This window comes from Dermacentor silvarum, chromosome 11 (assembly GCF_013339745.2).
Source record: "Dermacentor silvarum isolate Dsil-2018 chromosome 11, BIME_Dsil_1.4, whole genome shotgun sequence".
NCBI classification, from domain to species: domain Eukaryota; kingdom Metazoa; phylum Arthropoda; class Arachnida; order Ixodida; family Ixodidae; genus Dermacentor; species Dermacentor silvarum.
In genome coordinates this window covers 16621726-16693814 of record NC_051164.1, presented here as the reverse complement: position 1 = coordinate 16693814, position 72089 = coordinate 16621726, and the positions used below count along the sequence as shown (strand labels likewise).

The window sequence follows — 72089 nt, the reverse complement described above, 5'->3', positions numbered from 1 at the left end:
ATCATGAATCATTGTCATTATATTTTACGCAGTTTACAGCGACCCGTTCTTAGGCCTCTTTACAGCCACATTACTTTTACATTTGTAAATCAATTTAATCACTTGATTCATAATACATAAAGAATTCATTACCATTCGTCATGGCGCTCTTTGGCCATAGCTGGCCCTTGCGCCATTAAACTCCACACATCAATCATCGTCATCCCCACGATGTTCTTGCCTCCCCACCGTAACTGTGTTTAGAACCACTGCCTCGTGGCCGTGCACGAAATGCTAGCGCAACATTTGCTTCCTGGCTAGGGTGCTCGCGTCTCTATAGCTGGGGTCGCGGCGCGGTACAATAGACGTAGTCCACCCCAACCCCTGGCACTCACCCACCCAACAGGGTGGGATGGGGCCATCAGTGACGGGGTACTGCCACCCCTCACCCCTATTTTGTTTTTCGGCTTTACATTGACCGTCAGTGTGCCATTGTTCTCGGCGTTTGCTTTTCGCTGTGGTCGCCTTACCGCACCGTATTTTTTCTCGTTTCTGTATTTCGACCGCTTCTAATTTTTTTTCTGTGTGTGCCTTTCATCCTCCCAGGACTTGCGATGCGCCAGTGCGTGAATTTTATCGTGTTCCCGGGTGCGAGGCTCTTTGTCATTGTGCCCCTTGCGCCCCTTGTCATTGTGCCTCCTGGCGCCCGTGCCGTGTGCAAACAGGCTTCCCTTTCCCCTTATATACTATACATGTACACTTTGTGTGTATGTGTGTGTGTGTGTGTGTGTGTGTGTGTGTGTGTGTGTGTGTGTGTGTGTGTGTGTGTGTGTGTGTGTGTGTGTGTGTGTGTGTGTGTGTGTGTGTGTGTGTGTGTGTGTGTGTGTGTGTGTGTGTGTGTGTGTGTGTGTGCGTGTGTGTGGGTGTGTGTGTGTGTGTTTTTGCGTATGTGTGCGTGTGCGTGCGTGCGTGTTTGCGTGCGTGTGTGTGTCATATTTCCGATGCCCTTTCAGCGCACATTGGACGTTGTTAGCTGCTACAAAAATTCTTGACTTCTGGGCAGCCCGACACGCACGAAGAACTTTGCTAATGAGCAAATGGGACGAGCCATTACCGACAGATAGACGAGTTCGCCCGTGACTCTTGCGCACTGAGCAAGCGGTCTAGGAATGAGTTTAAAGCGGCATTTTTAAATGTTCGTTTCTTTCGGGTGCAAGCTGAAAAGTCTGAAGTATGCGACACAGTGCTCACGGGGCCATACAAGGTGAAGCATTCTCTTTACTACCGCCATGCATAGTGCGTTAAGAGTATGAACTTGATGCAAGATAGGAAAAGACGTGTTACTTTTAACGCTGTTTCCTAAACTCATAGTAATGAGTGCGGTTTGGTAGAAACATGTAATATCGCAAGGATTCATCATAGTATTCCGTAGTATTTAGACGCAACCAAGGACAAGAAAAAAAACGATCAGGACAGGAAAGACGCTATTTCCTGTCCTGATCGTTTTTTTTTTTCGTCCTTGGTTGCGTCTAAGGAATAAGATGAACCAACTAGCCCAGCAACAAGTCCTGATACGTTAGATTTATCATAGATATTACACCTTTCGGCGATGTCGCAGCGCTAGAGAGCAGTTGCCAAAGTATGTTATGTCGCAAATTATGGGGCAGCATAACGTAAAACTATTACAATGTGCGTTTATGCGAAGTCCGCCGTCAGCCCTCCGCGATGCCCCAAATTTTATCTGGCCGCGCCCACTGTTTCTGTCGGTGCATGACCGAAAAGCAAAGCGGATGCGGCCCGAGAAATCTCGGCAACATAAAGTGCAAAAGGGTGCGACACTCGGCTAGTTCGTACCGCGTGTTGTAGTGGATATGAGTGCAAATAACAAGGACGTATTGTGTGTAACTCGCACTTTTTTTTCACCACGAGACTAACGGAGCGCTGATCGCGGATTTAGAATGAATTCAGCTTGCAGTAGTTCCATACTATGGTGGCCCAGGGTAGCATTCTGCAGTTTATCTCGTCCACCGAATGGGACACATGCAATCTCATGCATTGGCAGCCTTCGAAACATTTCAGAAGAGCCTCGCATTGTGGCATAATTTCCAGCTCTAATTTCATGCTGTGCTTGCAAGTCGTGCTATTTGTCAATGCCATTTCAGGATTCGTACAGTTCACTCCATTCCTAATATGGTAGGTGTTGATTTCTCTCTCGGCTGAGGTATACAGAATGCCTCAGGGTGCATCGCACGGACGTACTCTGTAATTCCGAAGAATATGGACATGGAAACAGCCGTAGCACACTGGCTAGTGGAAGAATGCACGCGTAATGCGGAGGTTGTGGGTCCGACTACCATTGGCAGTAAGCTCGTTTTCTCCTTTTTTCGGCCACTTTCATTTTCCTTCAACTTATCATTTTTACACTTTACTTGAAATTACAAATAATTTTCCTTATGCTTTCCTTGTCTTCATTATCTGTTGGCTTCATGTGATTTTGACTAACAAAATGGAGCCCCTCGGTTGTCCTTCTGCTCGTTCATACGCTTTACAATGTTGGACATATATGTGTACGCCTAATTAAATTGCATACGCATAATTCGTTTTTGTTCTTATGGATGCAAGAGTCCCTTTAGATATGTTTAAATATATTAAGAAGAAAAAAGAATGAACGATGTGGATCTAGGGCTGAAATCTGACCATAATGATTTAGTGTAGGTTGAATACAGTGACAGTTCTTACCCGCTATGGCATTGTGCTGCTCAGCACGAAGTCAAAGTGGCGATATTGTGGCCAATCCGTGGCGAAGCGATAAAGTGGCGATATTGGCGAGTTGTTCATGAACTGTGAAATGGTTTTCGCGTTTGAATATGCACACAAAGAAAGTGGGTGCAGCGCCTCGTGTGCTTTGTATCCCCATTCTTTGTCCGCGTCTTCTAGCGCAAAAAAAAAAGGGGGGGGGGGGGGAATTCGGAATGCAATCCCGGCTGCAGCGGTCGCATTTCGATGGAGCGAAATGCACGAACGCCCGTGGACCCTAGTTGCCAAAATTAATTCGGAGTCCCGCACAATACGCGGCGTCCCTCATGATCAGACCGAGGTTCCGGCACGTGAAACTTCAGAAATAAAATAATTCTTTATTGACGCTTATGCCTCGCAGTAAAATGCCTTGTCAACTGTTCTTTGTGTGATAATCATCCGCGCATTGAACCCCTTCACAATTTATTTTTTATCACGTTTGTCAAGCGCAGTGAAGCGTACGACTGAGAAACCAAGCAAATAGTCTGGTTAGGACGCTAATGTTCAGAAAACGCTCCAGCGCACACACACAAAAAAAAAAAGGAAATGAGCACACATGATGCCCCTCAACGGAGGTGGTGGAAGTACGATTTTGTTTTCACACCGCGCTTGCACAAAGTAAAGCAGCCAACAAGAATCGGTGGAGCCCCTCGGTTCCCTGTCCACCGCATGAGTTGGCAGGGATCGGTTTCGACCACGTCGTTGTCTCGCTGGTCACGTCTTGCGCCGAAACACGCGCCTGCAAGAACAAGCCAGTTAACGCGCGCCGCGCCAACTCCCTGTCGATAGGCTTCTGTAGCGGAAGACCTGTATGATCGGCGCCGCTGCAGTTGCATGCAGTGCTAGGGAAACCAGCAGCTATTGCAGCTACGACGATACCTCATCGAGGAACTTCCCGAATTTCCGTAATCATCCGGTAATGCTTTCGATGCTGAAGCGCGCTACTTGGCCAGGAACACGTGGCCACCTTTGACGCTTTTGATCGTGCGCTGTGTACAAGAGAGGGAGTGGTAATGCGTGGGGCTGCTCGCATGGTGTGATTATTACAGAGCCAAGTTGAATGCTGCATTAGCGCTCTGGCGCTTTCGCCATTCTGGAAGCAAATGATTGCAGCCGGGTTCGTTTGCAGCAATAGCTGTACCGCGGAGCCTTTCACTAAATGACTTCTCGGAGTTGAGCACGTTAAAGGCACACTAAAGGCAAATACTAAGTCGACGTGGACTACCATTCCAGAAACCTCGCAACGCTTGTTTGGTGCAAACAAAATACTAAGTTTACGAGAAAATTGCTTCTGAAGGGTCCGAATTCAAATCTCCCGCCACGCCAACCGGGAAGTGGTGACATTGCATACGTCATCACCGCCCTTTGATGCCGTCGGTGAGTAAAAACGGCGCCCGACAGACGGCGGTACGATGCACCGCTGCAGCTGCTTTCGGTGAAGTGGCATGGACCGTTCTGGCATCCCGCAACATCATGTGGACGTGGCATACTCTGCTAATTGCAGTTTGTGCTAGTTTCGCGAGCCAGCAAAACGAGCGCAGCACTATGCGATAACTAAACCACTGAAACGCCAAAGCGCGGGCGGCGCAGAGTCGAGCGAAAACGAAACCTTTTGACCGCTCGCGTCGTTGTTAACGGTGTAATGTCAGTGAGTTCTTTTTTACAACGAAGCTGTTTAAGCCAGCCGTAAAAAGTACGCGTTTCATGAAACTATCATCATCAGCAGTGGCTCGAGCGTCGTCATTTTTTTTTTTATTTATTGATATGATAAGAGGAGATGTTGACGCACAAGTAAGGTGCCGGCTACTCCTTAGCTCTTTAATGGTCTAACCTACAACATACAGGGTTTTAAATAGCCTTCTCATATAAGCAACGTTTGCACAGCAACACAAAAAAAACGTGGTACATACAATGTAGAAGTTCAATCACTTCACTGCACTGCAGAAGAAAGTCTCAAGAATATAAGCATCGTCGTCTTGGTCCGCAGCTGGCTCGTTGGCGCCCCTCTGTTAGTGCTCGTACTCGTGCGCGGCACGCGCTCGTGCCACTGCTCCCCCGTTCGTCGTCGTCGTCGTCGTCTTCTTCCACAGCTGGCTGCGTGGGCGCTAATCATTCCAGCGTGCGATTTCACTTCTCTTCTGTCGTCGTAATGGGAAGGTAAAGCTAGGCCGCGCAAAGCTCGAGACACAACGAAGCTAGCTGATCGATTGCGTCTCCTGGTAGTAACTAGGTTGAACATGGCTATGTCGAGGTTTAACTTGGTTGTATCTAGACTGAACTTGGTAGCAGCTAGTTTCGGCCTTGGCTATGCCTGAGTTGAGCTTGGCTATGCCAGGTATCTCGTAGGTTATGACGCAATCGATCGGCCAACTTCGCTGTGTCTCGAGCTTTGCGCAGCCTATAGTGCAAGCTTTGCCTTTTTTTTTTAAATAAAATAGAACTGGTCAAGTATCATTTGCTTTCGTCTTATGATACAATACAATGATGTTTTTATAACGAGTGGTTGAATATTAGTGACAGAATTTAAATGAGGATTGCCTTCGTCAACGGGCGAGTACATCAATGTCTCGGGGGAGTCTCTAACCGTGTCCTGCATTTACCTCAAGTTCTCGATTACTGAGGCTCTGTTCGCGATAATATTGATACCTTAGCGATACTCGAGCACTAATCCATCACTTTAGCTTGACTTAGTATTTGCCTTTAGTGTCCCTTTAATTGGACCCTCTGGTTGGATCAAGCCGCTGACCTGCCACGGACGCTTAGCGGCTATGGCACTGCAAAGCACGAGGTCGTGAGTTCGATTCGCGGTCGTGGCGGTAGCGGGTCGCGAAAGACGAAAACGCTTGTGTACCGTGCAACAGGTGTACGCTGAACATCCCCAGGTGATCCAAATGAGTCCATAGTACCCTATTACTGCACGCCTCATAATCATAGCTTGGTTCTGTCGTATGAACCCTCATAATTTAGTTTTAATGTTTTAATCAAAGCGCTCTAGTAGTATTGCGAAGCTCGTGTTAGGCAGCAATCAACTTCTTCGCGGGAGCAAGTGATAAACAAAGTGCTATAACGAATTTCTAATCGCTCAAGAATATTTTCCCTATAGATTCCATTCTTCTGAAACTGGTCGGCTGATGCTGTGAACGGCCTCTCTACGTCTCTTTATGTGATTATATAATATATATATATATATATATATATATATATATATATATATATAGTCGATTAGAAGTGTGCGCTGAACCCGGCTAATGATCTTGAACGAAATATTCACATGGTTAACAACCACAAAAATACTAATATTTAACTAATGTTTCGGACTGCGGCTCGGCCTTCATCGGAGTGAACGAGGCTTGTTCACACCGATGAATTTCGTTCAGGGTGGTATTGTGCATTGTTAAGGGGCTTATCTCGATGGAGGCGAAATGCAAAAACACTCTTGTGCTTGCGTTGTACTGCACGGTAAAGAACCCCCGGTGCTCAAATTTAATCCGGAGCCCTCCACTACGGCTTGCCTCATAATCAGAACTGGTTTTGGCACGTAAAACCCCAGAAAGAAGATGTAAGGTGCTTATCCGCACCACCATATTAGTGTTTCTTGTGAAAATTGACCGCGACCTGAGCAGCGAGTTTCAAGAATGAAGAACTCTAGGATGCTCTACGTATATGTCTTTGTCATTGTGCAACTAGAACAGACTTCAGAGTCATGCGTGCCTGAATTAAGTGAAACCATGCAAGATTAAAAAAATCATGGCATAATGGTTAAAGCACCGGAGATGCTGTTCTTGACGGCAGAGGTTTGATTCCGGCATCCGTCACAGTTGTCTTTTCATGAAAGCGAGGCGAGACAAGAACCCACCTAGCTACCTATCTACCTACCTACCAACCAACCAACCAACCTACCTACCTACCCACCTACCTGCCACAAAGTGCCAAAAATGAGGCAAAAGATGCTACGCCTTAAAAAAGCCCATGCGCGAAGGGAACCGCTGGAGTGTTGCAGTCGTTTCAGGCACTCGAACGTATTAAAATCAGTGGTGCCTTCACCTCTTGCTGCTGCGACATGACTGCATAGGCTGCCATTCCAAGATCATCTGCTGCGAAACCGATCCGCACTCAACTCGATCTATAATGTGATCTCGGGTGACCGCCCGTGTGTGACACAGCGAGGACAGCAGCGATGAACGCGTTCGATGATTTTCTTGTTGCACCAGTCATCTCAGGCAAATCATTCGGTCATTTCAGTGCGGCCAGCAGAAGTATTCGTAAAAGCTACACCGAGCCATTGTAGGCAAAGAATAGTTACCTCGTTCCTGGATAGTCAAGATGGATGACCAAGTCTGAGAGAAGAGTTCTGGCACTATAAAGGCATATATTGAAACAATGTGTGTGTCCGGGCTAGTAGGTAATATGTAAATAGCTTGGCTAATGTTAGCTCGGACACGCGGTTTGTATTCTTTATTTATTTATTATGTGTGCCCTTTTTATTAAAACCTTAGGTGGATCGTCAGCGTTTGCGTTCGTTAGTTCATTCTTTGCATCCTCCGTCCGGTGTTGCGCTGTTTTTATAATAAACTGTACAGACTGGCGTGTTTTATATTTGGCATGTTCGACATGGACCGTGTGGCATCATGCCCGTGAATGTCGAGTTTCTTGCCTAATATGCCCTTGACAGCTGGATAAACCGAACAGCTAGCTTCGCCAGCTTGTTCGCTGCCTACAGTATCACCGTGGTCTCTAACCCTCTGAAAGTGACGTGGTGTCCTTGTTAGCTTAACTTAAGCCCAAACCTCATATGGGTGATTTTAGGCGCGTCAGTGACGATCTACGGCTTCGAGCGATGAAACAGATCGCTCGTTCTCGTCGCTGGATCGCTCGGTTCTGCAAATCTAGAATTCGTCGTTCTTCGCCCGGAAGTGCTATGAGAGACTAGCCAATAGCGCGAAGCCGTAACAGGATGTACATCAGGGAGATACTACCGGTTGTCGCGCGGATGGAGCAAACGACCGAATTTGGGATACGTACAAGGATAAAAAAAACCTACTATAAGGAGTAAGGCCACCAGGAAACTTCATTGCTGCTCTGTAAAGCGAAACAAATTAACCTAAATTATTAGAACTTGCGTCACGCCAGTTTCAATGCGTCACGCTCAAAGTCATAGCTCGTGTGGGGGTTCGACTTGAAGGCGATAACCAGACACAGAAGCCATCGACAGCCAAATAAACAAATAAATAAATATATTCGCCATCACGTCGCTTGTCGCCGTCGCGCGCTAGATCGCTTACATGGGGTTTATACTTCATAAGTGTGGCTGACGTCACAGACCGGTTATGGGTTCTGTATGCTGACCTAAAATACAGTTCCGAAACACATCAACCGCACTACGCTGAGTAGCAAGTTCTACGGCTGTGGACGCTATCCGGCGAGGCATCATTAAAGTTACGGTGATTGATTGTGCAGGGCTGATTACAGGTCCTGCAGATCCATGTATCCATCGGCTAGCGTAAATGTGAAAATTATGTACCTCTCGTACGACAGGAGTGCAAGTGCATCGCCAACTTGAGAACTAGCGATGAAAATTGCGCTTTCGCCTGACTTCCGTGTACAAAAAGTTGAACTTGTCGTTGAATGATACAAGCACCAGGGAATGAGCGGGAGCCTTTTCGCAAGCGTATAATCCTAATGACTCAGTCATAATAGGCCAATAATATCCAACAAAAGGAGGTATTGGATCCGTTTTCTGAACACTTGGCATTCCCACTTTCTTTATTACATATTGGCTGCAATATGTCTGCTCTAGTTCGGTGGCGTTGTTGGAGCTCATTTCAGTACGTCTAATGAAGGTTTGCTAACTCTTTACATGAACGTTTCTCCAGTTCCGTCTTGTATTCTCCTCTTGGAATAACATTCGCCTATTATTTCGAACGACTTGAGATAAATGAAGAAACCTGTGCCTCTGGCAACTTACAGATCTTAGATGTATGGGATAACATAGCTTAGGCGGAATAAATTGCAACGAGAAATTGCCGCAAGAAACTAACGTAAGAAAGTGTAAGAACAAAACGTTGGGTGTTAAAATAGACAAAACGCTTGGATAAGTTCTCTGATTTGCGTGGGGTCATTTCTTTTTTCGTGTAAACGTTTTTAGCAGGTCACAGTAGCCTTTCTTGTGCGATTATGAATCTTGCGCAAGGTAGTTGTGAGACATATCGCCCGTTTTATTTGGTTGGGTTGACCGGTTTCAAACTCAATTTCAATTATACTAGCGCTCTCTATGATATTCCGAAATCTTCGGAAGTTTGTCTGTTCTTGCTTTGCTTAGACTCTTCGTGAAGGAATGCCATAAACGAACACAAAAATGTCTGAAGCACGGGTAAATCTGCTAGAGCGCAATATTTATCCACGGACAATCTTAATTCAGCAGACTTACTCAAAATCGCGCAATCTGTAGAGTAAAACTGATAACCGGTGACAACTCGTCAGATTGCAGTAATTTAAAAACCACAAGAACAAAAGAAAACATTTTAAAAATGAGCAAGCTGCCAGTAGAGACACTTGCAAAAAATACAATCATTAAACAATTTTTAACGGCACCATTCTTGCTTTGATCGGCACCTCACACTATTTCCATTACAATTCAGTTCACTTCAATACTTATAAGTTATATCCTATAAACAAGGCTGTTCATACAAGCAAAAGCTGTCGATATCGGCGAGGCTTTTAAAACATCAAGGGTGCTTATAATATCAGAACATCCGCGTTTCATATCTGTATTTATTGCGCCTTCTAAATTGTTAATTTGGGTACTGCACGGACCCAGGTAGAACATTTCTTCGTTTGATATACATTTAAAAACAAAATAGGCATTGTACAAATAGTAAGGGTACCTTCTAATGGTGTTATTCTTTATTTTATGCCCCCTTATTATTCCATAGCCGCGTAGCCTCCCATGGCTGTTTCTCAACAAAACGGTGTATTATGCATTGAAGCACAAATGTAACTGGAACGCCAATGCATTTCTCCGCAAATTTTGGGAATTAATACCTCGAAAATGATGTCATTCTGTGAATTCGTTCCAAGTGGATACGGACTTGCGAACTCCACGGCTAAAACTTGAAAATTACAATATGGGCATAAGGAAATTAGTTATAACGTAATTAGTGAATTTTCGTTAATTAGTTGATGCATTTCAATTTTTCGTACAAGTAATGTCCGCCTCTTGGAGTAGACCAGCTAATGAACTATAATTATGCTATCTGCCACGGCCAACCTTTAAGAATTTTTGAAAGGATTCGCTGAAGCACCCGGTATGTGGTTTATATCATAAATATTATCACAGTCTGTATTGTTGGATGAAGATAACATATACTGTGGCCTTGAAGACGACGAGGAAGATTTTGGCTAACGCTCTTCAAACGTGTTTGCTCCGATGCTTAATTTTTATTCCCACAGGTCTTGTTTGGCTCCTTCCCCTAAATGTTATTAGTGCGATGAAACAGAAACTAGAGGACATTTCTTTATAGAACATCGTAGGTTCGACATGCAAAGAAAACGACTTCTCCAAGGTCTCCTTCGCCAACTTGGATTGGTCATTACGGTTCCGGTGATACTATCTCCTGGGGCATCGGCACCAAGGCACTGCAATAGGTACTGATGGTATGTGATGCCATAGCTAATTTTTAAGTGAGACAAAGAGACTTCCATGTTAATTTTATGCCTGTTTTTCTTTCTGACCATGAAGACAAAAATATTAATTTCAAAATTTTTATAATACAGCCTTAAAATTTATATTAACGATTAGTATTCATTTTAAATCTCATTCTTAACTTACAAAAATCAATTCAAATTTTCCATCCTTTGTACACACTAATCTTGCTCAGCCCCCGTAGCGGGCTGAGCAATTCCCATATGCACCCTACCAAAAAAAAAAAAAAAAACCAAACCATTAAAAGACATCGGCAAATACACATGTGATTCTTCCTTCTCCGAGCACGAGTCCACGATCATCACGCATTGCTCGCTCACCAGCCGCCACTTCTCCATGTTGAACTCCTCCTCCTTCTTGTCGGCCTCTTGTTCGGTGAAAGCTACCATTCGGTAGGCGTTTCCCGTGGGGCCTGCCGCAACCCATTATATTCTCCGCCATTTTGTGCCCCGCGCGGCGACTTCGAGTGGTTCGCGGAGGCTCGTCTCGTGCGGGCGGCCGGCCTCGGTGCCTTCGACGGCGCTTCCTCCCTTGAACATTGCCTACGTGGACGCACCGCTAATTATATGTGTTTAGCTTTGTCTGTGTTGCATCCAAAATAACTTGTTCTTGGGCAAGTTGGTGCGTAGGCTTTATGAACATATTGATCCTGGAGCAAAGTAGAATAACACGAAGTGGGGGAGTAGGAAAAAAAAGATGAGACCGAGAAGTGGCAACTATACGAACTGTTCATTACCAGACAGATACAAATAACGAATAGGACTTCGACGCACGCGCAGAGAATGCGTGACGTAGAAGCAGAGCATTGCAATATGAGTTCTTCAAAAAAGCACATTTTCCAAGAAAACAACGTAATCCATATGCCCCTAACAGAAGCTGACCATTTCTTTCTGATAGAAAACACTTCCAATAATTCCCTCGTAGCTCGATCTCTGCTGTTACCTACTGTTAGCTTGCACAAAACTGTGCAAGCTAAGCTCGTACCTGTAACTAATAAACATCCAATAAAAATATAAGCGTGTATCTGTCGGCAGATAGTCGGTAGTATGGCGATTCTCTGTCTCCTCTTTTTCTGTTCCCCTATTCATCTGCTCTTTACTTAGCGCTAGGAAAAATATGTTGAGTAAGCCTGTGTTTCATGTCCTCTTGGCTTTCCAAGACAAGGAACTTGGAGCTTTTCTATACGGGTAATAAGTTGCAAATGAGGATAGTTCACGGCTGGAAAGGCGAATAATAATAATTTTCATAAACTGAAGTTTCTTACACTTGAACTCCATCGGACACATTTCCGCATGTGTGAGGAACCTTGCTTTACAGCTGATGAAAACTGTGCAGTGACGACAGCCGAAGAAAGTGAAACGCTTCTTCCTTGCGAAGAACCTGCCCGAGTGGTTTTCCTTTGGCCGGATATACTGCAACGCCACGCAACGTTGAGCAAGGCCTGCCCAAATATGGAATGAGGCATTGTGCTACCGCGCTCGTTAAGCGGTGTTTACTAGATGGAGATGTACTTTAACTAACGGTGAAGGAATGGAGGACTACTTGAAGAACAAGTACGACGAATAGCTTTGAATGATTGGAAGCAGCTTCGAAACCTAGTACCTAAAGTGCATGCAAATTAACGATTTCCGAGTGCCGATTGCGCGGTCTCCAAAGCACAGTATATAAGATTTTCAGAAAAGGAAACTTCGCCACTGCAATTCGCATAAAAATATGAGCCTTTACAACAGGCACAACTATCGCGTTAATAAAGCACTGTATAATTTGAAAGCTCCTTGAAACGCGCCCCAGCGCAGCGGATTTTTCGACCTTTCCCCGTGAAGATGCCAGCTGGTCTTCGTCAACCTTCTGGGATTGTTATTAATTTTGCGACTCTACCTTTGTATGCTGGAGTACTTTTCCCTAAAAGGAAAAAGGCCCATGATTCCTCATAAGTAGCACGAAGACGTTGAAAGAAATGTTGTCCTGCTTTGCAGAATTTAATAATTAGAATGACGCGATCCCGGCTGATTTTTCTTCCTTTCCTTTCTTTTTTTTGTGTGTGTATTGTCTGTAACCTGAGAAAGTTGCTCATCATTTTTGTACGTGAAGGTTAATTCGGAAGACGAAGAGCTCTCTATTGCGTAAGAAACATGGTAAGCACTAAGCACTGTAATTCTTTACAACTGCATTAGGTTAATTTTCTCCTGAAATCTTTCGTGCCGTGTATAACGAGCATAAATTTTAACTGCATATTTATGGGCCGATATATGTTTATGTAGCCACATTTCGGATATGGATAAAGTCGGCACTCCTTTCTATATCGTCTTTCTTATACACTGAATTTAATTCAAGACAAAAAGAAAAGACGTCAGGTGAGTGAAGACCACGTTGTTCCTATACGTATATAACAATGCAGCAATGGTTCCAGTTCAGAAACAGAAAAAAAATGTATATAGCGCAGTTAATGTGAAATTCTCGTGAATACTGGACACACAACCACAAACAATCTTCTTCGATTATCCAAAGAAGTAAAAGCATATTAACAGAGTTCGGGAAGTTTTACAGAGTCCTTGTAAGTTTTACCTTTCCTTGAAAATAACAAAAATCTCCGAAAGGCACCGAAAGGCACCGAAATCGATAGTCCGAAAATCGATATCGACCACGAAATGCGAACCAACAGCGGGGCCCTGCGGGAAGGAAATTCACCGAGCTTTACTTTTTAAGAGAATGAGAGAGAGATAGAGAACGAAGGAGCGAGAGAGGGAGAAAAGAAACCTACAACGAGCAAGCTCAAGTAGTACGAGAAGCAAAAAAAAAGAAAGAATAGAGGAGAAGTGAGAGTAAAGAAAAAAAAAGTGTTCCTGATAACTCCTCCTGGGCCCAGGGGAATCTCAATTGTGCAGAGGTCAACCTTCGATATGAGCCCCGTCGTCGTTTATAACAAGTGCGCCGCGATTAATCGATGTTCGCCGGTGCTCACACCTACACACCATCCCCGGAGGCTGCAGCCCTGCTGTCCCCAAAAACGCCCTTCCCCTTTCGTGTCTTGTCGGCCGAGTGAGAGAGTCCCTGAAGAGGCAGAGGAGCTGAACCGACGAAGCACCTGCCTGTTGGCCGTGTTTCCGGGGAGCTGGGAATAAGCGCCCAGGGAGAAGTCGCCCGCTTTTATAGCGTAGGCACAGGGTATACTGCGGGATCAAGCCGACATGGGGAAGCGAATCCAAGCACAAAGGCTTTACAGAGGCCCTTTATGTTTGTACGTAATAAATTTCAGAATTAACGTACGCGTAAGCCTACGGGTGACTCTATCGATATGTGTAGTACAGCATATTGGAGCGAAGCTTTCTCTTTATTTCTTTATCATTTTGAGACGCGCAGTAGACATTTTACAGGGCGTTTCGTTTTAGCTGCACGAAATTTTTTTTTAATTGCTAGTGGCTGATAGCACATTTATAATCCTTGGTCTAAACTACTTGATGAGGCGGTCCATGATTTCCACGATAAATCAAAACGCCTAATTGAATAATTAACATAGTTAGGCTAATTAACTTTTTAAATAATTATTTTACGGCACATCTTCGAATATACGAATCATAGCCGCTGAGTTCGCAAGGCGTATCCACTTGGAACGAAATCTCAGGACTGAACCAGTTTCAAGATACTAATTTTCAAAGTGTCCGACGAAATGGATGGGCGTCCCAGGTAACTTTGTGCTTCAATGCATAAAACAGCGTTTTTCTCAAAAAGTTTAAGTTTATTGTGATAAAATACATGTACAGAAGTGGGTATGATATCGTCCAAAAGCAATGAATGAGCCGCATTAAAAAAAACAGAAAAAGAAGAAGAAGAAAAGCTGGAAATAATAAAAGCGGGCTCAAGAATGCGCTCGCAATGCAGCCCGAAAAGCGCAAGCGCGATGCTGGTCTGGATTTCCCGAAGCTGCAACCACTGTATGCAATGCAGGAATATTTGCAAGACAAACACGCAAAAGGAAACAACAAATAATGACGTAACTAGGCGGTGTGCTCACAACGAATCCTTATAAGATTCTCCGGGCAGCTGACCGACACGCGCTCCTCAGTACTCACAACGGTGGACGAGTATAACATGGCAGCGCGCAACCGTGTTCACTGAAAACCCCGTTCAAGCTTCGGACTGAAGCGTTCCGTCATGGGCTGTGGTTCAGCTTTCCCTTTTCGCGTTTATTTTCTTCGTCGCCACAAACTCTCCGCACAACACCGGTGCCCTTTCGGCAATCGTTCACCGGAGAGAAGCGGGTTATGGGCCATTACCAATGCAGATGAGATCCGCTACGCGCCCATGCTTCAACGCCTGGCCTGCTTCCATTTTATGCCCGCTTTCACACAGCTGGGGTCGGAGACGCTTCGTTGGGTTCACGCGAAGAAGAGATCCCCCTCAGCGTGTCTTCGCTCAGATGAGAAGTAGAACGTACAAGCGCGCACGAGACGCCCTGCAGTCGTAAATGGTAATGACAGCACAGTTTCAGTGAGGCTAAAATAATAGGAAAAAAAGCGCACATTTTGGCCAAAAATGCCGGTCATGATGTCAGCGTTCGCCTCCTACGATGAATGGTTCGCACCAGTGTCGTGATGACATGATAACAAAACTTGCTATGGATTTTTGCTAGCCACAACTTTACCCTCCATATTTATTTCTAAAAGGCACACTCGGCTTTTATATGGTGAACTTCAGTCCGTGCGCAGCGCCTCTCTGAAGACGATCAGAGACACTCTTCATCATCAGCCTATTTTTATTGCGATAGCAATTATATGGACACTTCAAGCGGATTTCTGCCGTCGTTGTGAGGTTCCGTATAAAGTCTACGGGTGATCAAATCATCGCCGCATGCCGTATGCTGTATGTGCGAGTGAAAGCGCGTGAGGGACGCGCGCTTTCACGGAGAGCGAACGCACGGCGTAGAGCAAACGCGACGTCTTCCGTCGTGCGAAAGGCCGGGGGGGGGAGGGAGGGAGGGAGGGAGGGAGGGAGGGGAGGCGACGTTTAGCTGCGGCACCAAACGCGTATCTTGCGACAGGGCGCAAGGGGAACTGGCGACTCATCTCCCACCCGAAAGGAGGAAAGTGGCAAGGCAGCGCGGAAGGTAGGGTGTGTGGCTTCTGCTCTGCCAGCAACTGCGTACTTGTACCTTGCGTGGCTGGGGGGCGGTCGCGCGCACCGTATCTTGAAAGCGATCTCTACACGGATGTTACCTTTGTATGCGCTGTGCTTCCGCCGCTCAGTTTCCGTTGAAGCGATAAACCGCACGAACCTTCGCTCGCTGCTGCTGACGCGCTTGCTCACGCCAGCGTTTTGACAGTGGTTGTCTGCGGTCATCGAATGGGAACTATTCCTTTTTGCTTGTGCGCACTCGCACCATGCTTGTTAATTCAGTTAGTAAGCAAATGTGTAAAAGTTTATGCAGCCGATGAACCTACTATCTTCACTCCCTATAGCTCTCTACTAATTTGCTATCGCAAATGATGCTTCGCCTTGCGGGCGGAACTGCGACTTTTTTATGTCCACTGAAGCACATAGGCCTCTCCCAGTGACTTCCAATTTCCCCTGTCTTGCGCTAGCTGATTTGAATTTGCGTCTGCAAATTTCTTAATTTCATCACGTCAACTCTTTGCGCGGTCCTTAACTTGTTCTGGAGCTTTTTTCTTAACCTCGAAATTTCTGTCCCAAATGTTAGCGCCTATAGAATACAATGGCTGTACACTTTTCTTTTCAGCGACAGTGGTAAACTCCCAGTCAGGATTTGTCAATACCTGCCTTATGCAATCCAACCGATTTCTATTCTTCTGTAATTTCCTTCTTATGAACAGGGTCCCCTGTGAGTGCTTGACATAGATAAACGTACTCTTACACATGCTCTAGAGGGCAACTGGTGACCATGAATTCTTGTTGTTCAGCAATACCACAGCGAGCGAAAAGCATGGCTTTCGATAGTGTGGGGCGCCACGCTATTCCAACAGTGACATGCAAGTCTCAGAGGAAGTACAACACGTGATGCGCACTTCGAAAATTTCTTCGGCATTATTACCTTGAACAACAGATCACGTTTTTTTTCTTCTTTTTTCAACCTGATCCTTGGATACAAGTTTCGTGCAGGCTTTCCTATACTGCAAGCCAGCCATGCCACCGATACAGAGTCACAGATGCATTTAGGATTCCGTCGATAATTCCGATGTTAACTGTTTTCCGCTTGTAGAATAAGCAGCACGGGGTTAAGCGAAGAAGGGGTTTCCTGGAAAGGAAACCATTTTGGTGGGTTTTAAAGCGATAACAGTCATAGGCTCACTCCGCTAGTCGCTTTGTGGTCTGCGGGTGTACATCACATAAATCCAAAAGTGCTTCGTGAAATTCTGAAGAAATATCCGGTTATCTGAAATAAGGAGCGCTAGATCTACAAAACCATAACATTTTCCGGTGCAATTTCGGTGGCATATTCTAAACCAGTTAAGTAGGTGAGCAACACGTTAAATGTCATTGCAGCAGTATGCTGGGCGTCAGAAGGGTTATTGCGGGAATACATTAGTTGATCTCTCTTTCATAGGAATTGGTCATAACCCAAAAGGGAAACGTACATTCTAAGAAAGCGTGGCAGCTTTTTTGCACATTCACAATATACGAGTCCATAATTGTGCACAGTCTTTTATCAATTATGGTTTCGCTCGAAGGCCAATGCCATGACCGCGATAGTATGGTCATAGGAATATCCGACGTAACGATGAGGGCGTATGTCTCGAAACCACGGCGTTATAGCACCGGTGGCATCGCCCGCGCGCACCCATACACGTGTTAAAGCGTGAGCAGACGCGCGAAAACGGATGCAAGGATGGATGGTATGAGCGTCGACCTCTTTGAAATGTGGCGCTGGGTTGCGCCACCAAGGTCTTTTCCCCATTTCGCCTAATGTCTTAACTATTTCTTTATACACCCCAAAATTTCCAACGTCAAACTTTTGAAAGCATTAATGGGGAATTTGTTTTTCTACGCCTGCATTGCTTGTGGTCTCCCTACTCGCACAACGGATGATGTTAATAATGATGATTATTTATTGGCATCCCCTTTGAAACGGGGTGGTGACAGATAGTCACCTATAGCCTGCTTGATTTAATCGGGTATGCTATGTTGCTACATACATGTTACAAGTTAAGGGTTGGGTCTGTGTTGGTGCGCGAACGCCTATACCGACAAGGACGTGTGGACAGCCCGTCGTGTACTTTTGTGGCTCCTGTGAGACACTGCATCTAGTTTTAGAATGTCCCGCATTCGTTGCGCAGCGCACATTACTAATTAAGGAGTATAGACTCTGCAATGTGCGACCCTTGACCATTTTTTTCCAAGGGGGAGCGCTACTGACCAGGCCCATCGAGCCCTTAAACTGAAGGACACTCTCCTCCCGTTTATAGACATTATTTGTATTTTGTTTTTGTTTTTTTTTTGTTTTGTTTTGTTTTTTCCTGTGTCTCCGTCATTTCTTGATTTTATACATGTTTTCCATTAAAGCAGTCCTGCATGCATCTCCTGAATCTCTCTTTTTTTTCCCTCTAAACTTCTCTATCTACCTTGTACCGCTGTGTTGTAACGGATCCGGTCGTATCAATTTCTTGCCTGCTTTTTTTTATACGAATACTCTTCATGGATCTTGCTTATCCCGGCTTCTGACCGGTTGATCGTTCGGTCCACTTTAAATCCAAGCGCTTCTGGAAGCTGTACGTTACCTACAGGTCTCAGTGGGTGAATCTCTTCGCATTCCATTATAATGTGCTGAGTTGTCTTCGAATTTTGCTTCAGCATAGACATGCCACATCTTGTTGCGAATATTTGCTCCTGTATGCTTTTTGTCCTCGCGCAACCTGCTCCAATCTCAAACAGCAGGGCGCTGCCCTTTCTGCTATCGCACAGATTATCCCTTCTAATTTCTTTCTTCTCATTCTTGTAAATCTCCTTTGTCCTTTTTGTTTGCATTCTTTGCATCCAATTCACTTTCTCTATTTCTCTAACTTGCTCTCTCATGACTCCTGGTTGTCTATTTACACTTTAAATTACCCTTCACTTAGTTGCTAACTTTCTTTACTTCTTCCTTCATTCCGTGTCCACGCTTTTCAGGTACAGATAGTTGTGCACTTTAGCCGCCCATTTATTTTCATCCATGTTCCTGAGCCTTTCTTCAAAACTCATTTTGCTGTGTCCTACTCTGACTTCCAAAGCGACCCAGCATGTCAGCCGGCACTGCCTCATTTCTGGTTTTACCGTGGACTCCCAAAGCCAACCTGCCAACTGATCTATCGTTAACTTCCAACCCCAACAAGATATACGATTTTAAGCTCAGATTGGCATTTGAGAACTTTAACGCTGGCACCATTACTCCTTTCCAGATTCCACGCACCACCTCATACTTGTTGTGGCCCCACAGTGCTCTATGTTTCATTATTGCTGCGTTCCGCTTCCTTTATTTTCAGGTTATCTTGGTGGGTGCTTGAGTAGGTACTTATTACTTCGTTTATGTTTACGCCGATGTATTTATGCTGTTGAATTGACACCACGTTTTACTCGTCTCTTCAATAAAGATTATAATTCCCGATTTCTCCGCGCTACACTTCAGGCCTAGATTTGTCGATGTGTTGCCACACAAATTCTAAAGTTTGCAAACCTCTTGCATTGTCCACTAGTAGCAATATGTCATCAAGATACATCAGTCCGGGGACTTTCTGTTGCACCATTTGTCAATTGTGCATGTAGGATATATCAAACCCTAATTCGCTGTTTTCCAGTATTCTTTAACCTTTAACCTTTAGGCCTTTAATACAAAGCGTGAACTACAATGGAGACAGAGGACATTCTTGCTTCAGTCCTTGGTCAATTCCCACCATTTCATTGCTTTTTCGACCTTCCCATACCACTTGCACTTGGTTGTCTCTATATATCTCCCTCAGCAGCTCCAGGAAATTGCCATATATGCCTTCGTGCTTGAGAATATCCCATAACAATTCCCTGTCTACGTTGTCGTAGGTTCGTTTAATATCTACAAAGACTATCCATAAAAGTCTGTTCTGAGCTACTGAAATCTCTCTCCCTGAGTTAGTACAAACATATAATCCTCTAAGCGTATGCTTGGCCTGAACCCATTGTCTAGTTCCCGCAGTACATCCTTTTCTCCACCAACTTCGACAGTTCTAATTTTATGGCTTTCATTGCCATTCTATATATCACCGACGTTACTGTAACTGGCCTGTAAGGAGCTAGTATTATGCTTATCACCTTTGTCTTTGCAAATGAGTTTCATCTTGCTTTCGCGCCATCGAACCTGAATTTTTCTTTGTTCTAATGACTTGCTCTATGGCATTAGTCAGCAGCACGTTGCTCTTTGGACCCATGTTGTTGATTAGATGCATTGGGATTTCATCGAGTCCAGCGGCCGCGTTATTAGGGACATTTTCCGCGACGCGACCTAGCTCGGCACCACCGAGGGGTGACGACAATCGTGGATGACCATCGAAAAAGGGCTGCGACCGTGTTTGTCAAAATTTTATTTCAACAAAACACTATACGTACCCTGAGTCACAATGACCGCACAATTCCGCTAAGACGATAACATATACAATGCACTGTATACACGGCACGTTTTCGAAGAAATGTCCGAGTCCACACTCACTAACATATACCCACAGAGATCCACGGAAACGCACAGTTACACATAAACTAATTTCCAAATTATATAAACTTTGTGAATCAGACTGCTAATGTTAGGCTAGAGTGCGTATACACCACAACCTACACGCTCACACCTGGATGAACGTGTAACCAACGGACCGTACCCTACACCAATTGCTAGCCGTACTATAAGTCACCGCAGTAAATCTCTACGTGGTATTCTATACTAGGGGTGGAAACATTGGGCGTCGTTGTGTCATCGGATGCCTCCTCTTTGTGGCAGCTATAGTTACTTACGTAGTACTTGAAGAAGACTGAAGTGAAACACTAATGGCAAATTCGACTGGTTGCTTTAGAACACTCTAGAGCACTCCGGCTGTGAAATGAACCAAGTATCTTCGTTCTGATTAGCCCTGAGCCATAAAATTGAGCCCCCGCAGCTCAAAAGTAAACTAATTTGTCCAACTGGCAATAAACTTAGTGTGCGCGTTTATTACGCACGTCTTATTCATCTGTGTATTATCATCATCATCATCATCATCCTACGTTGCTCGATCCTCATCTTAAGTTCTGTGTAATCATCATCATGGGATGTTTGCCTTTGCTGGTTCGCTGCCGAGTACTCGGGCCGAATAAACCTCGTGCCAACAGAGACGTCATAAGTGGTGGAGGTATAGCTCTTCGATCCTCAGTCCTCTGGCCGCTCAGTCTATTCTGTCTATTCCGTGTCCCACCGCACCATTCGAGGTTGTTTGCATCGACGTTTACAGGCACCTTCATATTACTGGAGCTGGCAATCGCTGGATAGTGAGCGCCATCGACCACCTGATGCGTTACGCTGAGACGAAATCAGCGATCACTGTCTCAGCTTCGGAAGTTGCCGACTTCGTCCTTCAAGCTATAATCTTGCGCCATGGTGCTCTTTTGGTACTGCTAAGCGACCATGCAATGGCCTTTCTCTCGCAACTTTTAAACTAAGTGCTGCGCGCCTCTGGTGCCACCCACAAAACAGCTTCGAGTTACCATCCGCAGACTAATGGCTTGACCGAGCGATTTCATAGCACGCTTGCCGTCATGATCACCGTATATATTCAGCCCGATCACAACAATTGGGACAAGCTTCTACCATTCGACACTTTCGCCTACAACACGGCCGTTCAGCGTAGCACCGGCTACTCGCCATTTTACCTAGTTTACGGACGGTCGCCTACTTCCCTTCCAGACGTTTCTTTATTCGATGCTCCTGTCACCCCATCTACATCGTCTAGCGAAGAATTCGTTTCACGACTCGCCCAGTGTCGCCAGCGTGCTCGCGTAAACACAGCAGCCAGACAACAAGAGCGGAAGATCATTTACGACACCTTCCGTCGCGTTGTGTCTTTCCGACCTGGTGAGGAAATACTTCTATTGACGCCCCTTCGCACGCCTGGTTTGTGCGACAAGTTCCAGCCGCGATTCATCGGGCCCTACATAGTCCTGGAGCAGACATCGCCCGTCAATTATCGCGTGACTCCTGTTGTCGCCGCAGCAAACAGCCGTTGTCGCAGCACCGAGGTCGTTCATGTCTCCCGCATGAAACCCTTCACGCGGCGTTCTTCCTCGCCTTGACCTGCGGCCAAGATGGCCGCTACCACATGGGGGGTGGGGGATTAGTGTGGGCGTTTATTACGCACGTCTTCTTCATCTGCATATCATCATCATCATCCTACGTTGCTCGATCCTCATCTTTAGTTCTGTGTGATCATTATCATCGGGTGTATGCCTTTGCTGGTTCGCTGCCGAGTTCTCGGGCCGAATAAACGTCGTGCCAACAGAGACGTCATAATATAATTTCTGTGGAATTAGTCTTATATATCTTTATAGAAGATACATAGTGGACTTTCTTTGCTATGTGTTGACATTGCGTAGAGCTAAAGTACTGTCATCGCATAACGCTCTGACGCAAGACTGTAAAGAAAAGGGTGGAGCTGAACTTGCGTTGTATAGGTGCTAAGACTGCCTCCGAGGCAAACCGGCGTGTCTCAGACTTGCTGCGCGAAGCGTAAGTGAACACAAATTCACCTGACATTATACTGAAGTATGCAGTGAATATCACAGAAATGAAACAGAGTTTAGGATTAGGCGAAGCCAAGATGCAGATGCAAGCACTGGAGAGTTGCCTTTTTAGTAATAAAATCAATATTATTTAGTTACATAACGTGTTAATTCTTTGTCAAAGTAGAGAGGCACATTTGTAAGAGGATGGGCTGTAAGACATGCGCAGGATGGAATGAAACAGGCAAATAATGTAATCAGGCAGCAAATAGAATTTAACAAACACTGTCAAGTAAAAATACATTATCAACCAACTACTGAGAAATGGATGTCTAATTACAAGAACTTTGCACAATGGTTACGCACCCGTTCACGAAAAATATTTTTGAAATGAGTGCGACGATTCTGCAATGAATGGTCAAAAGTGCATTTTGAAAATGAACAAATTCAACCTAAATGAATTAATGATGAAAATGGGAATGTTGACAAGCGGTGCACACCAACGCTGTGCTGATTCTGATCTTCGTCTAATATAGCGCTGTTAGTGCATTCGCATAAGTTTTTACGTTTGTGATTTTTTATCTGAAAGATCAGAACTGCTACGCGGTCACGTCAGAAGAGCACTAATACTGTAGGAAGCACCATGAAACGCATAAAACATTCTTGAGGTCCAAAGATGGGCAGAATATCATGTGGCGATGAGTCCGCACGTATTAATAATCCTAAAGTGCTTTTGTTTTCTTGTTTTTTTTTGTATTGTAATTCTTATGTAGGCCATTCACTGGGGTAGCTCCATGTTTCACAATTTATATCTCGTTGCAGAACAGAGAACTGCGTTAGACTATATTGCATCGACAACTGAAATAACGATTTCTGTGCTTTGCAAAACAACCTTTGCTCGGGCCAGCATCGTTGATTTTCTTTTTCCTCTCAATCTATAGCTGCAACTGGCTGCTAAAACAAGCAATACGGTAGAACTCATCTCACGATTACTGTCGGTGTCATTGCGATTAGCATTCAAACAATAAAGCGACTCACCTTGTTTCTGAAGTTACGTTTATTTAACATCTCCTGTGGTGATTCCGAGACTGCCGCTGATTCGGCTATATGCGACATACTACGGTGTTGTCCCACTTTGATATGGCACTCGCTTGCCAAGGTCGCCCACGAGCAAGGAGGCATGGCGACAACTGTATGACGCCGGGGAAATGACGACGATGGAATCATGAAGAAGGAATGACGTCAATGGAAAGAGAAATACGGTATGACGATGTCGCCGTGACGACAAATGATACGGCAGTGGTGTACGACGACAGCGCGTCAACGACGACATGAGCATAATGGCATGACAACCATTGTATAACGACAATGGCTTGACGAAGACGGTATAAAGTCAAACCGACGAGGAAGCTGCAGTGACGACGATGGCACGGCCACCATGACATGATCACGATGACATGACAACCGGATGCAAGATAGCGACTGTTTGACGACGACGAACTGGCGGTGCATTACAACGCTGGCATAATCACGACTCATTCACGACAGCATGATTATGGTAGAATGATGAAGATGGGATGACGTCCATGGAACTGACAAAGGCAGTAAGCCTACGACGGCGTGGAGTTACTGAAGTGTTGACGGTGGCCTGATGACGACGACATGGCGAGAGTCGGATGACGAAGCTAGAATGACGACGATGGACAGGCTCAAACTGGCTGACGTAGACAAATATTGCTAATCGCGTAAAACATCAACACGAAACTACGTGCCTACCTTTTTCATCTTATGTTGGAAAGCGCGCAGATATGCAATGACTGTGAGGTTATGTTCCCTCTTTATCAAATTAAACTCTTCGCCCATGTACTTCATATTTCTGAGACGCTGTTTCACCGCAAGGGCCAGTACATCAGTAGGAAATCCTTCCAAATGCATTATAGCAACATGGATCGAAAAAAAAAACATCTGATATTCTCTGCTCGCAAGAATTCATAACTACTAACCGCTAAATAATAATGGTTTTAACTGAATTCACTACCATCATGTGTGAAAGCAGTCAACCGATATTATGCACCAAAGATTCATATCTTGGAAGCAGTATTTCATTTCCGGCCCCTAAGCCCCCAATTTTTTTTCTTCTACAATTTGTTTTCCTTTTTTTTTGTGCTTGCTTCGCCTATGGCCTGTCTCTAAGCTCCATGTTTCATATAGACAATTTTTGGTAAATTATTTTCTTGTTTCAGTGTCCCTCGTGCGTTGAGTTTCCACTTCAGAACATGAATTTTATAATAATGACTTTGGTTGCCTCCGGAATGACGTCTTGAACTAAAACATTTTTTTGCTCTTTCGCAGGGTGAACTTTCTGACCAGTGGACTTCGTGCACGTGGGTACCACGTGGTGAACGTTGCCTTGCACTGCGCATGCTCCGCGCTTGTTGCTTTGCTAGCGCGCAGCGTGCTCCAGATGGCGCCTTTGCGGGCAGCTTTCGCCGCGACGCTGTTTGCAGCCCACCCAGTACACACCGAAGCCGTAAGTGCGCCCCATATTTTTTTATGAACGTTTTTACGGTTTGATAAAAAGACGCCTCATCGTTAATAGAGCTCGTCTGAAGAGAACGGTGCGAGCTAGCTGAAAGCCGACGGAAATGATGAAAAGAAGGAGAGCACCAGAAGGCGTAACTTTTGAATAGGCATCCGTTCCTGTGCCTCCCATCAGAAAAAAAATGGCATCGTAGAAACTATGGTTGAATTACTGATTAAACTGTCTTTGATAAAGATAGAATTTGCCTCTAATTTTCGGACTCAATTACTCACTGTGGCAGCTAATTTTACCAACACTATGACAGCTTATGCAAATATTGTTCAGCATTTCGAAATGCTTTTCAGTCTTCTCCAATGCATCACAAATCTTGTTCAACCTCCTCTAGACAATTTGTAATTTTTTAAACGCCAACAATTCTTCACAATTTTCTCCAATTCTTTTCAAATCTTATTCAGTCTACACCATCTGTGTACTGGCTTCTTACTACGTGTCGTGTTAGAAAACCTCTGAGCACGATAAGGTCATCGGTCTACCTGTGCCTGTATGTTTCCGCAAACTTGGTCACAATTGCGCGCATCATGTACCTTAACATAAGAACTCGTCGGTCACTGTGATGCCTTTTAATCTGCTATATTTGCATCCTGGAACAACCGAATTTCTGTGCCTTAGCAGTTTTGTAGTTATGAATTTTCGGCGCGGAGATACAACCGGTGAAAAATTATCGACAGGTCTGTGCGAACGAATTTTAAGGCTAATAACTTCTGCTGCACTGGAACGTGGACAAAGCTAGAAAACAAGCTTGGGGTGCTCAAAGGACGAGATAAGGTACAAAGCGAGCAGTATCTTACACTTAAAGCTCCGTCACCGTGCCCTCATCATCTTTCAACCCTCCTTCACATTTCTCCCTTTCCCTTTGTACAGAGCAGCAGGTTAGAGCACGCAACCGCAGGCCGACTTATCTTTCTTTTATAGGTTGCACATGGGAAATATATATTATGAAAAGTGAGAGGCCTTGCTCAGATTGCGCTCTTCGTCTAGACATTTTATAATGTGCCGACCGTTTTTTGCTGCAGGCGAGAGTGTCATCGATTTATAGTTAGTGCTAGCCCCACAACATGAAGCAAGAACCGAAATAAATCTTCGTGGTTCAAAAATTTTCAACGCAGTTACATATTTGGAACACGTGCATCTCAACAAAATCAGCAAAAGTAGAGTAAGAAAACGGAAAAATTCCGCTTGCGTTTTTTTTTTAACAGCGAATTGAAGATAATCCCCGTGAACTTGCAAACTCTGTAAGCGGTAAGCAGTATGAGGTTCTTCAGACATCTTATTCGCAATCATAATCTTGTAAAATGTGGCCAGAATTATTTGATGACCATATTTGTGCCACCCAAGTAAGGTGATACGCATCACGCAGCAGGCACCTAGGACAACGTAGAGAGAACAAACCTGAGCGTCATGCGACACATTGACTTTTGGAAATTATCAGAGAGCACTATACTTATTTTCGATGCAATTAGACAAATTATGTAATTAGCATTGATTGTGCATTTCTTAGAATGCTTTTTTCCCTGTCAGATATTTCCCGCAAGCATTATAATACCTACAGGAATTACTAGCCCAGAAATGGTTAATACTGCACTGAGATACAACCACGAATTGCAAGCCTTACAAACTGCCATCAACTCCATCAGTACAGGACCCAAAGCCACAACGGTGCAAAGTTTACTCTGACTCACTTGGTGCAGTGAAGCACCTCAAACACGTTAGAAAAACACCAGTTAATCTATCGAGAAATTCGCAGACTTCACAAGTCCACTCATCTCAGAATTGTGGTGCAGTGGGTACATTGGCCATGGCGGTATCGTTTCAACCACTTGGCAGACCAACTCCAACTGAACACTTTAAGCTTTTACGGGACGCAAGAACCTTAATTACCCCGTCTGCCTGATTTCTTCTGCGAGACATTACTCAGACGGAGGAAGTTTCTCTTCGGAGTTCTCGAGTTGGAGTTGGGCTTACAGGGCCCGTTACTTCGGATTGGGGATCCACAAAAATCGAGCAAGGAACGTGACCCAAGTTCTAAGCTCTTGTGGCCGCGTCATATGTTTGACAACTGGTTTGGCTGTGCGCTGTAACGCCGACAATCAGACCTAAAGGCTGAACTGAAGCCAGATGTACCTGAAACCTATACCGTTGGGTGATGGGCAATACGTTTGCTGAGACATTCCTGAAATTCCTACACGATGCAGAGTTACAGGCGTTTATTTATTTATTTTCTTCGCAATACGCCTTGAGGCCCACTCTTCCGAAATAGCAAAAAAAAAAACGCACAAATACGCACACAGACTTAGTGCCTGAAAAAGTGTATCTGTGCCTTTTGTTCTTAGTATTTCTGTCAGCGCTACATTACGTTCGTTGCTACCTCTGCTAGCAAGGCGCCACACTGAACATTCCTCCTTTCGCTTCTGCATGCTTATATCGAAGGACTCCTTAATATGACGAGCACCCGCCGTGGTTGCTTAGTGGCTATCGTGTTGGGCTGCTGAGCACAAGGTCGCGGGATCAAATCCCGGCCACGGCGGCCGCATGTCGATGGTGGTGAAAAGCGAAAACACCCGCGTACTTAGATTTAGGTGCACGTTAAAGAACCCCAGGTGGTCCAAATTTCCGGAGTCCCCCACTACGGCGTGCCTCATAATCAGATCGTGGTTTTGGCACGTAAAACCCCATATTTAATTTAACATGATGAGCACGCATCTGCACGTCCCTAATTTTGGCACCGCAGCGGTCTTTGCATCGTCTTCGTTCACAAACTGATTTTTGCTTTCCCGAATGTGCTGCCCTTTTTTGAGTGACATATAATTTTCGGTTGTCACTTGATGAAGCTTTCCCCCTGGGAAGCCGTGCCATGATGCTGGCCAATGTCTCCGCCTCTGGCGCAGGTGTCCAGCATTGTTGGCCGGGCAGAAGTGCTGTGCTGCTTTTTCTTTCTTCTGTCACTCCTCTGCTACCACAGGTAAGTTCCTCAGTTCTAGGAAGTAAAAAAGTGTTACAGGGAGAAAGAAAAAAGCGATGAACGGGGAGATTACTCGGAAGAAAAGTTCGGTTTGCTACGTTGTACGGGAACAAAGAAATTTAACGAGATAGACAAAAATACGAGTTTTTTGAAACGAGACTCGGAACACAGAATTTTTAGGCGCAACTCGTTACTATTATTTATTTATTTAATTTCTGATACCCTCAAAGCCTGGATGCCTTACAAAGAGGAGTGGTCTAATAATACACGCCATATTCGCAAGACAGGTGTAATTGGAGATCACAGGGAGAGGCCTTCGTCTTGCAGTGGACATAAATATAGGCTGATGATGATGATGATCATGATCATGATTCTGAAAAGTGTTAACGAAAACCATGGTACACGGCAGTCTTGAAGGTGTTCGAATCTCGGATGTGAGCGATGTCGGCAGGAAGGTGGTTCCAGTCGACGTATGTCCTAGGGATGCAAGAGTAGCTGAGCACGTTGGTGCGGCATGCTGGCACTTCTACCTTGAAGCTATGATCGGTCCTAGGTGAAATGTGTGTGGGGAGAAAAAATGCTGTCTTTTAAATATGGCGTTATAACAGTACACAGTACGAAAAAAACTATCACACATGTCTCGCGAATAAACTTGCAATCTGGCTGCTTGTAGTGCATACGTCCTTTGTGATCACTGTCCTAGATAGTATATTTTACTCTGATAGGTCCCGGCTGTACAGTGTTTCTAACGCAGTAGACAGCACCTGCTTCTCCGTACCGTACTTTGGGCAGGTGCTTGGATGTGCAATTGTTTCATCGCACCCACAAGTGTCACACTGTGGGCCCATCTAGTTCTAAACAGCTATGACTTCTCAACCGAAAGAGGTTACAGTATCTTTGTGGACTAAGAAGGTTATATGTGTGCGTTTTGTCGATCTGTTCCTGTAGTAGTTGTGACCACCTTGTAAATAAGCATGAGCCAACCATAAGGAAGTCGCTTTCCAGTGCCTCCAAACAGGCTGATGTTTGCAAGAGAGGCTTCGCCAAAGCCATTACATAGAGACAAGAGCAGTGAGTAGCCATCTTGGTGTTTATCGAAGCGGTGCGATTGCCAGAGTGAAGTCGACAATTGTGACGTGTTAGCAAAAAAAAAAAACAGCAACCAACTGACAGGGAAATTATTGAATCCCACAGAATTGCAATATCGGAAGAGAAATGCGTCAACGTACCGTCTGCTTTACTATCTGACAAAGAAATTGCATATTTATGTACAAGCCTAGATTAGCTTCATTTACCATGTGAACGCTTTTTTGTGTAAGGGTGACCAACACACACCTTTCCTTCTTTGTTCTTTTTTTTTTCTTTCGAAGGTCAAAGGCATACTTTTTATGCCTTTGGCGATGTGTTCTAGCGTATGTAAATCCTCCGTCCATTGTATCAATAAATCACTTGTTAGTCAGCGCAACGTGTCGTTTCCGTGCGCCTTCATCTGTGTCCGTGTTGCTAGCGCTGTTCCTGCCTTGGAGATGGGAGACGCGTTATGCGGCGACGACTGATTGTTCAAACGGCAGTCATTCCTGCCTGTACGACGCTCAGCGGTCACTCTACGCGTGCATCATAAATCACGTTCGTTGTCTAAAGGACAGACGTTGCCAACACGTAAGCATGCACCCTAATGACTTCCAGTGATTAATTGGTCGTCGAGACGCTGCGAGTGCGTAGAGGCGCGTGGCTCACCCAGAACTTTGATTCGGTAGCGCGTGGAATGCGTATACACTCGTGAGAATCCTTTATGTACTGAACGTGTCACGATAGACGGCGACGTTGCACGCATCTCATGACTGCTCTTACTGGAAAAAAAAGAAGAAAAAAAAGAGAGAAAACAAAAGCAAGTGGAGTTTAATTGGAGTAAAAGTAGAGTGGACGTGGGTAATGAAAACAGCGAGCGCACGCTCCGCTCCGCTTCCCGTTGGTGGCAGGGCGGAGTCACGTGAAGGCATAGATGCTAGAAAACCCAAGAGGCGTCATGCCAAGACCCAGGGCTGCCGAGGTTCGTAGCCTTTTAACAAACACCTGCTTTCAAAGGAGAGTGGAGGAAGCTGAGAGGCGGTGGGTGCCGAGGGGGACGACGCGCCTTGGGCGCCCGCACTCTTGGCAATCCCGCTAATGGGCTCCAGTGACTGATGCTGCCTGCGCTTTATTCCCTGGACGCTGCCTCGGCGCAAGAACGCTCGCATTCTCGCACATTGTGTGGAGGTGCTTGGCTAAGAGCGACACGCTTGTTAGGGACGACATTGTGCGGTGTGGGACACGACAACGCCACTTGACACCTGAGGGAAATTAGGATGTGTGCCGGACAAAGCGGGCAGGCGCGCGAGTAGAGAACGAACAAAGCTGCTTCCATGATGGAAGCCCCAATAGGAGCGGCTTTTTGTGCTGGCGTGGCTAGGAGCTGTTATCTCTCAATGATGTGAGAAAACACGGCTCCTTATGCCCCTGTCACAGACCCCGTCCGGGGCAGAGTTCGCGCTTACTGTTTTCTCGACCGAGCGCAGCCTGCTTTTGCTTCCGCTCCTGCTTAATGTTAGCCTCAGCTGCTTCTCGTTCGTTGCCCGAAGAAAGGCGCTTGAAGCTAAGTGCATAGGGCTCCCAGCCTCAATTTTGTTGGCCGAGGCCAGCGCCACTCCTTCCCCTGTCGGAGAGCGGCGTCGCAATGTACCAGGTCGCCGGCAACGTTAGGCGCTCGCGATGCCCGCCGTCTTTGCAATATTGCTGGTCGTGTCGCCGTTGTTTCGCGATGTTTCGGCGGTCGGGTAGCCAAGGTGCCCGGTACTTTTGCGTGGTCAACAGTCACAACACCGGCGGCCTGTAGCCGCCTGTCAAATTTTAGTTTCCCGGGTAAATGGTACGAAAAGAAACGTATGCGGGCATGGATAACCGCCGTCCGCAGAATCAAGTATATCGGAATCCGAAAGTTTGCTGTTTGCCTTAATGCTTGCTATTATTCACCGCAGCATTTTTGCTTCGAATTGTAGCTTAGTCATGACAGCTTGCTTGTAACGACGAGCAAATCGTTGCAACTCCACTTCGACGTGCTTTGAGTGACGCTTGAGTGTTGGTTAATTTGCGCGTGCGGCGGACGTTGTGCTTTCTCGTTTTTTTAAATTTATTTTTTGTTAAGGCAACAGCATTACATGCCCCATGGAGCCGAAAATCCGGCATTGGCGGCGTGACGAACATATGGTACATTTCGTGGGAGTCGAACCCACGACCCATTGTGTTAATTAAGGCGAAGTTTAATTATCAAATCAAATCAAATCAAATTTATTTCACATCCAATACATGATGTAGGCGGCACAGACAAAAAGCCAAAATCAATTCGGCTTGACAGGGGTCTGCGCCCCTTTCAAAATTGCGTAAAAAACAATAATAATTAGCAACAGCAATCAGACATTGTTAGGTAGCGTTGTACAGTGGCAGGAAAGAAGTCTAAATATATACAATGAGAAACGTGTGGTTCAAGCAATGTAATACAGGGAAAATCATCGTTGTCGCAGAACTGTAAGGAATTAAGTAAGTAATCAGAAACCAAGTGAATTTAACAAGGACGGTAATGAGTGGGAGAGTAGCTGTGTTCCATAATTTGTGCGTGCGCGGGGTATGAACCAGGTCGCATTATGACGAGTGTTGTACTTTTTAATGTTCTTGCGTAGGCTAGATAGGTGCTCAATAAAGTGACTCCCTTGCTTTCTTTCTGTGAGGTACCGTTGCAAGAGCAGTTCATTGAATAGCAAGTTTACAGGACAAACTTGAAGTTTCTTAAAAAGGGGTTCAGTGTGTGCGTCATAAGCCGAGTTGCTAATAGCACGCACAGCTTTTTTCTGTAGTAGAGAAAGTTTAGTAATGTTTGACTGTGTTGTGTTTCCCCAGACAAGGTGACAGTATTTAAGGTGTGAAAAAAAGAGAGAGTTATACACTAATAATTTGACGGAAGTGGGCAGAAAAGAGCGTACCTTTGCAAGGGCACCCACGACGCCTGCAAGTTTACCGCTGAGCGAATCGACATGTTTATTCCAGGTTAAATGTTCATCAAAAATGACGCCAAGGCATTTAACTGAGGAGGTTACATCTACAGTTGAGTTTCCAATAAATATACGGTCAGTAATATTAGCCCTAGAATTTTTAGGTTGAAATAGAATGGCTTTCGTTTTGTTTGTGTTAATGGTTAATGAATTTACTTGACACCATGTATTAAGCTTATTTAATGCTGAATTTGCGCAAGTCACCAGTTCACTACAGCTAGCAGACCTAAATAATAAGGTGGTATCGTCGGCATAAATAATATATTTAGCCGCAGAAGTAATGTTTGTTATGTCGTTTATATAAACATTAAATAATAGCGGCCCAAGAATGCTCCCCTGAGGCACCCCACTTGTTACTAATTTAAGATCTGATGTATGATTTCCTATTACAACCACTTGACATCGGTGCTCCAGATAGCTCTTTATTATACTTAAAAATACGCCTCTAAAGCCACAGGTTTCAAGTTTTCCTATTAGTGTTTCATGGTTAATACGATCGAAGGCCTTGGAAAAGTCTATGAACACCCCTAGTGTTAATAACTTTTGTTCAAATGCGTTAAGTATAAATTCTTTTTGGGTTAAGAGTGCCTGTTCCGTTGAACGTCCTTTCGTGAAGCCAAATTGATCGTCGGTAAGGATGTGGTGTTTTTCCCAAAACGAAAGCATTCTAACGTTAATCAATTTTTCAATACATTTAGAAAAGACCGGTAGGATTGATATAGGTCTGTAATTGGATAATAGGTTCTTATCACCGCCTTTAAAAATAACAGTAACTTTCGCTACTTGCAGTGCTTTTGGAAATGTACCATTTAAAAATGCGAGGTTAAGGACATGCTCTGGCATAGTTAATCAAGGTAGAGTTAATTAAGGCACTCGATCCCACGACTTTTGGTGTAAGTCGAACGCACGACCTCTGGTGTTATATAGGTGAAGCTAATTAAGCAACATTTAATTAGGGCACTCGAACCCACGACCTTTAGTGGCAGGCGAACACACCAACTTGCTTTGTGCGCACCTTGTGACGAACACCGTTGGTCACGTTGGTTCTTCTGATGTGCCCGCAGTGCTGTCGCATTCATTCACGTAGGGATATCTAAGCGCCCCTTGAATTTTTTTTTTTTTTTGACAGCCCGTGTTTGATGGGTTACATTTCTGTTGTAGCAAGTAACGCAGCGCGTGCCCACCCGGGCGGCTGTACCTTGAAAGCCCTCTGCGGCGGGGGAAAAGTCCACCCTGCACTGTGTTTTCGCGGCTCGCTGCTGCTGTGTTGCCGTGTTTTCTCACTACAGCGTTTTGACAGCGAGTTTCCGCGGTCATCGACTGAGATGCGTTCGTGTTTTCTCGTGCGCGCGTGACACCATGTTTGTTAACTTAGTGTGCCTACGTTTGCAAATTTATACGGCCGATAAAACTACTATGCTTACTTCGTATAGCTGTCCACTATTTTGCCATCGCCATCGATGTTTCGCCTTTCGGGCGAAACTGCGACTTCTTTTTTTTTTCACTCATGTGTTTCTTTACGTAAATGGGTGCTGCCTCATCGTGCATGTGTGGTAATATCCCTATATTGGCGGTTGTGATTGAGATAAAATTTAGTTGAAATTTCATTCTTGTCCATGTCTCCTGCCTGTCTCTTTCTTGTGCAGTGCCTTCTTACCAAAGCATAAGGAGTCAACTAGCCAAACAAAAGGATTTATTTCCTTAACGTACTTAGAAAAAAGTGCACGTTCATTTGTTAAGCAAATGTAACACGCAACTATTTAGTGACACTCACTGTCGAAGTCACAATTTTGCTGCTTCTAAATATATAATATGATAGCTGTGCTTCAAAAATAAATAAGATTATACTCTACGAAAGGTTGCGCCTATCTCTAAAATTTCTTTTTTATATAATTTCTCATTTTATAAGCGTCACCCTGTCATTGGTTGCCGTCAGCAATGTAAATAGCCCTTCTTCGTCTGCCCGCCTTGGATACAGTGCTGCCTTGTATTAGAATGGTGCGACTGATTGTGTTAGTGCGGGTGTGATAAATGACTTCTTGACGTTGAAATTCTCGTTTAATAATGCTGCAAACGCAATGTTGTTTCGTATACATTGCCTAAATTAACAAATACAACATGGGCTTTGTGAGGTCACCCATCGATATTGGCATCATTGCAAGGAACATTGTCCTTTTCCGCCTTTAGTTGCGCGCCTATAGTAGTTAGACTCAGTGCGGTCAAGAGCACTCGTGCGAACTGTCTCTAGATTTGTCCGTCTCGTCGGGGTAGAGCTGCTCTGTGAACCGTTCGGCCTTAATGACCGTAAGACAAGCAATGTCAGACCACACATATTTCTTGCCACAGGTGTACCGTGACAAGTGACCCACCGGCAAGATCCGAAGAAACGAGGTGGCTCGCGGCCTCCACCTTGCTCTCCGTCTGCGCCCTGCTCTCGAAGGAACAAGGAATCGCCGTGCTGCCGCTGTGCATCGCTCTGAGGACGTGTACGGTGGCGCTTAACTGCGCGCTTTGTCACCAGCGCGAGTGTCACTGGAATCGCCATCGACGTTGGTAAGTCTATCTTTCCGGCGGTCTCACGGCTAATACAGGGTTTTAGACATATCTTATGTGACTGCTCAAAATACGAAGATGAGAGGATTGCCCATCGGACGGCTTTGGGGTATTTAGACCACCGGCCTATGCGGAGGAGAACATCTTGTGCCGTGGCCTCGTGCGTCTGCTATGTGCAGGGCTACAAAGGCGCTTCTGCGTTTTTTGACGGTGCACTGGCCTGTATGACCGCCTATGACGAAACTCAGCGATGAACGCTTGACTGTGTAAATAGGCTGGGTGTGAACTTCTCTCTTCTTTTACCTCTTTAAATCCCCTTTCTCCCTTCCCCAGTGCAGGGTAGCCTACCGGGATCCAGCCTGGTTAACCTCCATGCCTTTCCCTTATGAATTTTCTCTCTCTCTCTCTAGCTTGTCCGCAAGGTTTTTGTCGTTTCTAGTTTACAGCGTCACTGAAGATGTGCAGGGCAGGAACAACGCTGGCGCCGACATCTTCTGACGCTTCGTCTAAAACCAATGCCTTACAGACAAGCTTTTGTGTTCCGCAAATGTTCCTGTCCCAAAAACAAAAAGAAGAAAAAAACATTTTAAAAGAAAATGTATTCGCGATCACGCTGCTGCTTGAACTTTATACACCAGCAGCAAAGTAGAATACACTTGGTGACTGCAATTCGAGCTCTGTATTTGTTTGGTGGATCTCTGTGGCACAAGGTGGAACACCAGCGCGCTCACTCACGTTTACGCCTTCGAGAACCCGGTAATCCGCAAACGGAAAGAAGTTTGGGGACCAACTTCTATAAAGCGTTCTGTTAACGCGATACCGCTAAACTGCGAGGTCAGGAAGAACGTGTAGTACACACACTGACGTTATTAAAATGCGCAAGAACTCTTGTCACAAAGAAAGCGGAGCAATAGATGCGCCCCAATCCCAAGTGTTCATCGCATGACTGCTTCATACCAGCTATATCACGCAGGGGTAGAAGCACAGAGTTTCCAGCAATAACCACCAGAGCGAAGTCTGGCGCTGCGGTCGTTCGGCCACCATAGAAATGATGGGTAGCACATGAATTTGAATAATCTTCGTGCTTGTGACTTGAAACGTTCTTGTGGCTTTGTATTACGCCGCATCTGCCTTCACGGTCGTAAATCTCAGACATATCCGTACTTTTATTATTGCAGAAGACCCTACAAACACGCATAGTGATTGCTGATTTCAGCGGTGGCCAACTCGAAACGCGCCAAGCGTCTCAACGCGCTCGCTTGCCCACGAGAAATTCATAAAGGTGTTCTATACCGCTGTTAACAGCAGTTAAATCACCTTGAAAATGTTTGTACGCATTTTAGTTTCATATATCAAAATACCTATATCTCGAACGTTTTTGTGATCCCCTTCAAGTTCGATATATCAGGGGGCGATTGTAATTCAAATGGAATGACTCATGTCGCTTTACTATTTTTTTAACGCGATTACCCTTGTAGCAGAAAATCCGCTGTCAGCGTCGTAGCCGGCGTTGGCGTCCCGTGAGCGGAAATTGTTGTATATATTCTATATGAGACTAAAGTTCTTGTATCACTAAAGTTCTCATACCTTGTCTTACATTCTTGACGAAGTTATTCTTCGGAATTTTGAGAATGATAGCCCACAAACAAATGTCATGAAATAAAACACCGACAGCGCATGCCTTTTTATGTTAAATCTTCTGTGACTGAAATATGAAAAGTGCGAAACAATAACAGCAACCTAAAAATGATGCATGTTTTCGGCGCGACTGCGTACTGCCTCCGGGATCGGCCCACGCAAGAGGCCCCGTTTCTACCAGAAAGTTCGCCTTCATGCATAGTGTTCGCCGCCAGCGTTTTCAAGTAAACATCGTGGTTACATAAGCTGTAGTAGTCGGGAAGCGTGGGAAGCAGTCAGTGACCTTTGAATTCTATCGTTTTTCACTCTCCACAATTTTTTATTGCGATAGCAATTATATGGACACTTCAGCCGGATTTCTGCCGTCGGCGTCGCCATGAGGTTCCATATAAAGTCCAAGGGCGATAAAATTGTCGCCGCGCGCTGCATGCGCGAGCGAAAGCGCGCGGGGGACGTGCGCTATCACGGAGAGCGAACGCATGGCGGAAAGCAAACGAGACCGTCGCGCGAAAGGCCGTGGGGGTATGGGAGGGAGGGAAGCGGGGCGACGCTGTGCTCTGGCACCAAAGGCGTATCTTGCAACCGGGCGTAAGGGGAACTTGCCACTCAATCTGCCACGCGAAAGCAAGAAAGCGGGAAGGCAACGCGGGAGGGAGGGGGGCGCAGCTTCTACTCTGCCTACAACTGCGCTCGTACTTTGCCCGCGGCTGTGACGGTCGCCCGCACCGTCTGTTATCTCCATACGGCTCTGACCTTTGTACGCGTTGTGCATTCGCCGCTCAGTTTCCGTTGCGGCGATAGACCGCACGAACTTTCGCCCGCTGTGGCGGCTGCGCTTGCTGCCAACGTTTTGACAGCCGTTGTCCGCGGTCATTCAGTGTGATCTATTCATGTTTGCTTGTGCGCGCTGACACCACGCAAGCAAAGTTGTTTAAGCTATCCGTAACTCCGTTAGTCGTCCGCAAAAAACTGCGCCGAGCTATGACGTCACCTCGCGTTGCCTAGTAAGCGCCGGCGCAGTTGCGCTCTCGCTTCGCCCGACACAAACACGGCTCCGCCGAGCTCCCGCCAGCTGCGCGCTGCTGCGCATGCCGTGACGTCATCCAGGCGCGTCCGGGCTCGCCGCCCATACACTGCGTATAGCTTTCGCCCCACTTCCCCTACGATTCGCCACTAGCTGCGCACTACTGCGCATGCGCCGCGAGTCAGACGTGACGTCATGGCCAACTGTGCATGCGCTTCTTCGTTCCGTATGAAAGCCGGAGCGCATCGGCCGCGCGCCAGACGTGGACATTGGGAGACCAAGAAAGGTTTGCACTGCCGAGGAAGAAGCTGCTTACCAAGAATCACGGCTCGCTGCTAATCGAGACTGCCAGCGTCGACGCCGATTCGACCCGAGCACGGTTAGCCGACGAAGCCGCTACAAAACGACGATGGCGAATCGGAGACCACGAGTACGTCCAGCGAGAGAATGCTAGCGAACGCGAGAGAAAGCGTCGGCTCCGAGAAGATCCCGACGTGAGAGAAACCGAGAACGAACGATACCGATCAGCTCCGCTGTATCTTTAGCGTTGCGCCACTAGTGCAAGCTACCCCGAATTTTTTTAATGGTGAATTTAACGTTTTCATTTTCGTTGATTATTGAAGCTGCTTTGCGTGAGTATGTCTTTGACATTTAATTTACGATTTAGCGATGAAATAAACGAATGAGGTTCGCTGTGACCTCATTCTTTTGTCTTGTGGTGTGTGCATTTTCGTGCGTCATTACAAGGTTAACAATAAGAAAACTAGCCACTCAGTAAGTTTTCTTGTATGCACGGGTTTTAGCGCTAAGATGCAAGGGCAGTTCCACAAAACGCAGAACAGTAGAATCACTGTTTATGCAGTTCTTTGTACGTTGCAACTATTTCGATACCTCTAACAGGCTTTTAATAAACGCTACACCTCGTATAAGGGGCGTACCTGTACGGGAAGACGCAGAAATTGGTTATATGCCCTGCCAAGATATTAATTTTATACAAATAACATTTAGTTTTGTACTAAATGGAAGTAATCCAGTGCCTGTCATTATACACTCACATTATACTTGCCATAAAGCTTGCCCATTGGATGATTTTCTAACTGATGCTTAGCCACAGTTACTTGATACATGGCGAGAGCTTCTTTATGCTGTAAGAAATCTGTTCGCTACTTTTCTGAATTCCTATCTGTATGTTCTCTTGTTTAGGGTTCAGCTCTTGCTACAATTTTCGCCTGGCGAGATCATCAGCAGTCAAACTTTCAATTTTATTGCAGTTGATGAGAAAATAAAAGGAACCCCCTAACCATTGAACACATTCTTTCGTCCCAGATGAGCACGAAAAAAAAAATGACTAAGTGCGCGGAACGTCATTAACGTCCCGCCCTCACCGTATGGTACTGTTGCAGATAGGAATGTTACTCACAACATCATGTCTGAGCTTCTGGACGTCCTTGCCACCAAGCGAGCAAGCAATAATAAATAAATAAATAAATAAATAAATAAATAAATAAATAATAAATAAATAAATAAATAAATAAATAAATAAATAAATAAATAAATAAATAAATAAATCGTAGCGACGACGACGAAAGCTCGCATCTCGTGCTTGGACTTTGTCCTATGTTCTACCGTCGCGTTAGCCTGTTGGAATTCCCAGTCAATAAACTTCCTCAAAAAATAAATAAGCAAGTATACGTGTAAAATTTCAGATTTTCAGATATTGAATACATTCACTGCCGATACTCTTTTTTTTAGATGCTAAGTTCTTTTAAAAGACCATTAAAGATTCATAACGTGGTGGCTTAGTGGCTATGGCGTTGAGCTGCTATCGACGAAGTCGCCGGATCGATCAACTGTCGCGGCGGCCGCATTTCGATGGGGGCGAAATGCAAAAACGCCTGTGCACCGTGCGTTCGGTGCACGTTAAAAAATTCGACGTGGTCAGAATAATCCGGAATGTCCCCGCTATGCCGTGTCTGATAATCAGATAGTGGTCTTGGTGCGTAAAACCCGAGAATTTATTTTAATTTCTAAGAATCTGTAAGGTTCCAAAGTACTCGCTCTTTCAACAAAGTTGCAAGGGATCTTGAGTGAGTAAAGACGTCATTACGAATATTTTTTCGTGGTTGCGTACGTTTCCCGCGTGTATAGAGATCATGTTCCGATTGGGATATCACAGATCAGTCGTCATTTATATCATTGCAAAAAAAAAAAAAAAGAAACGGTTGAACACATTTTAATAGAAACTGTGGATTAGGCGGACACCAGCACCCGCTCTTAAATTTGAAATTGTGCTTCAGGTGAATATCTATCACTACTAATTTTTGAACGACCTAAAATGCAGACAACCAGGCTCATGCAACCAGGCAACCAGGCTCGTGCAGACAACCACATGAACTTTACGTGGTGCTGTGGCAACGATAAACCGTCGTTCTAACCACAATTGTTAGGTTAGCGGCAACTTAGAGTGCTTTACATGTTCTCAGGGCACAGGACAGCGCCTTTTGTTTGTGGAGAATTGCTTAAAACCGACTCAACTCATGCGTCTGTTGTGAGTAGTCGTCTTCTGAGAGTTCCGCATGGCACTGATGCAAGTTCCGCTTTTGCAGGTGGTTGCTTCTTCCTCGAGAATGTTTTGCCTGCCTGCCGTTATGTATGATTGTGTTCTGCGCAGTCCATACGAAAACGAACATGTCCTTACGTATAATTAAGTTTGAAGAAACATGGAATGCGCTCGTTTGGCTGGTGATATTCTTGCGCTTCCAGCGAAGGAGATAAGGACAAGATTTAAATAATTGCTGGCTTCAGGTGCTGCGAAAAAGGCGCAATTTAAGTGAGAATGGAAGCGCGGCATTATCTCGCAGTCGCCTTTGTAAATCAACGAAAGATACGCTCGGAAGCAGACTAACGCTTTCATATTGTGTTCATCTGACTATTCGCCGCGCTTGAAAAATAAGCTGATGACAGCAGCTTGCACTCCCGTCTGTGTAGGGGAATAGAATCCACTACTCCGGCCGTCCACATCTCAAGCTATTTTGCTGATGTTTGCATTTACTTGACTATCGTTACGAGAGAAAAGATTACACAAAAGAATGAAAGATGCTACGAAAAACTACAATAAGGACTGATATTCGGAGATACATTTGTTTTGGTTTCTTCTAAATTCTAATGAACAGCGCGTACACTGAAAAGAAGAATACTGAAGTGTAAAAGATAGCGGGATGCCTACCACAACTTTATCTCATCTAAATAGAATAAACAATAGAACGTTTATTACCTCCTCGACTCCTTGATCACTACTAGTCGCACTGAATGCAGGACACCCCACTGAAGCTAAAGAATCGATTATTATTTATTTTGATAACCACAGTGCGCCAGTACTTTGTACGCTGTGCACTATGTAGAAGCCTGCATTTTCGTGATCGCATATTAGTAGACGTTTCCTATTTGCTTCTTATACCTGAATTTTATTAACGAACATTTGAACAAATACATTAAAATGATTAAAATTCGAAAGCATTGAAGCGAGCAGATCTTTTTAAGTTACACGTGGAGGAAACAGCGGCAAAGGCATTGCAACGTTGTAGAGCTACCTTACAAATTACTGATACCGTGAAGATTACTTAAAGGCTAGCTGCAACAAAATTTTGTACCGCGTAGAAAGCCTACCTTAAAATACCACAGATATAAAGAAGCCTGCGTGCAAAAATTTGACGATTGAAATACCACCGAGAACATCACACAAAACTGACAAAAACAGCCGTTTTTGATACCGAAACTAAAAAAGAAAAAAAAATGTCACAGTTTCGCCCTAAGGGCGAAGCGATGAATGCGATAGCAACACAGCAATGTCATACGAAGTAAGGTGAGCGGCTTTGGTAGCAATATGAATTGTAGTAAACATGAGCTGATTAAGTAAGCAGGTGTGCTGCGGCGTAAGTAGACCGACATGAAGAGAGACTCGATGACCACGAGAAGGCGCGTGTGAAACGGTGGTGTTGATGAGAAGCGCTTCCCGTGGGCAGCGCGTGCGAAGGGACACACCTGTAGCGCTGCACTGCCGACCCGGGCAGCATTGCATGTGTAGCGTGCGTTGGAAAATGTGGCCCGACTACTACTAACTGATTGAAGAAGCGTGGTGTGAGCGCGCACAAACAAACATGAATAGATCACACTGAATGACTGCAGACAACGACCGTCAAAACGCTGGCAGCGAGCGGATATATACGCCGCAGGAGCGGGCGAAGGTACGTGCGGTCTATCGCTTCAACGGAAACTGAGCGGCGAATGCGCATAAAGGTCAGAGCCGTGTGGAGATAAGAGACGGTGCGGTCGAACGAACGACGAGCGCGGTTGTTGGCAGCGTAGAAGTGCGCCCCCCCCCCGCTCCTTCCGGCGCTGGCTTCCCGCTTCCTTGCTTGCGCGTGGGAGAGATAAGAGACTGTGCGGACGAGCGACGAGCGCGGTTGTTGGCAGAGAAGTGCCGGCGCTGGCTTTCCGCTTCCTTGCTTGCGCGTGGGAGATTGAGTGCGTTCGCTCTCCGTGATAGCGCGCGTCCCCGCACGCTGCCTCTGGGGCATACGGCGCGCGGCGAAGATTTTATCTATACGGAACCTCACGGCGACGCCGACGGCGACGGCGACGCCGACGGCAGAAATCCGGTTGAAGTGTCCATATAATTGCTATCGCAATAAAAAAGAAAAACATCGTCATTACCGCTTGCTGGAGGTTACGCGTGACCTAGAGCTCCTCGATACGGCCTCCAAGATAAGGCGGCGCCCACGGCTGTGCATTGAGACATATCGGAGGCTACGTGCTGGGACTTACGTCATAGCGACAACCTTCAGCGCGTCGTCCACTTAGGCGCTGTTTAAAGACTGAAAACAAGAAAACTATTTGTTTAAAAACCCGGCTGCTTTGCCAAGATTCGTCTGTGGTAAAACTGTTATACTTCTTTATAGCAAATATAGCCAAGGTGAAATTTTGTTGTAGTTGACCTTTAACCCATATATGCCCAGTGTCTATATGTAGGACGCTGAAAATTTTCCGAATAACTCAAACATTCTTTTGTAAAAAAGCTAGTGCCCCCACGCGGGTGTTTCGGAGGCCCTGCCCTTCGCGCGTGCAAGTCTTGGTTAGCGTGGGAGCACTCCTCGCCACATGCTTTCAGTCGCAAAATTGTATTTCCGCGTGAGCTTCGATGAACGCCATGTCGCGGAAGAAAATGCAAATGATGCAAATGAACTATAAATTCAAATCATTATTGATGTTGTCGAAATTTTTGTCAGTTATTCCTGAGTAATTGAATGTGCTCTGAAAAAATATCATTCTAATATATGCAAAAGTTTTCTGTTTGCGGTCGGTCAAACAGCGGTGTCCTATATGTAGGACGGCTACAAAAACAAAGTTCGAAAAAAAAATTTTTTTTGAATAAAAGGTTGATTCTGCTTTCTGAGGTCCCAAAAGCAATTATTACGGCAAAATAAATCACTTTCCTTAATTTCCCCAAGTTCGGGCATATATTGGTTAACATTGCTCTGAGACTGCTCAACGCAAAACTTATGATAGCAAAAGGCATTTTCGATTGCGACGAAGTCCATGTGAACACAATGCCATGTGACTATTTTCCAGGTTTACCTGCCGGCACTGCATACGACAAACTGCGAACCGAATCGTGCGGGATCGTCAGGTGCTGACCCTGGCAGCAGTGGTAAGTGCTTCTTTCCTGGTTTGACGCGCCATTTTGAACAGTGTTATAACAAAAATAACTTCGTGCAGCTGTAGTGTTCTCATACCGTGTCGGTTAGCAGAGTTTCCAACATTTTGTGCTCCATGTATCTTCCAAGTTGCCTTCGAGACATCTCTAAAAACTGTTGAATTGTGAGGAGGTCGAGTTTTTATAAGTTATACCGTTTTCTAGTTTCTTTTTTTGTCAATTCCGCTTACCTTTGTACTTTCCCCGTAAAACAATCCGTTGGCTCGTTAAACTAGCAAATGTTGCACATTTGCTAGTTGCACATAGCAAATATACATAATAATAACTAATGAGGTAGAATTACGAAGTATGACGAAACAATGGCCTTAAAATCTGGCTAGCTGTAATCAAATTATGCAGAGGAAAAAATCGACGGCCCTTCCACTTCGTGAAGATGGATGATAAGCAAAGCTTGTCCCTTTGCAAAGCTAATTGTCCCCTTTGCCATAAACTTTACGTTCACGAGAATGTGCCCTTGTGATTAGCGAGATGTGCATTGTGTGGATACTGTGACATCAATGAAGACAAGTTGGCAGTGAAACACATGTTTATTGAACATCGGAAACTTCACCGCTCAATTTTTTGCAAGTGATCAGAGTAGCCTTGTGATCGCTGTGCCTATACTAAAAAGTGTTTGCGTTCAATGTCTCGAGTTTGCTCGGCGGCGTGCTTAGCAGCATCCGCCCGCCATCGCCGCTTGCGATTCTCCAAAATTAAATTGCTTCAAAATTAAATCTGCCCGTCACGGTAAGTCAATGAACGGCTCATATCCCCTTAAGCAATGACGCATACCCCGTAAACGCGGCCTGCCCATTACAACGACAGAAGTGAAATTCTACGCTCAAATGATGAGTAGCTATGGAGCCAGCTGTGGAAGAAGACGACGACGACGAACGCGGGAGCAGTGGCACGAGCGCGTGCGTGCGGTTGCGCCGAGGGGCGTCACCGAGCTAGCCGTAGAATAAGAGGAATAAGACGACGCTCGAGCCATTGTTGATGATGATAGTTTCTGCGAACAGACGCGGACGTTCAGGCTAGACATAGACAGGCTTTGTTTGTAAAAAAGATTAGTTGTGGCGTAATACACGTGAAAACCATGAAAGTAGCAGTTCATGGTTTTCTAATGCCAAATCTCTACTACATGAGAATAACATCCTTACCATCTCTGGCCTCACTAAATACAACCTAGGTATTTTTTCGACAGATTTCTGAATAACGAGCTACCACTGACCGCATTTTCACCATCTAACTTGACGATTTATAGTACCACCAGATTAGCGTTGAGCAACAATTTTCTTATACCAAGAGTCCGCACTAACTATGGTAAACAGACCGTAGAATTCACCTCCATATCAATATGGAACACTCTTACACTTATCCCATCAGAAGGTATGTCGCCACAGACACCCTTCGAAATCATCTTCGGCACCTTTCCCGACTGCAGTCTCAACGCCTTGCCTCTCTCTCGGAAAGTAGACCAGATGCAACTTTTTCAGGCATTGTAACCTCCTATCGATCTTCTCTTCCATCAGACTTCACGCCTGCCGCAAGACCACCTTGTCCTTTGTGGTGTCTCCGGCAGCCACAAGTGCGGCTCTCCATTCCAGGAGTTACTTGGAAACTTGCGCCCTGAATCAAGCTGCTCTACATCTGCTGCATGATTCGTGCTCTGATCGAATTCACATTTATATAGATGGCTCTTCAACTCTGACCAGCTCTACTGGTGCGGTAGTTATTCCGTCGGCATCATTCTGCAAGAATTTCAAGATCAGCCACGTCACAACATCGACAGGGTTTGAACTTGCCGCCCTCCGTAGCGGCAAGTTCAAACCCGTAGCGCAGTGCTTTATGTGAACGAAAAATCACCAAATAATTGGGCTATATTCTGTGACTCAAAGGCAGCCCTACAGTCACTTTTATCAGCTCTGCGTCGCAGCCCCACATGAACAATTGGTAGCAGAGATACGAGTACGCTACCATCAAGCGGTGGTCAGAGGCCACGACATTGTATTTCAGTGGCTATATATCCGGGCACTGCAACATCACTGGCAATGAATGTGCCGACAAAGTTGTCTGTGAAGCACATGATGAATATGAAAGAATCCCAATACCATTGTCAAGAACGGATGCAGCGCGACACCTCAGCAGTCTTGCCCATACTATAACGCTAAGTAAATAGAATACACCAGAGTTTACCAACCGGCGCCTATATGCCATGGACCCACAGATGCAATTACAAGTTTTACCCGGTTCTAAACGACATGAAGAAACCTTACTGTGCCGCCTGCGATTAGGAGTTTCTTTTACAAACTCCTATTCATTCCTAATTGGAATGGCAGACAGTGCCAACTGCAGCACATGTGGTGTTGAAGAAACCACCAGACATATCTTATGTGACTGCCCCAGATACGAAGAAGAGAGGATTGCCCTTCGGACTGCTTTGGGGCACTTAGACTGACAGGCCTTTTACGGAGCAGGATGATCTTGGGCCCGTGGCCTCCTGCGTCTTATGTACAGGGCTACAAAGGCGCTGCTGCGTTTTTTTTTTTTTTTTTTTTTTTTTTTTTTTTTTTTTGAAGTGCACAATACCTGTATGACTGCCTCTGACGAAATGAGCGATGAACGCTTGACTGTGAATGTGCAAGGTGTGAACTGTGAACTTCTCTCTTCCTTCTCCTCTTTCAATCCCTTCTCCCCCTTCCCCAGTGCAGGGTTGCCTACCGGGCTCAGCATGGTTAACGTCCCTGCCTTCCCCTTATGACTTTTCTCTCTCTCTCTATTACACTTATTATGAAAAACGCGATATCCTTACAGCAATTTAAAGGAGAACTAATATTGCATTTATTATTGAAAGACTAACGACAATATTTATTGTGTCCCGTTTATTTTTTTTTTTCGTTTCGTTCGTTTTTTTTTTTATTATTATTATTGTACCAAAGCGAATAAAGGGTTATTAATTTCTCTTTTTTTTCATACAATTGTTTTTGTTACCATGAGATATGCTAAACCTTGTTATTCTTTACAATCTACTGAGTATTTTGTCGAAGCTAAACATTTCGACCTAATTACCTGTCTGGTTGGGAAATTGATTAAGACTTAGAGATTGCCTCCAACCAAATAAGGAAATTTACTAGCCTGACGTTTTGGAACGTCGGGCTAGCAAATTTTCTTATTTGGTTGGAGTCAATCTCTAAGTCTGAGTATTTTGTTCCGTTAACACTCTTTTCTTTATGCTTGTGTACTACCTAATTGTGTGCTACTGTTGCTTTAAGATGTTAACTATCCTAATTGCGCTTGTACAAGAGGTCCCGATACAGTCTTTGACTATGGGACCTCCTTCTGTATACTAAATACTTGTAATATGTCCCAACCTTTAATAATAAATTCTGATTCTGATTTTGATGATTATAAAGCATGTGCTAGTGGGGACCTCCAGACCAATTTTGACCATCTGGTGATCTGTAAGGTGCACCTAACGCGCGGTACACAAGCGTTTTTTTTTTTTTCATTAACGTTTTTTTTCTTTCTTTCCTGTTTTCTTTTCTTTCTTTTACATTTTGCCCCATCGAAATGCGGCCTCATGGCCGGGATAGAGCCCGCCCCCTTGAATTTTGTAGCGCGACGCCCTAGCCTTAACTAGGTTACCGTGGCTGGTGCGGTCAGGAAAATGAGACTTCAACGCTGGATCGTGCTTACAGTGATCCGCACGCGACAGCTAATCTTCCAGAATCTTGAAATCGCATATTCAGACTCGACGTGAGAAAATTACTGATTTAAAATGTAACAGTGAAACTTTCGTGACGAGACTATAAACTTGGAAGACATTCCCGGTCTTGAATGTTTATGCATAAAAATCTCGTGCTGGGGACATAACGTTTTACTGTGTGCCATTTGCAGGCCTCCAGACGCAGCTCCTGAGTATCTGCTCAAGCTGAAAACGCCCATGTCCCAATTCTCGAACAAACTGCTACTGATAGGGGACCTTAACGTACCAGGCGTTAATTGGGAGCGCTTTGAATCGATTCTCCACAACAGCAAACATTTAAACATTATACTTAACATAATGCTAACTCATGACCTAATCCAAATAGTTCAGTAACCAACACGCGTGCAAGGAACTTCCAAATCTATGCTGGATTTGGTATTTGCTATCTAGCCTATACTACCTCGACATACTATTTGAGTTGTGGAAGGGATTTCTGATCACTTGCTTCTCAATGTTTGCTTATCCGTTCTCAATTTTATAAAATCGACTAACGCTGTGAAGCGTTCTTTCAGAGACCACTCATGTGCTGACGATGCGTTCATTATAGACTATTTGGAAACATGCCTTAATAATGATTTTACTGACAATGAGGTGAACACTGAACACACCTTGACATCGTTTCAAAAATATGTGCCATTACTGTATAGATAAGTTTGTGCCGAGCAAACGTAAACTAGTTCGTAGGCAGACGCCGTGGATGACACGCGAAATATTACACCTGAAGCGAAAGATAAAAAAATCAGTAGCCCCTCCCCTGTCGAGGAAAGCGGAGTACGCGAAGCCTGGCGTGTGTTTCTTCGGTGCTTCTCCGAACAAATTTCACTGACGAGTATCACGTTGTGCTGGAACCACAACCGGTCACAGGCACTGCAGCTGGCTCCGAAGTTCCGGTTGAGAAACTCGCCTCGAAACCTGGCCGTCGCGCCGGGGAAGTTTGCGCTAGCGTTGCCGAGGCGTGTACCACCGTTGTCGGGTTCCTGGAGGGCAAGACGACGTTGACGTTTGGCCTCAACATCGCGCTCCCGCTACTCAGGGTCGGTGGCTCTTCGCTGATGTTTCGCCTGGGCTTCGGAAGCCCTCACGCTAGTATCGGCACGTCGACCACGAGCCCTTTCCTGAGCGCGTTCATTCTGGATGGATTTCCATAAAATTCCTTCAAATTCAATCTGTCTGTTACGTAAGAAAATGAATGGCTCATACCACCTTAAGCAATGGCGCATACCCCGTAAACGCGACCTTCCTATTACGACGACAGAAGTGAAATTCTACGCTGGAATGATGAGCACCAACGAAGCCAGCTGTGGAAGAAGAAGACGACGACGAACGCGGGAGCAGTGGCACGAGCGAGTGCCGAGCGTGAGCACGAGCGCAACCCGAGGGACGCCGAAGAGCCAGCTGCGGAAGAAGACGACGGTCGAGGCAATGCTGATGATTTACCGTGGACGGGCGACTAATAGACGCTTCTTCGTTTCGCCTTGCTATATAAAGCTTTGCTTTAAAACTAGGTCATCATGCGGTCCTGACAACCTTCCTGACGTACGTGTTTCTGAAGTGATATGCCGAGTTCATTGCAGTTTCTTGTTATTATCTACCGTATTTCATTACTTCATGAAACATTACTGGATGACTGTACGAAAGCCAGAGTTGTAGCCGTACACAAGAAAGGTCATCGGACTGTATTACAAGATTACCTTCCTATATCGCTTACACGATCATGCTGTAAACTAATTGAACATAATATTGCCAATCATACGAATGAGTTTTAGCCGAACACTCAGTTCCTTCTAATTACCAGCACGGGTTTAGAAAAGGCTACTCACCATCGTCATCAGCAGCAGCATCATCATCATCATTATCAGCCTATATTTATGTCCAATGCAGGACGATGGCCTCTCCCTGCGATCTCCAATTACCCCTGTCTTGCGATAGCGTATTGCAACTTGCGCCTGCAAATTTCCTAACTTCATCATCCCACCTGGTTTTCTGCCGTCCTCGATTACGCTTCCCTTCTCTTGGTATCCATTCTGTAACCCTAATGGTCCACCGGTTATCCATCCTACGCATTACATGGCCTGCCCAGCTCCATTTCTTCCGCTTAATGTCAACTAGAATATCTGCTATCCCCGTTTGTTCTCTGATCCACACCGCTCTCTTTCTGTCTCATAACGTTACTCCTAAGATTTTTCATTCCATCGCTCTTTGTGCGGTCCTTAACTTGTTCTCGAGCTTCTTTGTTAACCTCCAAGTTTCTGCCCCATATGTTAGCACCGGTATAATGCAATGATTGTACACTTTTCTTTTCAGCGACAGTGGTGAGCTCCCAGTCAGGATTTGGCAATGCCTGCCGTATGCACTCCAACCCAATTTTATTCTTCTGTAAATTTCTTTCTCATGATCAGGGTCCCCTGTGAGTAATTGACCTAGATAAACATATTCCTTTACAGATTCTAGAGGCTGACTGGCGATCCTGAATTCTTGTTCCCTTGCCAGGCTATTGAACATTATCTTTGTCTTCTGCATATTCATCTTCAACCCAATTCTTAGACTTTCTCGATTAAGGCCCTCAATCATTTGCTGTAATTCGTCTCCATGGTTGCTGAATAGGACAATGTTATCTGCAAACCGAAGGTTGCTGACATATACGCCGTTCATCCTCACTCCTAAGCCTTCTCAGTCTAAGAGCTTGAATAGTTATTCTAAGCATGCAGTGAATAGCATTGGAGAGATTGTGTCTCCTTGCCTGACCCCTTTCTTGATAGGTAACTTTCTACTTTTCTTGTGGAGAACCAAGGTAGCTGTGGAATCCTTGTAGATATTTGCTAAGATATTCACGTATGCCTCCTGTACCGCTTGATTACGCAAAGCCTCTATGACTGCTGGTATCTCTACTGAATCAAATGCCTTATAATTTTCATAATCTATGAAAGCCATATAAAGAGGTCGATTGTACTGCGCCGATTTCTCGATTACCTGATTGATGACATGGATATGATCCATCGTAGAATATCCCTTCCTGAAGCCGGCCTGTTCTCTTGGTGGGCTGAAGTCAAGTGTTGCCCTGATTCTATGGAAATTATCTTGGTGAATATTTTATACAATACTGAAAGCAAGCTAATGGGTCTATAATTCTTCAATTCTTTAACGTCTCCTTCCTTATGGGTTAGTATAATGTTGGCGTTATTCCAGCTCTCTGGTACACTTGAAGTCGTGAGGCATTGCGTATAAAGGGCCGCAAGCTTTTCAAGCATGATATCTCCTCCATCTTTGATTAAATCTACTGTTCTTCCATCTTCTCGAGCAGCTTTTCCCGTGGTCATGTCTTTCAAGGTCCTTCTAACTTCATCGCTAGTTATAGAAGGAGCCTCTGTACTCGGTTCATCACTATTTCGAATGAAAGTAGCTTGGGTGTTTTGGGCACTGTACAGGTCAGTATAGAATTCTTCCGCTGCTTTTACTATGTCATCGAAATTCCTGATGTTGCTGAAATTGCTGAAACTACCATGCTTTTCTTTCAGTGCATACATCTTACCTTGTCCTATGCCAAGCTTTCTTCTTACTGATTTAATGCTGCGTCCGTATTTTTCGGCTTCCTCAATCTTTCCCACGTTATAATTTTGAATATCCCTTACTTTCTTCTTGTTTATCAGTTTTGACAATTCAGCGAATTATATCTGATCTCTTAAGTTGGACACTTTCATTTTTCGTCTTTTCTACATTAGGTCCTTTGTTTCTTGGGAGAGCTTACCTACTGGTTGCCTTGGTGCCCTACCGCCCACTTCAATTGCTGCTTCTGAGATCAACCTAGTTACGGTTTCATTCATTACCTCTACGTTGTCTTTATCTTCCTTTTCTAAAGCTGCATATTTGTTTGCGAGCACCAGCCTGAATTTGTCTGACTTTACCCTTACTGCCTCCAGGTTGGCCTGTTTCCTCTTGACTAAGTTCACTCTTTCTCTCTTCAAATTGAGAGAAATCCTAGACCTCACTACCCTATGGTCACTGCACTTAACCTTACCTAACACTTCTACATCCTGCACTATGCTTGGATCGGCAGAGAGTATGAAATCTATTTCATTCCTTGTTTCTCCATTAGGGCTTTTCCAGGTCCACTTCCTGTTGCTGTGCTTCCTGAAGAAGGTATTCATTATTCAGAGCCTATTCCTTTCCACAAATTCTACTAACATCTCTCCTCTTGCATTCCTAGAATCGATGCCGTAGTTGCCAATTGCTTGCTCACCAACCTGTTTTTTTTCCGCACTTTTGCATTGAAGTTGCCCATGACTACAGTATGCTGAGTTTGTACCTTTGTCATTGCTCATTCAACATCTTCTTAAAACTGTTCTATTTCTTGATCATCGTGACTAGAGGTTGGGGTGTAGGCTTGTACTACCTTCATTTTGTACCTCCTATTCAGCTTTATTACGACGACTGCTACCCTCTCATTAATGCTGTAGAATTCATCAATGTTGCCCGCTATGTTGTTATGGACTAGAAATCCTACCCCAGATTTTCTCTTATCTGGAAGACCTCGGTAGCAGAGGACGTGGCTGTTAATCAGCACTGTGTAAGCCTCACCAGTTCTTCTAACCTCACTAAGGTCAATAATATCCCAGGCAATGCCTGATAATTCTTCAAATAGTCCTGCTAAGCTAGCCTCACTCGAGAGGGTGCGCGTGTTGAACGTTGCCAGGCTACTCAACAACAACACAATTACAGTAGTGCATTCACTCGCTTCATGCCTTGATAAGAACGGTCATATTTATCCAATATTTCTAGATCTCAGCAAAGCTTTTGATAGAGTTCCACATGACAAACTAATGCTAAAGCTCAGACGCATTGAACTTCTGGAAATTTTGATCAGGTGATTCGGCGGTATCAGTGTCCGAAGTGCCCATCACTATCGAGCCATTCTAATTTGTCGACCAATATCTGGTGGACCTCTTCTCGGTGCCCTTCACTCGTTAGCCAGTGAGACTTAAACGACTAATTGTAACGGATGCCAGCAAACTTCCACGTTCCTTGAGAAAGTGACCAAATCTGTAACGTAATTTAATATATTACTGCCTATTATTCAGTCCTATAAATACTGTTCGAGTGTTAGAATCACAAAAATAGGTGTATGAGTCGCGTAATATCAGGGAGATAGAAACTTATCAGTTTATCGGCCATAAACTTCTGTCGATATCGTATAAGATAAGTCAAAGACTACACGTAGAATAATTCACTAAGCGAAGAATAATTCAACAGCAGCTCTTGTCACCTGTCACTTGTCACCTGTCACCGCCTATGAGCGCTTCCAGGAGAAAGACAGCGAAATTTATTATTTGAGAAGAGCTCAGAGTTGGTCCTCCAAGAGAATTGTGCAAATCTGAAAGCCTGCCATGTTCACGTGATCCAGGCGTAGCTACAAGACACTGATTGTGGGTAGCAGGTAAATCGTGTACTGTACATGGTACAGTACACGATTTACGGTACATGTTTTCATCGCCCGCCAAATTTAAGTTCTCAAATTTGCGTCGAAAGTCAGAGCTGGTTTCGTAAAAAATGTAACTGGTTAGATATAATCGGTTACCGGGAAAAAGTTATTGAATTGCAGGGAGCGTTACCGAGTAAACAAAGCAATCGTTAAATTACAAAATTACCGAAAGACGTAATTGATTACAAGTATTTAATTACACGTAATTCGTTACGTACAAGTCTGGTGCTAACTCGCTAAGACAGACTTCGTCTTTAAAAACGGGAAACATCGGGCAGAAATTGTAACGTCAAGAAGGTTGTGTTCCGAAGGTAGAGTTCTTGCGTTTATTTATTGGCCAGTTTTCGCTAAGGCGTTCATCTGCTCACCTGAAATCTTTTTTTCACGTATATCGTTATTTTATTGGCAGCATATTTTTAAAGACACCGAATACCAAGTTTTCGCTCAGCTACACAAAACGCTCCGCGAACGTGGTCTCTCCTTCCTCCAGCACATTCTCGCAATGTCTTAAGTTAGCTCTCACAAATGGCGGGATAATGAACCCCACCCTAATGTTATTACGTGTAATTACAGGGCGGTGTCCTGCTGCTCCAAAAACGTGGTGCGGGCTCTTTATTGAGCAATGGAAGCAGCAGTAAAGTATCCCAAAATAACTTCAACAACATTATCGCGCGCACGTTAGAGCACCTCGAGGAAGATAATCCGCGAATGAGAGCACCGTGTCTCGGGCGACTGGGCGTTCTATACGCGTCCGAGCCCTGGACAATCCGATCGATCACCGACGTGGGTCCAGGTGCGAATTAGTGACTTGTTTCATTTCGACCAGTCGCGCTCTCTGCTGGCAATGTCGCGAAGTACAGCGTGAACGCAGTGCTTTTGTATTGCTTCCACTTTGTTCTTTCCAGAGTATTGAGAGTATTGCTGTTGTTATTGCACGTCGGAGCAGAAGAGTTCCCGGCATTTCTACGAGGCGCCAACAGCACCTCACATACATTTAATAACAAAACAAAGACGACAATTTATTTACCGGTCTTTCTTCGAGACTGTGCCACTGTGCTCGATGGTGCGTGTGTCTGCGCGTGTGAAAAGGAGGCATGCTAGTCAGTTGTCACGTGTTGTCTCTTCCCGCCTATTATTTCTTTTGCACTGTTAAGGAATAGAATGTGCACGTGAGTGCGTATGATCGAGTATGCGTATGCTAGAGGTCATTAATTTCCACAGCGGACGTTATTCTCGGTTCTCTCGAATTAAACAAACGCCTCACTTACATAGCCTGGTCATGCCCGGAATATTGGTGTAGCCATATGTTGCACAACAAAGAATCGCTTGGCCTCATCTGTAGCAACTGCCTCGGAAGACTAAAACGACCCCTGGGTTTTCATCATTTTCACACCTAACGCCTTGGTCATTAAGACGGTGGCCAATATCAGTTCCTGCTCCTTCTTTTTTCGTAAAAGTTCTAGGTAATTGGGCATATCAAAATAAATAAATAAAATAAAAGCATAAATAAATATTTAAATAAATACACGCTGTTAGTGTGGGGATAAATGCGTCACCATAATTTTAAAAAATGAAGAACTAGGTACCTTATAAAACACAACTTTTCACAGACGATGATATCATATTGTCACGTGCCTTGTGAGAGAACGGGCGACGCGACGTTTATTGAGAGTAGCGGCTCCTGAAAAGCACGGCGCTGGGGGCTGGCTATCGAGCGGGTGGAGAAGCACGCGCACTTCTTCCTTCTTGTCCGTGCCTGCCTCTTAGCACTGTACCCACTACTGCGGGTGGCATTTCCCCCCTTCCTCGGAAAGAGCATCGGCTCGATGCTCAAGGAGCGGTGTTAGAAAAGGAGGGGGAAACAGCATGGGCAAGGCAGGTGCTCGTGCAAAGGACACAATCACAGCTAGAGGAGAAACAAAAGCACAGCAGCAGGGAAGCGCGACGGGTACAGTCTCAAGAAACAGAGAGGTTGCAAACAGTAGCGTAAGTAGAAAGATGAATAAAAAATAATAATCACGAACGCGCAACATATGGTTTCATGCGCACAACGTGAACTACGTCAGGGCGAGGTTGTTGTCTACGCCGTGTTTGCGCCGCACTGTCTGGTACGACTTCGTAGTTCACGTCACTAATGCGGCGCAGCACTTTGTGTGGGCCAAAATACCGGCTAATCAACTTTTCACAAAGGCCACGGCGGCGAACAGGGGTCCACACCCACACTTGGTCTCCGGGACTGTAGCGCACTTGCCGGTGACGGATGTTATAGCGCCGTGCGTCTGCATGTTGCTGCTCACCGATGTGCAGCCGCGCGAGCTGGCGGGCTTCCTCAGCGCGCTCAGCAAATTCTTCAGCGTCAGTCGTTAGGTGCTCGGTGTCGTGACACGGAAGCATAGCGTCCAGCATCGTCTGTACTTCGCGGCCGTAAACGAGGCGAAACGGTGCGAACCGCGTCGTCTCTTGTACGGCGGTATTATACGCGAAGGTCACGTAAGGCAAGATGCGATCCCATGTTTTGTGCTGGACGTCGATGTACATAGAGATCATATCTGTGATGGTCTTGTTTAATCGCTCCGTAAGTCCATTGGACTGCGGATGGTAAGCAGTCGTCTTTCGATGCCTGGTGTTGCTCAATTGAAAAATTTCGTCCATGAGCTGTGCCGTGAACGCCGTTCCTCTGTCTGTGATTACAGTGGATGGGGCACCATGACGCAGTACAATGTGGCACATGAAGAACTGTGCTACCTCAGAAGCCGTGGCTCGTGGGAGCGCCTCCGTCTCGGCATAGCGGGTTAAATAGTCAGTGGCGACGATCACCCACTTGTTGCCGTTGGTTGACAGGGGAAAAGGCCCAAGGATGTCCAAGCCGACTTGGTCGAATGGCTTATGAGGTGGTTCGATGGGTTGCAATAACCCGGCGGGCTTCAGGGGTGGTGACTTTCGTCGCTGACATTCACGGCAGCCTTTAACATACTGTTTTACGCTTGCCGCAAGCCCGGGCCAGTAATACATCTCGCGCACTCGAGCAAGCGTTCGTGAGGAGCCGAGGTGGCCAGATGTAGGCTCGTCGTGGCAAGCGAAAAGAATATCGTCCCGCAAGTTTTAGGGAACTACTAGAAGGTAGGCTCGGTCATTCGGGCGGGAGTTCTTCTTGTAGAGCAGATTGTCTCGTAGACAGAAGGACGTCAAAACGCGGCGTAAATGGCGTGGTATGGATGTGGGACGGCCCTCGAAGTGGTCGATGAGAGGTCGAATTTCAGCGTCGTCACGCTGCCATTTGACCAAGTCCGACGTAGTAAGGGCGCCCAGGAAGCCGTCGTCGTCCTCTGGCTGTCGACTGACAGATTCGGCGGGAGCACGCGACAACGCGTCGGCGTCTTCGTGCTTGCGGCCAGACTTATAAGCTATGGTGACGTCAAATTCCTGTAGCCGCAAGCTCCATCGTGCCAGTCGGCCTGAAGGGTCGCGTATGTTCGCCAACCAACATAGAGCATGGTGGTCTGTCACCACTTTAAAGGCACGGCCGTAGAGATAAGGGCGAAACTTCGTGATCGCCCAGATGACCGCGAGACACTCTTTTTCTGTGGTAGAGTAGTTCGCCTCGGCACGGGACAGCGAGCGGCTAGCATAAGCTATTACTCTTTCAAGGCCGTCTTGACGTTGGACGAGTACTGCGCCAAGGCCGATGTTACTGGCGTCAGTATGCACCTCGGTGTCAGCCTCTTCGTCAAAATGAGCCAGGACGGGTGCTGACTGCATGCGTTGTCGTAGTTCAGCGAAGGCCGCCTGTTGCTCATGCGTCCAGGCAAATGGCGTGTCATCCCTGGTAAGGCGAGTCAGGGGTTCCGCAATCTTCGAAAAGTTGTCGATGAAGCGGCGATAATACGCACACAAGCCCAGGAAGCGTCGGACGGCCTTCTTGTCGGCAGGAGGAGGAAAAGCTGCTACAGCGGCAAGTTTGTCGGGATCGGGTCGAACTCCTTTGGCGCTGACGACGTGTCCGAGAAACTTGAGCTCTTCATAACCGAAGTGACACTTTTCTGGTTTAAGCGTGAGATTAGCCGATCGGAGCGCTTCTAGCACATGCCGCAGGCGATGAAGATGTTGCTCAAATGTTTCAGAAAAGACAACTACGTCGTCAAGATACACAAGGCAAGTCTGCCACTTCAATCCAGCGAGGACAGTATCCATCATTCGCTGGAAGGTTGCTGGGGCAGAACACAAACCGAAAGGGAGCACTCGAAATTCGTAAAGGCCGTCGGGAGTCACAAAGGCAGTTTTCTCGCGGTCTCGTTCGTCGACCTCGATCTGCCAGTATCCACTTTTCAAATCGAGTGACGAAAAGTACTGGGCACGCCGCAGTCGATCTAACGAGTCGTCGATACGTGGCAGTGGGTACACGTCCTTTTTAGTTACGTTGTTGAGCTTCCGGTAGTCGACGCAAAAGCGTAGCGTTCCATCTTTCTTTTTAACAAGAACGACCGGGGACGACCATGAGCTGTTAGAAGGTTCGATCACGCCGTCTTCAAGCATCTCTTGTACTTGCGTACGAATCGCTTCACGTTCCTTTGCCGACACGCGGTAGGGCTGCTGGCGTATCGGGCGTGCGTCGTCGCATGTGATGATCCTGTGCCTTGTAACTGAAGTCTGGCGTACCTTAGACGAGCTTGCGAAGCATGCCCTGAAATCAAGCAAGAGCTCGTGCAGTGCCGCCTGTTTGTCTGGAGATAACTCTGAATTAATGTCGACGTTGCCCAGTGACTTGTCAGCCATCCTCACTGGTTCAGGGGTAAAACATTCAGCAACGTGCTCTATTTCCTCGGCAAACGCTATCGAAGTACCGCGGAACAGGTGTCGATGCTCGTTACTGAAGTTGGTGACAAGCAACTGAGAACGGCCATCACTAAGCTGTAGCACACTTCTAGCAGGTCATATAACCCAATGCTTGCTTTCACAAAAGATTTCACTTAATAATGATTTGGGTTAAAGTACGCGAAACCCTCTGTTTGTCATGCTGAGTCGAATATATGTTTTCTGTTTGAATTCAGTCAATCATTAGGTAGTGTAGCCGTTTCTATTTCGTTTGTACAATGCCATTCGACACATGACAATACGTATTCTTGTGATTCTCAATTTGCTTCGTTTTTGGCTTAACCGATGCTTTTTCGTTATAATTCTCTCTCTGGGCAGTCGGCCATGCTGCTCTCGTTCAGGCTATGGATGCTACATGGGAACTTGCCTGAGTTTTCCGAGATGGACAACCCAGCTTCGTTCTCCAGGGTGTTTTCGACGAGGTGAGAACACTGTGATTCCAAGCATAGAGATGGCAGATTTTACAGCAACCTGCGTTAATTATGTTGCGCTAGAGTTAACTACATAATGAAATGAAATGATTCATCGCAAGGGGTAACGATGAAAGTGTTACCTAAATTAAAGAACGGTACAAAAGAAGCAGGCCATGGTTTGGCACCAGCGCCAGAAATAATATCAGAAGCAAATAGAGATACTTCAAAAGTAACAGATTATATTTGTTATTATTTTTTGGATTGGCCTTTCTTTACGGTTAAATTTAGCAGAGAAGACGGCGGTTGACTCACCAAGTTACATAAGGCAAGAACGATACGAAATTGGTGACACCAGTTTGCCTGTAATAAAACGAATTAACTTTGGTATAAATGGGTTGGTTTTTGCAGGTTTTAATAGTTGCAGCGAAATAGGAACATACGATATATATGCGTTGCTGTTCAAAAAAGTCCATTTTTTCAAAGCTGACTTTACAAATACTAAACGAAAAAAAAAGACAAGTGCTGAAACATTACAATTTATTTGTAATGCAACATTTTTTCACGTTATAATATTATACTACATGAGTATAAACTGTGCTTAGGACCAACCAATCAGATTGAAGGTACTCTTTGGTGAAGTACGAACGTTGTAAAGAGTGACAAACCGCATTCACAAAGAGCTCGTAGGTTAGTATTGGTCGTAAGAGCAAGTGTGTGTGTTCTTACGATAACTCAGTGTCCACTCAGTGTGTGCAAATTTTATGTTGCAAGAGATAGAAATAAAGTCGATCAATCAATCAATCAAGTGCCAGCCAATCCTGATGCTAGACACATTATTAGCGAATGTGGTCGGCCAATGTCGAACAGTACTTATGAATTATAAGCTTTATGGATTCAGCCAGAGGTTCAATATGGGAAAAGCAGTTGTTTCCAGCGAAAGGTATAAGCATTCCCTTTGTTAACAGTGACGAACGGAGACAAAAATGTGGTTGATCCCTCTTATATAGGAATCGGTATAGAACACGAAAGTGAAACGTGTCTTCACAGAAGTAGTGTAATGTTTATTGCACATTGATATATAATGTCTATTGGTGTTTTGTGGCTAAAGCGCCCTTAGGCGTTGATGCACCCACGCTGACGCCTGGTGGCACGTCTCCTCCATCACGACTACCAACGTCGATGACCATGAGCAACCGTCGTGCATATGGAAGCTGCACTACGCTGCACACGCTAGCACAACGCGAAAGACGAAGCACGTAACTGACACACTAATACAACGCGCAAGACAAAGCACGTAACTGAATCGTCACCGAGTCAAATCAGCGCGTACAGCGCGTCGTAATTGCAGCCTCCGCGATCAACTTCAGAAACATTTTCAGAGCTAATTGCGGAGGCCACGCTCCGCTGTGCTGAGTACGGTGAACGCCGCCACCTAGGTGGCGTTGGTAGTGCTTCTTGATGCCAGCGTCCCTTCGAATGCTGGCATCGAGGCGTCGTAGTGCTGAGACCACCGAAGCGTTCACTGTCGGTGCGCGTTAGTGTCATAATGCAGTACTTCTCTTTTCTGCTCGTAGGCGGCGGCACCGCCCCGAGCAAGAGCGCGGGTACACGGAGGAGTGTTAGATATATAAGGCGCGTCTGTGTAGCTCTCTGCAAATGCGTTTGTGGCGCAATGGGTTAAACGCTCGGCGATCTATCGTCGCGGACCGAGAGGTCGTGGGTTCGATTTCCAAATTTTCCATGTTTGTGGAACTTTTTCTTCTGGTTTCTTTCTTTGTATTATGTTCTATGACGTATTTCCGTGACGGAAATACGTCAGTGAAGTCTTGGTGGACCCCGGCATAAAACACTTTCGTGTTAAAAAAGAAGCTCTTCAAGGATTGAGAAAGAGTGACTTAATTTGCGTTTCTATTTGGTTAACTTATGGTAACACAAGGTTCCAGAGAAGTAAGTCACTGCACGTTGTTTCCACGGCGAGCCTAGGCCCATCCCTTCTCGTGATTACTTGTCATATAACACTAGACAGACAGCAAAACAGAACAACCCCGACAACGAAGAATTATGCATATCACCGCGAAAAGCCGAAGTTGTGTCACACAACATTTCTTTTACTCCTTCTCTTTTTCCCCAATGGCAGGTTACTGACGTACAGCTACCTGTGCGCCTTCAACGCCTGGCTTGTCATCTGCCCGTGCACGTTGTCGTACGATTGGCAGATGGGCAGCATCCCCCTTGTGGAGTCACCATATGACCCTAGGAACCTGGCAACCATGGCACTGCTGGCAACGCTGGTAGCACTCGCCTGGCGGTCGTTAGTCGCTCCACACATGAGAAGAGTGAGTTACTTTCTTCCGTTCTGTGTAATAATGACCGTGTATTACCTCAGCCTGCCAGGGAGACGCGTCTTTGATTTGCGTCACGTCTCTATCGCCTGTGCGGCTATGCATGCGAAGGCGTAGGCTAAAGAGAAAGCGAAAGCTTGTTCATTTCTCTACGTCGATTCCTTACTTTGCGCGTCAGTAGATACACGATGTCGGAGTTCCTTCGTCGGATGACTGTGCTTCTTTTTATCTATGCAGAGTTTTTGTAAAAACGCTGTAAGTGCAGCGAACTTGGCGGTTATGCATAAGATTTCCTAGGTGAGGTTGGCAAACTTTGCCTCTAATAACGCGAATTTCTGAAGGCTACTTAATGAAAATCATTAGCCTTTTATTAGCGCCTTCGAAACAGTTGTTCAAGTGGCAAATTTGGAGGCACACACATTTTAATGCACTGTCTTTTTTTTAGGAATCTTGAAATTCTTACATAATTCGAGATATTCATATGCGAACTTCAACGGCAAATCCAGGTAATACTGTTACTGAGCGTACCAGGAGCGCAGTTTAGACGGCCCACATCGAAAGAAAACGCCTCGTTACGATATGTGCTGCACAGTTTTAAACATACCATCTCGGCCAGTGATGACAGGTTAATCAATCGCTTTATTTTAGCTTTCTTACATAAGAAACTGAGGTTGGCGAGAGAAAAGGCAGTTCAAACGACTGCTGGACAAGTCTCACCAATCCTTAAAAAGGAAGCTAAAACGACAAAGATATGCTATATATAAAGTTCATAAAATAGAAGCACGTAGGAAAAACATATAAGTCCTGTTATATGTTTTCCCTATATATATATATATATATATATATATATATATATATATATATATATATATCGCAAGTGGTGGAGAGTGCTCTCGATCCCTTGGTCCTCTACGACTTCGAGTTTCCCTGGAGCTTCGTTCCGGTCGCCGCTTACCCCGCACCTCCACCACTTGCGAGACAGCTGTTCAACCTCGATGGTTCATTATGCAGGCCGCGCGCTGAAACGAATGACGCTGGCCATGATGATGAGTATATACAGATGAAGAAGATGAAGGGGTAATATAATGCTCACTATATATATATATATATATATATACATCCAAGTGGGCGATATCAACACATTGATATAGCTCCCTTTGCTCGGCAAGCATGTGCGGACATGTACCGTGCCTGGATATCAAATATCCTCAAATATCATTAAAATATCGCCCCACACTTTTTTTTCGTGGCGTTTCCATATGACGTAGCAGTGACAGTGCTCGGGTTGAATATTTTACTACGATTCAGCTTTGAATTTCGATGAGAATATCTCCAACTGGGTGCGTAAAAATATGACGGCCTTCAATCTGCCGGAAATCAATAAAGTTCTTCTTCTCTCCTAATTTGCCATTTAAGCAACCGCCCCCGAGGGATCTTTAAAACAAGTAATAAATGAATTTTTCGTCAATAAGTCTACTGAAGCTGAAGTTATAAGCGGCAACGAATGTCACTCTCACCTAGGAACTTATTTGCAAGGACGCCACGTTCACCTGTTATAGTTTTTTCATCAAAAATCTATATAGCCTAAAAAGTGTCCTGTATATTTCGGCGCCTACTTATGGGTGCAACCAAGCTGCATCAATAGCAGCACAATAGCTTTGCGCTCTGCTTGAAGTTCCCGTTTAATGATGGCCAACTGTGACAGACAGCGCGCGTTATATCACTTCGCCGCGCCCCGATAGACGGGTCGGAGGCGTCGGTACGAATGAGTGGGTGCGCAGACTATATGGGTGCGTCGAACGATGCGGCACTTATCTAGTGTTGTCCAAGGGATGGTTCTGCACTAGAAATTCGCCTACTGGAGGTATAGGGATTGTTCATCGGTTGGCACGTTTGTAATGACCAGTCGTGACAACGTTGACGAACGTAATTACTTTGACGAACGTAATGACCAATTAATTGACCAACGTAATGACCAGTCGTGACAATACATACAAGCGCATGTGCTATCTTATCGATACGCAGACGCTGTTCGTGAGTTGCGGTGCAAGCGAGGTTACTTCCAGCACGTTCCAAGAGGGCCTGCTTTTCGTTTGTTCCACCCAGCCACACTGGGTGGAACAGTCCCCTTAACTTCTGTGTATTGTCCAAATTGATATGTTGAAAAATCCACAGGGTGTATTATGTTATCCTTATAAGATGACTTGAAGGCGAAAGCCCAAGTGCCGATGCATTAAAGACGGACACATGATGGATCCCCCTCAATTCACTCAGCCTTCTTCGCATGGAGCGAACTTTCGCGGCGAAATTTGCCCGGCAGGAATTGACGCGGCGGTACGAAGCCAATGGTTCGCTGGCATCGCATACATAGAGCGAAGAAGAGGCGGATGCCGCCGCGCGCTCGCCACGTATCTGTCAGTGTTGCCAGGGTCTTTGAATGCGTTTTTGGAAAACAAAATAAATAGTAAATATGCTTTTTATTAATTGTGTTGTTTGTTGTTAATGGCTATGGAACTTGGAAATACGTTTCATAGAGGTGCTTAAAAATATTGCCACACATTTAAGTGAGCTGCAAGGATTTTAGCGGGCTCGCTTTCCGTCGTCTGGCTACGTTGAGCGGTAGCCCCCTGCGCAGCGCGGACATTGGAGTAGGTATTGTTAGAGTGACCTAGGATACTCCCAGTATTCTAGACCACTCTAGTATTGTGGTTCCCCCAACAGCGATGAGTTCTCCTTTTTTTTATAAAAACATGTTGTGGTCATACATGTTTACCTCCGTTTCAGTTCAAAAACATATATGACCACAACATGTTTTTATTAAAAAAGGAGAACATGTTTACCTCCGTTTCAGTTCCCACGAAACACCAAATATCATCATCATCATCCGTTTCAGTTCCTGCTTTAAAGCCTCCTTCAAAAACAAGTGTTTAGTACTGCAGCCGGTGAGGATATAATTATCAAAATCTGGTGTGAAATGGGCCTGTCAGCGGCTCTCGTTCTCGATTCCCCAGGCGTTCCGTGAGCCGTCTGGGCCCACACAGGTGCAAACAGTCAGAAGACCAGGCGTGGTCGGCTTCTTACTGTAATCTGCCGTCCCTGTTTTCCCTCAAGGCCCTCGAGCAGAAGGGACGTTCGCCGGCTCCCAACGAGCAGCCGGAAGTCGGAGAGACATAGATCGTCGCGACGCTTCGTGAGCGTGCGAGGCGATCTCGCCACTTCCGGCGGCGATTTTTGCCGGCCGGAGTTTTTCTGATCGGACCGGGTCGCCGGCGGGAGCCAAATTTTTTGAAGCTGAGGGTTGAGCGTCCGCCGCTAGGCGAATTTCGGCGCTTTGATGCTGTTTTCCCGCTCCATGTATCCCTGCCTTTAGTCATCCCTCTTAATTCTATGACTCATCCTCTTAAATCATTTGCTCATCCCCCTTAATTCGCTTAGTGTATTTCGCTTAGTCATCCCTTTTAATGCCAAAAGCCGAGGGTTTGACTCCCACCCAAGCTCGTGGGTTTTAATGGCTTAATTAATTAGATCCTAAATAACTTCACCTTAATTAACACCAAAGGTCGTGGGTTGGACTCCCACCTAAGGTTCGTCCAAGGTCGACTGACTCATGATATGATATGATATTATAAAGGGCTTTCGCCTTTATAAAAATAAACTGGCAGGAACCATGCTTGGAAACAACGCGTAATTATTCATTGGTATGCGGCTGCTATAGCGGCATCTGCCTAACTGCCCCAAAACAGTGCTCCGAGTTGCTGCGCTCCACTTGGCAGGAACTATGCTTGCCGGGCCTTGTGGTGAAGCATGGTAATAAATAAGATCATGGGCTGCAGGGGCCACAGCGCGAAAACGCTTATACAGAAGCGACGCGCCTCCCTTGCCAGGTGATACCTGGTTGGGCGGAGCCCTTGTGGAAGCAGGCCTGCAAATTGCTTTTACAAATTAACAGTGCTTAAAGTGTAACAGGCCAATGGGCCTAGAAAGCGAGAAGGAATGCGACTGGATAAAACCGAACAGCAGCTAGAGCACAGAAGGGCAGAAACCAATTTCAACGAGCCCATCAAATTGGGCATGGTTGGGAAAAAAAATTTATAGAATTGTCATTGTTTGGAGCACCACCCTCAAAGACATAAGAAAAGAAAGCAATACCAACGTATTAAGGGCTGAGATAGACGGACAAACCGAAAGTTATGCGACTACACCAGCTTTTCCTTCTTAATTGCAAAGAAAGTGATTTTTTTTAATATTGCTGCAGAAGAAGATGCGTGGTGCGGTTTTATTTTGCGGCAACAGCGTTTATCAGATTGTATGTTTTGATAACTTACGCAAGCCATTAATAACGGCTGCAGAACAAGAGCCTCAGATTCCCAGTCGATGGTATATTGCACGGGTGAAACTCATCCTACCGATACGAAGGTCCTAATCTCATCACATTATATACGGTAGTCTTTCTACCCTCTTTAGCATTCACTCTCTGGAAGTGGTAGACCACAAAATCTTTGTGGTTCTAATGTTGCGTCTGAAGTTACTGAAATCTTGGAGCAGTAAAGTTGCATTTTTCATAATATATCAAGCCCTGTACATCGACTGGATTGAGCTGATACAGAAAAAAAGTGCACCCAACCATAAATCGACAATGTTTTCATAGTTAACGCTTGCCATTAGCCAAGAACCGCCTGAAACCAATTTTTTCAGCTATACTGAGACCGGCTAGTAATGGGCCGGGTTATCGCTTCGTCAGGTATGGTGAAGTGTGAGCGCGTGGACGACGGCTAATTACGATCTCTTCGGCCCCGTGAACCGCTCCGAGAAGTTGGACGCTGATTAGACGAAGCCCTGCCCTGTACTGCAGAGTTCGTGGCTCCCGTGTCACGCAGAGCAGGTCGGAGCCGTAATATGAGTGTTCTCATAATGCATTCGGGGCAGTGGCTGTCTCGCGCAAGAGCTTAACGGCCATCCCAGGTATTGGTCTACCTCGCGGGTCACCGTAGCTAAACTAATCCGAGAACCATGTTCTGTTTATTTAATGTTGCAACCTAACGCTCACAGAGGCTCTCTCGTGTACGTTCAGGGAAACGTCACTTCCGGTTTGTCAAGTTGATCGCGGACGGCGTCGAGCATCGCAAACTGTGTAGAAACCGAGGGCACACAAGGTACCAGACTAGCACTGAACATGCAAAAGTTCTTGACAGAATGTGTAAGCGCGACTGAACGAGGACACAGAGAGTTTCGTTCTTCGTCCTCGTTCAGTCGCGCTTACACATGCATTCTATCATGGATTCTAGCCAACTAGCCCGCCAACGTGTTTTATGCAAACGTTACTTGACCAGTGAATGCAAACTGTATGTACACGAGTTAACGAGAAGGGGAACTAAGGAGCCCGGTTGTCTTAGCCGCAACCATATCAGGTCCACAAATAATGAAGCCAAGGAAAGCATAGGAATATCGTTTGTAATTTGCAATTGAAGTTTGAAATGATAAGCCAATGGGAAATCGAAGTAGACGGAAATACAGCTTGCCGTCGGTGGGAGCCGAGCCCAATGTTATTTTTTCATTCACTTTCATTTGCCTTTGACTTATCGTTTCTGCACTCAAAATTAAAACTACAAACGATTTCCACTAGACTCAAGCGCCTCTGCATTGAACGCCTCGATCACGAAATGACCTGTATAACGAAGGAATAATTCTGTCCCTGTTCTATTGTGAGCTGGGTGGTGCGCGACCTTTAGAACGAAGTGACCTATATAACGAATGATTTCGGAGGACCCAAGCACTGCGGTATAGCGGCATTCGACTGTATACTTTCCACGGCTTCGTTATCTGTTGGCTTCTTGTGGTTGTGGCTAACGAAAGTCGGGCCCATCAGTCCCCCTCTCATTCATTGCGTAGCGAAAGTCCCGAATTCGCCTGGGTTGACGCCTTCAGGTAGCATGCAAGGGTTTCTTGGTCAGCAGACTGCTCCTTTTAGTTCACGCACTGCGTGACGCCTTCGGTCAAAAGGGTTTCACATCCTCCACCTCGACCTTGAGCGGAACTCGATGGCGCTCCCAGGGCTACTTCTTTTACGCATCAGCACCCATGAATGTGCACGTGGGAAGATCTGTCGCCGTAGCACAATTGGTAGTGTAACGCACGCGTAATGCGCAGGTTTTGGGTTCAGCTCCCACTGGCAGCAAGCTGTTTCTTTTTGTCCTCTTTAATTTCCCTTTCCCTTACCATTTCTACACTTCAATTAAAAACAATAAAATATTTCCTCTATGCGTTTTTTGGCTTTGTTATACCTGTTGGCATCATATGTGCACGGGTCACATTCATGACAAGAGGTGATAAAAAATGTAAACGCGGAAAAAATACTCACCGACGATTACGATACTCCCTAATGTGAAATTTGAGGGCAGTCTATACGTGTTTTCATTTGGCGTTATATTGACTGGCGCGAACAATCCGTCTCGTGCGGCACGTTGCAAACGGAGCGAAGTGGGGCGCGACTGCCTAGCTAATCGGGAGATCGCGAGGGGCAGCGCGTGGTTAACGCGTGGGCACGATTTACTGCAGCCGCCGCAGACAGACCTCCGCCTATGCAGCGCTTTGTTTCCATATGTCTGACGCGCGCTACTCTGGCGCCGACAATATTAGTCACATTAGCGTGGGTTATGAGCATTTTAAACTTTACAAGATGTACACTGAATGTGTATTAGACTAATTTGCCGTTTAATACGTTTCGCGTTATACCACGAGGGGACGCTCGCCCTCCTCTTTTTTTTTCTCTGGATCGGATTAGCGCGGCTCGCTACGTACTTGCGCTGGCATTTACGAGCACAGATCAGTGTGCGCTTGGTTTTCGCCACTAGGCTTTCAACAGACCACTTGTTGCTCCTTCTCTTTCCTCTGTATGGAATTGGTGCGGCTCGCTACTTGTTTGCGCTATTATTTCCGAGTACAGATTGGTGTGCGCCTGGTTTTCACATTGGGCTTTCAACAGATCTCTCGTTGCTCGCGCTAAAGTAAGGCTCCGAGACGAATCAGCGTTGGCTAGCGCAGAAGTGGTTTGCCACGCGCTTACCGTGTAAGCACTCACGAATGCCGGAAAGCATTCATACAAGGGTCAGAAAACAACGCTTTATTTTCTTTTCCTTTGCGATGCACCTTCATACTGACTCGCGCCGAGCGATGGCTTCTAACAACCACAGGGAAAAGTCTGTGTACTGGGTAGCCCTAGCGATCCGTGGCTTCTAACGAGCACACGAAAGGGTCTTTGCAGCGTACGTGGCCGTTAGTTGACTACCACCACATCAATGCCAGGAAGGACTCCAGAAGTGGTGCAGTTACCCTGTAACCACCGCTGACGATGTGGTGTTTCACTTTTTGACAATAATTTTTTTCCGTTTGAACGCCAGTCACGGGGTCCACAAACTTCACGCTGTGGTTCACTGTCTCCCAGTGCAGATTGAGGCTCACCTCGTTAGCAGCCACTAAATTTGAAATACAGTTCTATGCGGCCCATTCGTCACTGCGAATAATAGCCCCCGGTGGAACATTGGCTGCAATAATGACTGCGTTTCGTCGGTCGACATTAAAAAGTCGCAGTAATCCTGTGGTAGTGCACACCATGCCGAGGACCCATGGGGCACGATCTTTTAACATCGCCGTAATTTTGGCGGCTCGGTGGAACGTCGTCGCCCTTCATCAGGCGGCCTAGATTTTACTTTCGCTTGCCGCGAAGAACGCGCTCGTCAATTTGCACTATCTTCCCAGGGCCCACGAGTGGAGGTCGCGCGACGCCAGCAGCTCGCGTCCATCACCACGTCACAGGCCTAGTGCTTCCAGTCGGCGATGGCGTGCTTCGATAAAGGAAGCAAGTCACTGGTCATCTCCTTCAACAGCCACACGTCTACGCTATTGCTGACGCAGTACGTGAGCCAAATCACTTGCCGCCTAACGAAGTGGACGTTCGGACGGCCGAGGCGGTCCGTGTTGGCGAAGCAACTTCTTTCGCCTCTCTGCCCGTACAGTGCAGCAGTACCGCGTAACTGCAAAAACTACTTTCGGCACCTGTTGCACCGGAAGGCAGCCTGGCGTCCATTCTGAGTCTTGCCATACAATGTGGCCACTACAATGGGACCAACCAACCACAGGTTGGGTGGTCCGGTTGGAACCCTAGGTGCTTGCAGGTGCCCCAGTACTCCGATGACACCGCGGGACCTGGCCTGGCGCTGGGACACGGTGGACGCACAGCGCTTGAAGCCGGAGAGAGCCGAAGCGATCACACGAACTTTTCCTCCGTAGTTGATGTTGATGTTGACACGAACAATAGTCGATGTTTCACGTGCGAAAGATTCAGAGAGTGGTACCACGGGTGGTTCCAATTCCTGTTAGGAGGAAAGGAGCACGGAGCTGTCACGGCGCCGCAGCTGACAAAGGGCGTGCGCACACGTGGCTGCAGGACGCATGCAAATGAGTAGAGCGGGAGCGGAAGCTTGGCGTTAGGAGAGGAGTGCAGAGAGCTTACAGTGCTGAATGCTGGCCGGAGAATAGCGTTCGACGAAAGGGGCGCCTGAGTTAGGGCCGCTTATCGAGTTCTAGCACCGAGCAATTTGCGCCGGACACGCTCGCTTGGCGCGACCGGAAAACGTAGCGCTTCGTTGAGCTGCAGCGCTCGTCGGCTGGAGGAGGGCGTGCACGATAGCGGCCATCTCGCTGAGCGGGGTCGATGAGGGGGCGGCAGGTGATCAGCCACAGTGATGAAAGGTTTCATGAAATATTTGCAATGGTCTTTCTTTAGAGGGAAACTCGAAGGCCTACAATCTAAACAATGTTCATGAGTCGCAAAAGTGCACGTGTACAGCTACAAATATACTCGACGATCACAAGGTAGGTATCAAGGACTGCAGTGCCTGTTTGAAGGCTACCTGCAAACACAGGGACGTCATACATCAAAGCAATTTTTTATGATGACCACCTTTATGCCGGTATAACTAAATCTATCGTCAAAATGTCAGAATAGGTATTTAGTAGATTTAGTGACGTATCACAGCTTGGACATTTCTCTCTCGAAAAAATGTGCTATGAAATTGCGTTGTGATTTCCGGTCTTAAGTGGAAGGCCATGCAGTGCATTTTTTTGCACTTTTGGTCCCGGATAACCTGAAACTTGTGATCGTATCAGTACTGCTGCTGAATGGAAAATATGTGAGCGCTGTTCCGCTTCAGTTACACAAATTCGATGTGTGCCAGGCGTAATTAACCTCTCCTGAATATCAATATGCGTAGGTAAAATCTGCACACATGCAGTCATGCATGCAAAGTTCGTTCTTTAATTTCTTTACCTGAAGATGTCGAATCTCCGCGGCGCTAGGTTCTTTTATTTTTTTCTTAATGACTTAAAAGTTACAGAATATGGAGTATATCTGGCGTAAATGTGTCATTTCTGTAGCGTAACGTAAACTCCAGCTCGGCGTTCTACATCTCACTCGAACTGCGCTTTCACGCCATTCTTCTTTATATGCAAGCGCATGCAACAAAAGGTGCAGTGCGAGCATTCTACCCGTGTCTCTGGTTTTCCTTTCATCAAGGACGATTGCCGGAGAATTGCCGAGAAAGACGGCTGCATAGCTGAAGAAGTCTGCGGTGAACCCTGCCCTGGTCGCCTGTTGCCCCTGCTGCTCGCCGTGCTGCCTTTTCTGCCGGCGTCGAACCTGTTCGTATCCGTTGGCTTCGTGGTTGCAGAGCGGGTGCTTTACATCCCCAGGTACGGTTCTGACTTAGGACGACTGAAAGTTGGGCTGCTTGGTAGAGATTCATGCTAGAGGGAAACGTACAATACAAGTGGAGAACTAATAACTGAGAGGCCGCACAGTGGATGATAAAAATGTTGACACAATACTAATCTGCGCATGCTCAGGAGAAGCAGCGCCAACCGTCATTCAGGGACACGCGTGGGCCATACTGAAACATAAGAGTGTAGGCATTATATTTCATGTTTATGCCTTGTAAGGCTTATACAAATATATGCCTTACTCATCACGGATATTATGGAATGCGAAAGTAAACACACACACACACACACACACACACACACACACACACACACACACACACACACACACACGCACACGCACACGCACACGCACACACACACACACACACACACACACACACACACACACACACACATCGCTTCTGCCCGCTAAATGGGGTTTTGCCTCAGTGTGGGTCAGTGTGAGGCAAAGTACGCTTTACAGTCCCTCTTGGGCTTTTCGTTGTTGCGGGTATGTGCGGAAATATAAAGCACTGTAAATGCATATGGGTGAAGAAAATTGAGAAAAGTGTATGTGAGGAACCAACATTACCTATTAAAAGCAGCAATGTTTGTTGCCTTTTGATCCACAAAAAAGGGGAAAAAGAAGGACACAATACAAAACAGTTTCCACCTTTCAACTTCCATGCAGCTCCCTGCCTTAATTAGCACTCGGGATACAGGGTGAGTTGCGATTGGAACGCTAGCCGGACTCAATGTTCTGCGAGATTATCCTGCTGTTCTTTCTGCTAGCTTCTGTTATATCGCGTGCCCAAACCGGGTTAGGCAGATCTGGGGCCTGAAACCAATGTACTCCCTTGACTCGCCTCTTTATTGTCTCTTTTATTCACCGTACTTCTCATTCGAAAGTTCCGAAAAATCTCCCTCCCAGTACCGGATATTATAAAAAATATGAAGTGCTTTAACCTGACGACGGCCCGGTCGACAGTTCTGAGTTTTCTTCGCTATCATTGCTTTGCGTTCTATAATTCTGTGGTCGGGGTGCGCCCTTTTCTCGCAAGTTTTTCCGTTACAATCTTGCATTTTGACAATTTCGTATGTTTTTCATTACGGAATAAAAAATAACAATGTAAAGACACATTGAAACAGCAGATATTAGCACGTTTGGTTCTGTGCAGTCGTACTGTGGCCATGTATTATTTTGCATGCGGTAGCTTGTGTGGCTATATTCAGGTGTTTGAGATAAGAGAGAGAGGGGGGAGGGGGGACGGAGGCAAGGAATTTCTTAGTTTTGACTTTTTTTCCGAGGAAGCTTGCAAAGCATAACAATGGTAAAAATAAAATTAAACTAAAGAATATAGAAATTTGCCTCTAGAGCAACTTGCTGTTTAATTTTGCAATTGTGTTGATGCGTGTTTTTAAATGGTTAGTGCAACGTTTTATTTACACTGTTGTGTATCAGTGCCTAACTTGAGTGTAAAACGAAAGTTTTATAGGAAATGTTTTACAGCGTACAAAGACTGAGTCTTACGGACGAAATCATTAGAGCGATCGTTCTAAAAGTCAATAAGAAATTATCCTAAACATCTTGAGACAAACGCCCCATTCTCTCTACTGAGACTTATGTTATAGAAAACAAACTGCTACGGTCAGTAATAGAAAGCCGCGGCATTATTTCGGTTCTTTATTTGAAGGAAAACAGTACCCCTTATCATGTTCTAACTTATTTCGTCGCTCTTACTGTCGGACCGAATAACTATGGAAATTTAGGAACTAGGAAGTAGAAGCACTACAAGAAAGCCACTTAAAACTGTTAGGCATGTGAAATCTGTTTATTATACTCGTATCATAGTTACTTTCGAGCGCTAACGGTGCCCCTGTTTATGTTTCGTATTTGACCCGCCGTGGCTGCTTAGTGGCTATGGTATTGGGCTGCTAAGCACGAGGTCACGGGATCAAATCACAGCCACGGCGGCCACGTTTCGATGGGCGTGAAATGCGAAAACACCCGTGTACTTAGATTTAGGTGCAGGTAACAAAAACCCAGGTGGCCCAAATTATTCTGGAGTCCCCCACAACGGCCTGCCTCATAATCAGATCGCGGTTTTGACACGTAAAACCCCATAATTAAATTAATATTGCCTTTCAATATTGTGCATGGCCGCGTCAGTATATCGGCGAGTTATCGTTGCAGAATTGTGGAACTGATTATGTGCAGTTTCGCAACAAGTCAGAGACAAATGCCTGTCTATGAAAGCCGTTATTTGGTTAGAAAAGAGAAACGCAGAGGAACTTTCATATTCGTCGTTCGGTCTGTCGGGACTCCCGAGGCATAGGCTCTCATTCATATTGCTGCCTTATTCCAGGAGCTTCATCGTCTAGTTTTCTGTCCGGGAGAATCTATGGTTGGTCGGTGACGCATAGCAGCGTGGCTGGAAGGATGAGGACTGACGGCGCTGAGGTGACAGGGAGCGAGCGGAACGAGTGTCACCTACAGGAACCTCCGAAGGAGACATACGGCGGGGGGGCGAGGATCGGCGTATTGGGGAGAAGAGGGGGTAAAAGTAGCTCCAGTAAGGAGGCCTCCAGGAGGTGCGGAGGTCCAGGAGGTACAGTGTAGAACTACGGGGCGAATTCACGTGGCAACGGAAGCAGATTGACTTGACGTCAGGAATTCTCC

At 45.7% G+C, this 72089-nt stretch overlaps 1 protein-coding gene across 1 annotated transcript; it reads left to right on the top strand.

The window, feature by feature from the left end:
• The first annotated feature begins 42617 nt into the window (after positions 1-42617).
• LOC125941258 (protein O-mannosyl-transferase TMTC1-like) lies at positions 42618-71791 on the top strand. The gene is made up of 5 exons (XM_049658228.1): positions 42618-42739; positions 57217-57320; positions 59449-59647; positions 69225-69400; positions 71776-71791. The coding sequence occupies exons 2-5, from the start codon at positions 57223-57225 to the stop codon at positions 71789-71791; spliced, it is 489 nt and encodes a 162-aa protein (XP_049514185.1). The 5' UTR covers positions 42618-42739; positions 57217-57222.
• The last annotated feature ends 298 nt before the right edge of the window (positions 71792-72089 follow it).

Excerpts from the sequence above, each read along its gene's own strand:
- LOC125941258 (XM_049658228.1), top strand. The coding sequence starts at position 57,223 with ATGCTGCTCTCGTTCAGGCTATGGATGCTACATGGGAACTTGCCTGAG. Across the intron at positions 57,321-59,448 it reads TCCAGGGTGTTTTCGACGAG|GTTACTGACGTACAGCTACC; the intron begins GTGAGAACACTG and ends CCCCAATGGCAG. Across the intron at positions 59,648-69,224 it reads TCGCTCCACACATGAGAAGA|GACGATTGCCGGAGAATTGC; the intron begins GTGAGTTACTTT and ends CCTTTCATCAAG.